The sequence below is a fragment of the Erithacus rubecula genome (assembly GCF_903797595.1).
Source record: "Erithacus rubecula genome assembly, chromosome: 2".
Lineage (NCBI taxonomy): Eukaryota > Metazoa > Chordata > Aves > Passeriformes > Muscicapidae > Erithacus > Erithacus rubecula.
In genome coordinates, this window is record NC_136685.1 from 4424194 (window position 1) to 4483970 (window position 59777).

The following is a 59777-nucleotide window of genomic DNA, read 5'->3' on the forward strand; positions in this document are numbered from 1 at the left end:
GCAACCGGGTTGTGAAGAACTGAGCAGAGATTCTGATACTAAATGTATAAGTACTATTCCAAATCTGCAACAAACATTCATTTCCTCTCAGCTTGTGAGTCTCACATTCATGCATCAAACACTTTAAAATAATAAATCTGTGTGCTACACCTCTGAGCAGTGGAATTGTGGTTTCTCAAGGGTATCAAGGCTATCTGTGCTAAAGGCAAAAACATGATTAATCAGTAACCTGGACAGTGTGCAGAATTTATGGTTTTATATCAAATGTCAGGTTGATGACCTGGAGTTACCCATGTTCTTGGACTTTCACACTCACACAGTGATCCCCACTTTCACCCAGTCCCACTGGTTAGCACACACTTATAAACCCCTGGACCCTTCTGAGGCTTCACTAGGAACACACAGGAAGAGAACAAGCCACCAGCTGCAATTAAAACCTACCCTTCTCTGGAAAACAGCTTTATGGACTAACACAAGAGCCTCTCAAGCAAAATTATTTCAGGAGGACAGAGATCCAGAGTCTACATTTTCTCTTTTCTGTGGCAAATACTTAGGTGAATAGAGATGGGCTGGAACAGCAGCACTTCCATTGGTTTTGTGTTCATCCTGGCTTTTCTATTCATTTCGAAAACATTGAGTTTGTGGAACAGCAGCACTTCCATTATTTTAGTGTCAATCCTGGCTCTTCTCTCCATTTTGAAAGCAGCAGGTTCCTGGAGCAGCAGCAGAGGACAGAATTTTCCTCCAGGTCCAACACCACTACCTATAATTGGAAACCTTCTTATGTTTGACTTGAAGAGACCCTACAGGACTTATCTGCAGGTACTCATTTTCTCTCCTATTGGTCCTATCAAGCCCCATAGTCCAAGATGTCAGAGAGTTCCTCCTATTGCACCCAATGTATTATATCCATGCAGAGCTTTTAGCAAGGAGATGGTTATTTGAGCAGAAGATGTTGAATGCAGTATGTTTTTCTTACTGTAATATTTTCTCCACACATCCAGGTTTCAGCCTTCAATAATTTTCAAATTATTAGCAAGTGTCCACCTTATTTTTGTGGCAATTTTGAGAAAAAGGCAACTGAATAAGGAATGGTTTTGATATGTGGTGTGAATCTTTCTTTCCACTGATTATTGATGTACCTGGAGCTGTGACTGCAGCATCTTTGCTTCACTGATTTATCAGCGTTCTCATCTCCCTTTCCTCTTTTCTTCCCCAAATGCTGAAGATATAACTATATACTCTTAATATTCAGGGCCAACCTTTGCCAAAACAACAAATCTTTCCATTTTCTTCTGGTGCTTTCTCTACCTAGTTTATTACAGGGCTCTGCTGACTTGGAGCCAGAAGAATTCTATCAACCCATTCCTTTGAGTTTTTACTGCTTAGACATTAAAATTGCACATCTTGCCTGCTGATGATTTTGAAAGGGATATTTGTACCAACCAACCTGTATGGATGTTGTACCCACAAATCAAAGGACTGCTGAGATGCAATATCTGGAATATCACTGTAGCTCCCAAACACATCCCAGTCAAGCTGACAAAAGCAAGTTCCATCTGTTTTCAGGCCAACAGAACCAACATGTATCTGCTGTAATTCAGTGATTCCTTTCTGATGCTGGATATTGGTTCTCTGACTTGAGTATAATTCAGATATGGGTCACAGCTCCTGTTATTTCAGCTGCCTGTTCTAGCTTAACAATTTGCATCTTGATGTTAAATAGATTCCTTCTGTTTGTTTTTGCAAATCCACAAAAAAAGAAGTGCAGTCAGGAAACCCCCTTCCAGTTGTCAGAAGAATCAGGAACACCAAGTTACATTAAAAAAAAAAATCTTCCTGTACCAACTAAAAAGGTACCACATTGTCTCTGAGACAGTTTCATGGTGCATGTAATTGTGTATAAAAAGTTCAAATATATCTAATGCTAAATCCTGGCCCAGAAACAAACTGATTTATTTTTAATAGAATAATAGTAGCAAACAGTTGAACAGGTATAGCCTGTACACAAAAGAAACACAATAGCATAAAGGTAAGTGTGAAAACATGAGTCAAAAAATTGAATTTACAAGGGTTTCTGAGGGAAGATAGAACTCTCAGTGCAATCCTTTGCTGACTTGGGGTTTCAGCTGTTGACACTCCTGCTCAGTTTAGCATAATGGAATTCTGCTCCCAACAGTGCCATGCAGTCATTATCCACCACAATGTTTGGCACATTCCCAACATTTAAATCAAGTGTCTTTCCCTGTAGTCAGGAAAATATCTGCCATGTTAGTAACCCAGAGGCAGGACTGGAAAATAAGCAGCACTGGAAAGGGTCATTAATTTCTTTGTAGGCTGCAAAAGTTGTAAATCACTGTTCTCCTCTCCTGACAGCTGTCCAAAAAATATGGTCCAGTCTTCAGTGTTCAGATGGGGCACAGGAAAATTGTAGTGATTTCAGGCTATGAGACAGTGAAGGAAGCTCTTGTAAACCAGGCAGATGCATTTGCAGAGAGACCTAAAATCCCACTCTTTGAAGATTTGACCAATGGAAATGGTAAGTTTGCCTTATTTTTCCTTGACCTACTCACTTTTTTTCCCCCTTATAGACAAAGCAGGATCTGGGACAACACTTTGGATCAGAGACCACAAAAGGCATTGGAAATAGGGAGCAATTTCATTTACTTCAGCACACTTAATCAACTCTAAAATGACTGACAGTGGCAACAAAACAACCATAACTCTAAAAATGACCACAGCAACAGAGAATGGATAGTGACACAAGTGTGTCAGGATCTAGAACAGGGCATCCTTGCCAGAGAAGCATTTCTAGCTCCCATGGTATGGCCCTGGACTTGTGATTTTTAAGCTTATCATAGAACCACCTTTTCTGAAATTACTATTCTATTGTTGCCTGTCATTTTAGTGGTAAATAGTGCTTTTACATTCAGAATGTGACAATAGACAGCATGTAGCACAGAGAGAACTGTGGATTTATTTTAAAAAGGGGAATGCTGTCTACTGCGCTGGGTATTGAAATAAGAATTTCATACCCAAACCTCATTCTAATTTAGCATAAGAATTGCATATTTATATCTCCAAAGATCCTTGGATAAATTCAGGAATAATTCTGTGAATATTTTAACAGCTGCATATTTTGATCATATTATTGCAAAGAAGTTTTTGTTTCGCTTTATTTTTTTTTATTTGGAAAAAACCCATAGGTTAGGTCATCAATTAAATTATGTAATAATTTCAGTGAAAAAAACCCTGAAGATGGAGGTTTTAACACATTACCAAACTTTTAAGACATTTGTTCCTACTTATTTTATTCCTGCAGTCATCAGAGATCTCAATTCAATTCAACTTACAAATTATGATGACCAGAAGTTTGAACTTGAATTTCCAATGTCCACTTTCTTTCAGTGACAAGAGTCTTTGAGGATATATATATGTATTTGAGGATATATATCTTTCTAAGATTTGATTAAATAAACCTTAAATATTTATCCTTTTTCTTGTGTAATAAACCTATTGCTGAGGATTGAAAATACTTAGGGCACAGTTGTGTTTTTCCTAATCTGGATGCAATTTAACTTGTTTTAAAAGTGACTGCTACTAAAGAGCTCCATTCTATGCCTACAAAATTACTCAAAATCTTCTCTCACATTGAAATGTTCTTTTGATCTCAGGGGTTATTTTTGCACATGGAGAGAACTGGAAGGTGATGAGAAGATTTGCCCTCACGACCTTACGAGACTTTGGGATGGGCAAAAAGGCCATTGAGGATCGAATTGTGGAGGAGTACGGGCACCTGGCAGACACCATTGCCTCACACAAAGGTGGGTGGATTGTTCTTTCTTCAAACCTGTAGAATCACAGAGCCAAAGATGGGATTGGGCTCTTAAAGCTCATCCAGTTCCACCCCTGCCATGGGCAGGGACACCTTCCACTATCCCAGGCTGCTCCAAGCCCTGTCCAACCTGGAACACTTCCAGGAGTGGGGCAGCCACAGATGCTCTGGGCACCCTGTGCCAGGGTCTCACTGCCTCTAAGGTTTTCTCCAAGTATGCAGAAGCTTTTTGAAGCTTCTCAAGTTCACACCTTTTTATGAAATATACATCAGTTTGATGAATTTGGCTCCTCTGGCATTTTTGTGTCTCAGTATGGTGTTCTGACCTTGGATAATTGTCGTGTTTGTTGTTCTCTTTAGGAGAGCTGAGCAGTTGTTAGTTGCTATTATGTTGTTTATTGGAAAGGTCCATCAGTCTCAAAAAACAAAGATTCCCAAGTGTTAAAGTCCATGCTAAAAGCTTTCAGCATAGAGTCCCAAATAGAAATAAAGTCCTGATTAGGAGAAGCAGCTCCTGGTGCAAGGTCCTGACAGGGCCAGAGTTGCAGCCCAGTGCAGAGTCCTGAGCAGAGACAGAGGCTGTGGGTTTGTACAGAGTCTCAAGAGGCAGATGCTCTCTGGTCTCTTCTTCTTTTGTTCTTTTCTTCTTTTTATTCATCTTCTTCTTCATGTGGTATAGTGATAATGATGATGGTGAAGGAAGAGAGAGCAAGAGGGACAGAGTGGGTCTCTCTCCAATGCACAGATTCTTATTTGAAAATTACCCAGTGAGCTAAAAACATGAACCTGAAGCATTTTTTCTTAATCTGTAAGAATTCTAGTTTTTTAGTATGGAAGTTTACATATAATCTATGCATACCTCCTATCTCTTCTATCTGAAAAATGTAAACAATATTCTTATTATATTTTTATTCTAAAGCTATCTTTTGGAGCTCTCACTGAGACTTGTTTTCTACACTGATGTCTAGGGCTTTTACTTTTTAAGGCACTTAAAACATATTCTTACTTAATTAAACTTACTTACTTAAAACTTAAACTTACACCTCTATTTCATTATGTGTGGCTTAATATACTTTAATTTCTCTAAAAACTTTAATTCAAACCCTACATTTTGATTTCTCTCTGAGGAACTCAGAGAGACCTCTGTTTTTTAGACTCAAACAGACAACAATCAATGATAGCAATCAATCATAACAAACAAATAGCAACATTTCACGATAAATTTACATTTACAAATCACATCTCTTTATTACAATGTCATAAATTCCCTTGTCCCTTGTCTAGGAAATCCCATCGATGCCAGCAAAATGATTAATGCAGCAGTTGCTAATATAATTGTGTCAATATTGCTTGGAAAACGATTTGACTACAAAGACTCCAGATTTATAAGACTTGTAAATCTCACCAATGAAAACATGAGGCTTGCTGGGAAACCTGTGGTTACGGTAAGGATTCCCATGTTCATGTTTCTGTTTCACTGGATGCCACAGGAAAATAGCAATACTGGTGATCAGTTTATTTTGTTAAACAGGAAAATCTGAGACTTTGAGAGATAGTAGATTTACTTTCTTGGACTTTCTCAGAAAAAAAAAAAAAAAAACCTTGAGAGAGAGTTTGAGAATCATGAAGTCAACAATCAAGCCCCCAGACTCTCAAAAATATATTTAAGATCTGGTTTGAAGAGTGCTAGTGAGTGAAAAATACCTTTAGATACTTGCATGCAATGCTGCCACACCCTGGATTGATTTATGTCTATCTAGGTTTTGAAAAAGGGAAAATAATGCTAGTGGAAGAGCTGGCTAAAACCAAAAAAAAGTTGTTGGCCTATTTTTCCATCTGCTTGGTGGCAGCTTGAAGCTGTTTGAGCCTGACACATACACTACTCTGAAAAATACTAATTTGGGGCAAAATTTTTACATTTATTCCTTGGTCCTTGATGACTTTTCTAAGATGAGTTCATCCAGTCACTTTTTCATGTTCCAAAAACCAAAATATTAATCTTAAATTTCTGACTTTGTATCTGTAAAGAAGGCCAAATGTTACTAATTTATTCCTGTAGTGTTTCCAGAGCTCTGGCTGATAAATTCTCTCTAACAACTTCCTCTCTCGTAGGTGTACAATATCTTCCCATACCTTGGATTCCTCCTAAGGGCTAACAAGACTATCCTCAAAAACAGAGATGAATTACATGCATTTTTACGAGTTACTTTTGTAGACTACCTCAAAAACCTGGACAAAAATGACCAAAGAAGTTTTATTGATGCTTTCCTGGTTAAACAGCAGGAGGTAAATGAGTATTTTCTTGCTGATTCCATCTTTTATGGTTCTATGAAAACATTTGCAATTTTCTTTCAGTCCTTGCAATTACAGCTGAATTTCTTTAAGGAAGCTATCTTTGGGAAAATACCTGTGACAAAGTGATAGACAAAATACTTCACACTGTTGAAGTTCCAACCTCTTTTAATCAGTGAACATTCATCCTCATTTATTTTCTTCAGACTGTATAAATGTATTTACCAAGACTGCATCTTTTTACTTGTTCTCTCTGTTGTCCCATCCCTTCTGGCTCTTTTGGAAACATAATGCATTACAGAGTGGAACCACTACTTGGGCTTTACTGGGACTTATTTGGGGTCTCTGATATGTCTGGGTCACCTCCCCATGGGGATGCAGCCCCTTTGCAGATGGGGGCTGTAAATACAGTAAATACAAAGATATGTCAGCATTCTACTCCAGGAGAGGAGAAAAAGTTCTTCCTTGTCCAAAGTTCTTCCTTGTCTTTCACACCTTCTTAAAATACAGGATTTATATCTTAGCAAATGTTCATCTACATAAATTGCACTTTCACAAGGAAAGCTTTGAGTTTTCATCCTTTTATCTCAACTACTTTTTTTTTTTTCAGGAGAAATCCACTACCAATAAGTATTTCCATAATGACAACCTGATAAGCCTGGTGAGCAATTTGTTTACTGCTGGTGTGGAGACAATTTCCACCACACTGAACTGGGGCTTTCTGCTGATGCAAAAGTACCCTGAAATCCAGAGTAAGTGATTTAATGTTAGATACTGTTACACTCAGAGTATTAGGGAACCTGGAGGATCAATCTAGCTGTTAATAGGCCAAGTTACAAAAAGCTGAGATTTCCAGCCAATTATTGTCTCTGTGCCCTGTGATTCAGACCCAGTGAAGGTCACACTGGTCAGCCAGCAGCAGAACACAGAGTTCATAAAGGCCAGAACCTTTGCTTAGGGAAATCTCATTAATTAATAAGTAAAGAGCTGTCCTGTGTTGTTGATCAATGAAATTGTTCCAGGTTTCCCTCAGAAACTGTCAATAAACCAAAGGCCTGTGCAGATGTTAAATGGACTGTACTGAGGCTTTAGGGACTAAGAAGATTCATGGAATTGCCCTTGTCTGGAATCTCCATTCCAGCTGATGGTACAGGGTTGTTTGGAGTCAAATGGGGGTTTTGACCCATTGGGCAGAACATGGATCTTTAGACAGAAGAGATGGCAGAAAAAAAATCTTTAGGTTTCTCATTGTTAAATAATCAATCAAACACTGTAGTCCTGTTCATCTCCCATCATTTCTGAAAACAGGATTTTTTGAGAATTTATGGTTTGTACTCCAGATCTGTTATACTTTACATTAGTAAAGCACACTGTGTCTCAGGGGTGAGTGAATCCCTGTATCTTAGAGCTGATTGTCTCTTCAGAAAAGGTCCAAGAAGAGATAGAGCAAGTGATAGGGTCCAACCCCCCGCGGATCGAGCACCGAGCCCAGATGCCCTACACAGATGCTGTCATCCATGAAATTCAGAGGTATGCCAATATCCTGCCTCTGAATCTGCCTCATGAGACTGCTGCAGATGTTACCCTCAAAGGCTATTTCATTCCCAAGGTGAGATGCCCACAGGATTGCTTCCTTCAACATTTCTTCTTCCTGAATTTGTCCAGGAATTCATTCCTCTGTCCTCTTTTGCAGGGAACCTACATCATCCCTTTGCTGACCACAGTCCTGAAAGACCAGTCACAGTGGGAGAAACCAGACATGTTCTACCCTGAGCACTTCCTTGATGCCAATGGGAAATTTGTGAAGAAAGATGCTTTCTTGCCTTTTTCAGCAGGTGCTTTTTCGTTGACATTTACACAGAACACACAGCAAAATGCTTTTGTGCATTTCCTGCTTCAATTTTCCACGTCCCTTTTAACAAGTCACAAAAATGTCAGCTGGGTTAAGATTTCATATATTGTGACAAGGAGTTGCAACAGAAACCCCCAAATTCTGGCTTCCCCAGAGTGTAACACTGACCTGAGTTTACACACCTGCACCATTTGCCAAATCAGGGGATTCCAATCCTGCTCCTTCTCTGGCATTTCTCCTGCTTTGCAGGCTCTGTAATTGCTCTTTTTAAGTTCCCATACATCAGTTATTGGCCAATTAATTTATCATATCCACAACACTCTCCATTTTTTTATCAACCCTCTTTGTATATTTCAACTCTGTATGATCTTTGAATAAGATTTTTCTTGTCACACTCACCATCCAGTACACCATAATTTATTTTTTTCTATGACATTTCCCGTTCCCAGTTCTCCCAGACCTGATTCTAGATGTCCTAGCTGAAAGCACATCCAGGGAGTGTCAGGTCTGGGCAATCCCTGGAGGGTTTATTTCATATCACAACCATGTAATAGCTCTCTGTTTTCCACTTTCTGTCACACAAGGGTGTTAAAATCAAATTTTAGTTCAAGTTTTTGTTAGTTCTGGCCTTGAGTCATCATGCTATGACTAAGGCAGATTACTACCTACTGGATTTGACAGAACTTATATTTACAGCACTTTTGAATATCCATAGAATCTCTTTTCCACTTGGTTTCTCAGTCCCACTCTGGCCAGCATTTGTGAATCTTCAAGGAATTCACAGACAAATTTTATATAAAAATTTGCCTATGAATTGACTAACAGACCTAAAGTCTAGACTAAAGCATTTGGTTTGGGATCTAAAATTGAGCCAAGTAGAGGAAAAATGTGAAAATGAAGTAAAAATTCAGATTTTACTGAAAACTGGAGTGAAGGAATACAGATTACATTTGCATACATTTCTCTCTAAATGTAAGCATTTAGACAAAGGAAATAAAAAACCATCACCAGCTGGCTTTGGTATGAGACCTCTGAAGATCAAAATTCCTCTCTCTCTGGTAATTTGTACCCAACAGAATTTTAAAATCTACTGTGTTCTTTAGTCATACCTAGGGCATAACATTCAAATGTTCTGAATTCCCACTGACCTTTTTCAGAGTAAGACCTGATAAAAGAGGGTTTTTTCTTCCAATAGTGAAGAAGCAGCTCTCACTGATTTTCCTGTGGTCCTTTTGCATTTTGTTCCAGGGCGGAGGATCTGTGCTGGGGAGACTCTTGCCAAAATGGAGCTCTTCCTCTTCTTCACCAGCCTCATGCAGAGGTTCAACTTCACCCCTCCACCTGGAGTTTCCAAGTCAGACCTGGACCTCAGTCCTGCCATTTCATTTAATATCATCCCCAAACCCTATAAAATGTGTGCTGTAGCACGTTCCTAGAGCTTTAGTTCATTGTGCTTCTAAAATGTTTCAATAATTTTTCCATGACATCTGTTTTCTTAATTCTTTGACCAAAATAATCCATATTTCAATTAAGACTTCCAGTACTTCTAAACCGAAGTGGTGTTCTTTCATTTTTTATTCACTGGGAAAGGGCAGAAATGGACCAGAAGTGTGAAGTAATGGATGGCTCATGGATTAATCTCTTAGATCACCTAACCTTGGCTAAATAATATAGACATTCACCTTCCTTACTCTTGCTGCCATTTTCACTGAGTGTTTGTTGAAAGCACATCCCAAAAAATGCTCTGAAGTCTGGGTTTCTCCCAAAAGACATATGGGCCACAAAGCTGTGCTTAGGTTGTGAAAGGAGCTAAGTGTGGGATGTTCAGGCTGTCAGAACAGAAGGGCTGTCTGACCTCAGCAGCCAGCTGGGTTTGAAGCTGGGCTGGATATCCTGATGTTCCCCAGTGCCTCAGAGCAGCTTCTTCCCTTGGCTCTTCTCCCTACTCCTTCCATTTCCACATGCAAAGAAATCACAGCTCTGTACTTATTGTAGATCACTTCTGAAGAAAAGCTTTAAGCCAAGTTGACCTGAATTCAGAGGCTCATTAAGATTTTCCCTGAGTATTCTTTAAATGGATAAACTCAGTAAATAAAGCATACATGCAGAAAAATGTCTTTCCTACTTAAAGCCAAGCTGTGAAATGGAAGTTTCAGGGTGCTCCCAGGTCAAATCACACAGCTGTGGTCACAGATACACACACACAGATCAACAGTGAAACTCCTGGAAGAAGCCTCAAATCTCATCAAAACCAACAATCTGATCATTCTGCAACTCTGCCCAAGACTATCCACCATCAAGTTGAGCTAAGATCACCTCCTAGATGTCTGGATTTTTGTTCCCTGGTTCATGTGGGTATAACAACCCCAAAGTAATAACACCCACAGCCAGCCTATCAAAAATCACCCAGTGTCAGGGGAAAAAAAAAAAAAAAAAAAGTAATTATGGCTTACCTCTGTAACTATACAGCACTATAATGCAAAAGCTCATTCTTCAGTTATTATTTCAACTTCCTTGTATGGAAGCTGAATCTGACTCCTACTCACTGCCCTTCTCCACACTCTCTTTTCAAAATAAAAAAAAAATTAAAAAGGAAAAGAACTCTATGTGGTTCAGAGAGTTCAAAACCCACACAGTAAATCACCCTTAATGAAAGCAAAGGAGTGTATCTTTACTTAAGCTTTTTCTGGCATGCAGGAAAATCTTTAACCAATACTCTGGATTAAATTATTTTGGGTTAATGGTTATATCAGCATATGCTTCCCTTGTCAAGTGATCACAAATTTGAGAAATATTCTAAATAATTATATTCCTTACCTGTGATTCAGAGTAAAGCAAGCACTTTGGTTTTCCTGATCCTACATGGTTTAGGCAATCCTGTGAGGAATAGAGAGCTGGACTCAGAGAGCCCTACAGGTTCATTCCAACTTAAGATATTCCATGATTCTAACTCCACAGAGGCTTTCAAGTCCTCATGGAAGAGAGATAATTAGGTTTTGTCTCATTAAGAGTAGCTTGTAAACAGAAGAACAAGAGTTTATGAGGTCATTGTAAAGAGCACTGCTATCTTCCAGCATGTAACTGAACCTGAGAAAGTACTTTGTGTTGTTTGATGTTGTTTTTATGTATTAAGTAATGAAAACATAAAACCAATTTTGTACATTTGACAAAAATTTTTCAATTTTATTTAACTGAGAGTTTTATATTAAAAAATAATAAGTAAGTTGAACAGGGTATTTACAACTGAGTATTAGATAGGTTTATTTTTACTACCTGTTTCAGGTTTAAGGATTAAACCCCTGATAAATCTACTTTGGTAAAAGGCACTGCCTTCAGTGATTTACAGATATAGAAGTGCAAATACAATGGAACAGTTCCCTTATTCTGTAAAAACACCAGCATTCATTTCCCTCCCTTCTCCTAAGACAGGATACATCATCATTAGATGCCATCACAGTTCAAAAAAAAACCCAAAAAACCCTTGACAAATGACTTAAATCTTGAGTCCCAAAATGTATGTACAGATTTATATACCAATGTAAAAATGTTTTAACAGAAATTCAGCAGTCACAACAGGAAGCCCATTAGAAAGAAAGCAGATTCCAAACTCTGCATGGAGACTCCACAAATTTTGGCTTCTCAAAGCAAATCCACCTTCTCATAGGTCTTTTCAACAAGGGTTAACAAGTTCTTCAAGTCAGCTGACTGCTGAATAGCATTCAAATCCTTTAAAAGGCCCTCCTGATTCTTTACCTTCAAAATTTCCTCCTAAAGAAGAAAGCAATGATAGACAACAAATAAAAAAACTCAGCTTTTGTCGAGTGCAACAGGAATTTCACCTTCATATAGCCCAGATACAGCTAAAACAAAAAAGATTCAAAGTCATAGAACAAGTCTTCCCTCCAGCAATTACAGATATATTTCAGAAATTACAAGTTCCCTAGGGCCACAGGGTTTCTAGGAAAAAAATATACTATGTTTTAAATCATAAGATCACAGAATGGCTGGGGTTGGAAGGGACCTTAAAGACCAGCTTGTTCCAAACCCCTGCCATGGGCAGGGAACCTCCCACAAGGTTCCACTCTCCCAGGTTGCTCAGAGCCTCATCCAGCCTGGCCTTGAACATTTCTAGGGATGAGGTGTTTTTTAGGATTTTGTCTTGATTTTAAAACATAAGCATATAGCTCTCAATGACAAGGAAAAAAATTAAAAAGGAAAATGAAAACCTATTCAAATTCTCTGAATTTTCAGAATTGCTCCCTCTGGCAGAGGTTAAGGGATGAAAGCACATTCTGTTGCCTTCCTCCTCATAACCAAAGTGTCTCTGAAAAGATAAATATATATTCCACACTCACCTGCAAAGTGGGAGCCTGCAAACTGTGCTTGGGGAGTTCTGGGAGGCGAAGTGTTCCACTGCCATTTTCCTGGAATACCTAGAAAAGGAAGAGAATGAAAAAAACAACCCAAAACTCCCAAATATCAGACACACAAGTAGGAAAATAACCTGTCTGTCATTATCCAACTTCTAAACCCAAACTTTTAAATTCTGCAACTGAAATTGGAAAGATTAAGAAGATCCATTCCCAAAGGTAAATGAGGCCCTCCTTAAACGACACTGTCTGAGAACCAGTTGGTTTGAGAAAGCTCTGGAAGTCATCCCATTCCTCAAGTATTTATGAAAAATACCTTCTTGGCCTCATTTTCATCTTTCTCTAACTGGTTCTTGAGCACCTGGATTTTGTACTGCAGCTGCTGCACATTCTCCTCGACGCGCTCCGCTGATCTCTCTGCTTCAGTTATTTCATCCTGAAACAAAACAGACACAAAACCAGAAGAAAATTTACTTTACAATGGTGATTCTTTCCCACAAACCACACTGAGTCACTGAAAAAGCATCCAGAAAGAGACAGCTTTGCAGCAAAGGTGGGTGACAATGATGGACACTGAACTCTCCTCCATAACAGCACAGGCACAGCCTCACAGTGTGGTGAGGTAATTTTTTTCCCTCCCTTGGTTTTCAGACCTGCAGTTGTAGCAAACACTCCTCGTTTGTCTCAAGCATTTGTTTCTCTGCCATCTGGAGGCTCAAGATATTCTTCAGGTTGTCCAGCTTCCCTGGAGGCACCTTTAAAGTCTTGAAACTTCTCAGCACCCTTTAATTCCAAAACAAAAAAAAGCATGACTTGTTTGGAGTTCTTGGCAAAGCAAGAAGAAAATTCTGGAGAAAAGCTAATTTCACTACAATTTTAAATTTAATTGCTACCAGTGAAGTAGAAGACTGCAAAGAGAAAGAAAAACTGCCTTGTTTTCCAAAATCATGTGGAATAGGTGTCCAAGGAAGAAATCAGGAACAAGAAATCTCAAAAGTCTCATGTTTGCTATGGCAGTGACTTTGTGTGGTTTATATTCCACTGGCCTTGACACTCCCTTACTATAAAATGATACTAAATAATATTTTCCTAATATTTTCCCAATTCTGACCCTTCTGCTTTTCAAATTAAGTTCTAAGAGGAGAATTTTTAGCTGCTTCCAAACGATGATTACTTTAGTAAAACCTATAAATGCTTTTATGAAACATGATATATAACTTTATATATATATATATATATATATATATATATATGTATATATAAATAAGCAAACAAATACATATATATACATACATATATATACATATATGTCAGAGAGAGAGTTTTAGCTCACCCTCAAAGTATGGTACAAAACAACTGGGTAGGAGAAATCCCTTTCCTTTTTCTTTTTAAAATTTATGATTTCTTACTTTTCTTTCAGTACATTGAGATGCTTCTGAACATCATCTTTTCCCTCCCTCTGTTGGGACAAAACAGATCTGGAAAGAAAATAGAGGCAGAATTTCCATCACAAAGAACATGCAAAAAACCACGCTGCCTTCCAGTTCAAGAAATACTATGATTTTTACTTTGTTCCTTGAGGAAACAAAGAAGAACCACCAGGATATTTGGCACTTACAGTACTGCTGAATCCATTATATTTTCCAGGAAGAGCCTACTGCTTTCTGAGAGAGGCTGCCAAGATCCTATTGCAGCACTGGACAGCTTCACCATTTTTGAAGAACCATTTCTTCCTGTTATCACAAAGGAAAAAAGGGAAAGGAATGACTTGTCAAACATGGACAGACAGATTTGTGATTGAATTCAGTCAGACTGGAGTCAAAGGTGCAAAACAGTTCAGATTTAACAGGAAAAAACAGGACCCTACCTGCAGGAGAATAGTCCTTCAGTTCCTTAACTTCCCTTCTGACTGTCTGAGGGACCTGCTGAAGGGAAAAATCTACATTGAGGATGTGGCAATGTTGAGACATCCCCTGCTGGGCAATCATTCATCTACTCCTATGAACTCACTGTGCCAGCATCTGACTAAAGTCTTTGATGCTGAGCACAAACAAAAAAAAGAAGAGAAGAACTGAAGAGCTCAAAAGAACTCTTCACATTGAGCATTTCCTGGAGAGGACTGTGTTTAATTAATTACTCTCTGTAAATCACAATTTAAAAAATGAGAAAAAAAACCCTCTTTCCCCATCTCCTCTCCCCCCAGTTACTTTTCTACTTTGCTTGATCCAAAATAACATATACCTGTCTTTTTTTACTTTGTTTTCTTTCTTGTTCATCTGCTCCCTTTTTTTTGCTAGAAGGCCCTTGTTGATTTTGTGACTTCAAAGGATTTTTTGCTGATCTCCCATCAGTTGGTTTCCCCATTTTATTGGAAGATGTGTGGCAAGGTTTCATTACCTGTAAACCAATGATAACAGGAGGAAACAAAATTAAAACCCACCAATTATAACCCATACAGTGCAAAACATACTTAAAAAAACCCAAAATTATGGAAATTGGGCTCAGCCCAACAAGCCTCAAATGAGCCTAAATGAGATGAAATGTTTGAATATTTGCTAACCTAGAGCCCAAATCCTGTAAACTTACATAAATATAGGACCACTAAAAAAGATTTGGAAGATGTCTCTGCCCATGGCAGAGAGTTGGAAAGAGATGATCTCTTGCAACCCAAAACCATTTTGTGATTCTCTGGTTTATCTTTCTAATTTTCATTGCAGTCATTCAATTACCAAGAACTTTTTACCTTAGCACCTTAACACAACGGTCTCTGATGCAGTTCAAACCTAAGTTTCTTTTATTATTATAAAGACAGAGGAAAAAGCAGCCACACAGAAGGGAGTAGCCACAAACCCCACCACCCTTCTCGTCTCTAAAGCACCATGACTCAGATTTATTCAGCTTTTCCCTCACCCTCTCAGGCCGCTTTTTCCCTCACTCAGGTCCTGTCACTTCTCACCAGGCAAGTGTCGAAATTTACACCAGACAAATAAGCCCCGCCGGGTTAGTGAGGCCTAAACCAGGTAAATAAACCATATGCCAGGTAAATAAGCTCCACACCAGCTAAATAAGCCCTAAATCAGGGAAATAAACCCTGCCCGTCCCTGCCTCTGTAACTACGGACAGTTTTCACAGCGGACCGCAATAAGGCATGGACTACAACTCCCGGCATGTATCGCTCCTCCACCGGCAGACAAGGACGTTCACCCCATCGCAGTGCATGCTGGGAGTTGTAGTCCTTCCCACCCATACCCCCTCACATCCCCAAATGCCGGTGCTGGCGGATAGCATGGCGGATAACACCTCCACAAAACCTTCCCTCTCATCCTGGCTGCCTCGCTCCAAGCCTCACCTTCCCGGCGCTGCCTCTCCCTCCTCAGCGCCGCCGCCGCTCCCGCCTCACCCCGCCGGGACGTTACAAACCAAACCCGCGCTCCCGCGGCGCACGCGCAACGCCGCTCCCGCCCACCGCGCGTGCGCGGGGTCCGCGCGCTGACGGCGGGGCCGGAGGCAGGTAACGGGGGAAACCCATCCCTGTCCTGATGCTGATCCCGATCCCGGTCCCTTTCCATGTCCCTGTCCCTGCCCGGACCCCCGAGCCCTGCCCCTGTCCTTGTCCTTATCCCCTATCCCAGCTCCCGGCCCGGCCCCCCGTCCCCATTGGCCGCCCGAGGGGCGTGTTGGGGGCGGAGAGCGGAGCGTTCCTGTCCGGCTGTGGCTGCTGAGGGGGGAGAGGTGCGGAGAGGGGCTGACAGGGCGGCCCTGGGGTCCCCTCGGGGTGAGGGGAGGGGAGATGGGCTGAGAAGAATTGTCTGAAACTGAACAAGGATAAATGCAGCGTGTAACACCGCGGCAGGAATAATCCCAGAGTGCGTTAGGAAGAGCATTGCCAGCACTGCTAGCAGCTTTGCTTGGCCCTCTGCTCAGCCCCCATGAGGCACATCTGGGCTGCTGTGTCCAGTTCGGGGCTCCTCAGGACAAGAGAGACATGGAGCTCCTGGAGAGTGTGCAGTGCTGGGTGACAAAGATGATGGACTGGAGCATCTCCCTGCCCAGGAAAGGCTGAGGGAGCTGGGGCTGTTCAGCCTGGAGAGGAGATCCTGAGAGGGAACCTCATCCCTGAGTGTCCCTATCTGTCCCTGTGTGTCCCTGTGTGTCCCTGTCTGTCCCTGTGTGTCCCTGAGTGTCCCTGTGTGTCCCTGTGTGTCCCTGTGTGTCCCTGTCTGTCCCTGTGTGTCCCTGTGTGTCCCTGTCTGTCCCTGAGTGTCCCTGTGTGTCCCTGTGTGCAGGGAGGGTCAGAGCAGTCCCAGGCTCTGCTCCAGGGCCCAGCAATGGCACCAGAGGAACGGGCAGGGACTGATCCCAGCAAGTTCCAGCTGGACAGGAGGCAGAACTTCTTTACTGTGCAGTGACCAAGCACTAAACAGATTGTCCACAGAGGGTGTGGAGTCTCCTTCACTGGAGATATTCCAGAGCTGTCTGGACACAATCCTGTGCCCTGAACTCTGGGATGGCTCTGCTGGAGCAGGGAGGTTGGTTCAGATGATTCAGATGGTTCTCCTTTCTTTTTTAATCTATATCTAGTTTCCATCTAGCCCAAGGTGTCTTCTCCAAAGTGTATGATTATATCAGTGATTTTTTGACAGTTCACTTCTTGCAGAGTACCTCCTTGATGTTGGGTACTGGAAAGAAATTCTTCCCTGTGAGGATGGTGAGGCACTGGCACACATTTCCCAGAGAAGCTGTAGCTGCCCCATCCCTGGAAAAGCATCACTTTTTGACATTTTGGAATTCCTAGATGAGAGAGATGTGGAGGTGAGAAGGCAGCTGGCTGTGCCGTCTTCATGCCTCACGCTGGCTTTTCAGTGACTGATTAATGACGGAGATGCTGAGGGACTGAAATAAGTATCACATATCAGATGTGGATGTAGATAGGTTGTGGGAATGGTTTCCTTGATTAAAGAAAAATGTAGTATTTTTCCTGAACTCTGTTCCTGGTTGAAAGGCAAGAGGATGGGCTGTCTATCAAACCAGTGCGTGAACAACACATTTCCTTTTTCTTCTGAGGGATTGTTTTGGCTTTAACAAACTACTTGACCTCTCCACCCTCAGATCTCCTCTAACATGCATATGATCATGCCAAATGCTTGTTTTTCTTTTGTCCAGCTTGCCCAGAGAGCGAGGAGAGCCATGCTGAGGGCCGGGGATGCTGTGCTGCGGCTGCGGCCGCGCCGCTGCGCGCTCCTGGCCTGGCGCTGCCTGCACCGGCAGCCGCTGCACCCCGAGTGGGCTGCCCTGGCTCAGAAGCAGCTGAAAGGCAAGAACCCAAAGGATTTAATTTGGCACACCCCAGAAGGGATTGACATCAAGCCTCTGTACTCCAAAAGGGACACGGAGGACTTCTCTGAGGAGCTGCCAGGGGTGAAGCCTTTCACCCGAGGGCCCTACCCCACCATGTACACGTACAGGCCATGGACCATCCGCCAGTACGCTGGATTCAGCACAGTGGAGGAGAGCAACAAGTTCTACAAGGACAACATCAAAGGTGGGGCAGCTGGTCTGGGAAGCAGCACTGCCTTGTGAAGCAATGGGGGACATGAATGCAGTCAGTTACATGGCAAATGTGATTATTCTGCACTGTGAGTTTCATTTTGCTGTGGAGAATGAATGTGTTAAATGCTGGTTTTATTTATTGCACCTTAAGACATAGACATAATTTGGATCTATCCCAGGGTTCAAGCAGCTGAGATCACGGAGCTGAAGGACAAGTGGTAACCTGGGTTAGCTGGTAGCACAGCCCAGTGGCTGGTGGGGGGGGAATGCCTGGGGACAGCAGAGTTTTGGCTTCTGCTTTCAGGTTGCAGCAACAAGAGCTCTGGCTGTCCTAGTCCCTGCTTGATATGAATAATTTTCTCTTACAGCAGATTTACAAATAGCAACATGTGTCAGTAGAGCCAGGGAACAGGCTGTATGTATTTAGTTTGTGATAAAGAGAAAGTAACGTGACAGAGTTTATGACGCTTCTGTTCCTAGCTAAGCCAAGCTGAGTTATGTGTATAAGCTAGACTTTCTGTCTAGGCATATTTAGAACTTGTGAATAAGCTGTTATTCAGCATTTTTTAAAGAACAGTAAGGACTACCTTTTTGGGTTATTTTTCTCAGTTAAAAACTTTTTCACATAAAGTTTAAGACTACTAGGCCTTGGACAGATTTGAAGAGGGAACAGTGTTTAACATCAAAATTTCGTTTGCCTGAATGATCATCAATCCTGAATCATGTATATTTTGGTTTTTTCCTTTATTTTTCATGTAGCTGGCCAGCAGGGATTATCAGTTGCTTTTGATTTAGCCACCCACCGTGGGTATGATTCAGACAATCCCCGAGTTCGAGGAGATGTTGGAATGGCCGGAGTTGCCATCGACACAGTGGAAGACACCAAAATCCTTTTTGATGGAATTCCTTTGGAGAAAATGTCAGTTTCCATGACAATGAACGGGGCAGTCATTCCTGTGCTGGCTACATTCATTGTGACTGGGGAAGAGCAGGGAGTGCCTCAGGCCAAGCTGACAGGGACAATCCAGAATGACATCCTGAAGGAGTTCATGGTCAGAAATACCTACATTTTCCCCCCAGAACCATCCATGAGGATCATTGCTGACATCTTCCAGTACACCTCAAAGGTATTCATTGTTTAAATGTATAACTTCTATTATTAGGTTAACTGTTTATGAGGCACTTTGGAGAACAAAGATGGGAAGATATATCATAGAGAAGAGTAATGTGATTGTGGAAAGGGCCAGCAGGAGAAGTTAAAGATCCAACATCACGTATCATATAAATGTGAAGTTTAAGTCAAACCAGATCTGCAAACACATCTTTGAAGAGATGGGTTGTATTTGCAGTCAACAAGGAATTCAGAGAATGGGCTGGAGCACCTCTGCCCTGGAGACAGGCTTAGAGAACTGGGGATGTTCAGCCTGGAGAAGGCTCCAGGGGGACCTCACTGCAGCCTTTCAGTGCCTGAGGGGGGTTTATAGAATAGATTGAGAGCAACCTCTAACACCAATGATGACAAATTTTTACACAGATAGTTACAGGATAAGGAGGAACCTTTTTAAACTGAAAGAGAAGTTAGATTAGATGTTAGAAGAAATTCTTCCCTGTGAGAGTGTTGAGGCCCTGGCAGAGGTTTCCCAGAAAAGCTGTGGCTGCCTTATCCCTGGAAGTGTCCAAGGCCAGGCTGGATGGGGCTTGGAGCAACCTGGGATAGTGGAAGGTGTCCCTGCCCATGGCAGTGGGTGTTGAAGCTAGATGACCTTAACTTCCTTCCAATTCAAACCATTCTGTGATTCTATGTGAATGTTGATAGAACAAGTATTTGATCTTCTCTTCTGCTGTTATACCCTGTTGTTTTTGGTTTTTTTTTTTCAGAATATGCCAAAATTTAATTCCATTTCCATCAGTGGGTACCACATGCAAGAGGCAGGAGCTGATGCCATCCTGGAATTAGCTTATACCATAGCAGATGGCTTGGAGTACTGCAGAACTGGGCTTAAAGCTGGCCTCACTATTGATGAATTTGCACCTAGGTGAGCTCAAGAAATTTGCAAGTATAAAACTCATTTTTGGTAAAACCTCTATAGAGTTTAATATCAAATTCAGTATTTTTACACATACAAGCAAACAGGAACATTCCCATCAACTATGAAAGTACATTAATCAGAGACCTTGCTGTAGAGCTTCTCCATTACTGGTCCAGAGTTATTAGAATGATTCAATGTTTTATTCTGTTCATGTTCTCCTATTACAGGCTTTCTTTCTTCTGGGGAATTGGCATGAACTTCTATATGGAAATAGCCAAGCTGAGAGCTGGGAGGCGGCTGTGGGCTCACTTGATTGAGAAAATGTTTAAGCCCAAGGATTCCAAATCTCTTCTGCTGAGAGCTCATTGTCAGACTTCAGGCTGGTCACTCACTGAGCAGGTTAGAAATTGGACTCTTACAACCTCCTTACTTAAAGGTGTTCTCATGCTGTGTGTCTTAAAGGGGGCTACTGGTGTTACAAAAGTGCAGCAGCTGTCCTCTCAGTCTGACAAATGCACACACTGGCACTGGATGCACCTTTATGCCAAGTCAGGACTCAGAGGATGAAGCTCTCTCTTGGATTTATCCAGTGAGTTATCCTTCCAAAATGCAGTGCAGTCAGCAAGTAGAGGCACATGTTTCTCAGGATCATTAGCTTGAGAATTCATTTGAGCAGCCAAGGGAGTCACTCATGCCCCTGATGCTCAGTGCTGAAGAGAGGAGTCATGGTTACAGCTCATCTGCTCCTTTGAAACTGGGTGCACTCTGCTGAGTTACTTTACAACAAGGAGGTAAATCATTGGAGTGCACACAGTTTCCTAAGTGATGCCAGAGCTGGGTTCCAGCTCTGATCCCAATGCCTGCTGCTCAGTCATGCAGTAGGATTTATTTTTATTTTTAGGTTGGGATTGCAACCATTCTTAACTTCTGTGCCTTGTTTTTTTGGGGTTTTGTTTTTTTGGTTTTTTGGGGTTTTTTGGTTTTGTTGTTGTTGTTGTTGTTTTTTAAGTAAATGTAATGTTTACTTACACTGTAACAACACAGTAAAACTAAAACAATGGAATCTTCACAACAGTGGTCTCTGTGAGTCCTCCAATTGAACATATTGTGGGAGTGTAAAAATGTTATTATTACCAAAACTATATTCAATTGTCTTCCAGTGTCCATCTGGCTAGATCATAACTTTTTCTTTTTGTCTAAACATTGTGGTTTATCTTAATATAGCTTCTTGGTGTGCAGTATTTTCTTGTAGGTTTCAGAGGGCAAATACACTTAACATGCCTTCAGATAAGTATCTATTCATAAATTATGTTTTACATTCTTCCCTATCCAAATCACAGCTTTCTGTAATTACCTTATGTGATGCTGTCATGAATGAAAATATTTAAGCCCATTTAGTTCCAAAACACATCTTGGCTAGTAATTTGTCTGACACGTGTTAGACAGTGGAATTCTGGATTTGGAGGATGGAAGACATCAGGCCTACTGTTCCATCCTCTCTGATTTGGAGTCACTAAGTTCTTTAAAACTCCACCAAATATAAATTAGGCTTTGATTTGTTGCTGTGAGCAGTTTACTTGCACAGTGATCATTTTGGCTTTCTTCATGGATTAATCTCTTTGTTAAGATATCGACAAGTGATAAATTAGTTTGATTTGGGTTTTTTTTTTTCAGCTTTTGTTCCAATTACAGCATTTCAGTGGGGAATTTTGCATTTGTTTCTTTGCAATAATGACTAACCTGCCTCAGCTCTGTGGCAGAATCACTGAGCTTCAGAGCTGCCCTTTTCCTTCCAGGATCCCTTCAACAACGTCATCCGCACCACCATCGAGGCCATGGCCGCGGTGTTCGGAGGGACTCAGTCTCTGCACACCAATTCCTTTGATGAGGCCTTGGGGCTGCCCACAGTCAAGAGTGCTCGCATTGCCCGCAACACACAGATCATAATCCAGGAGGAATCAGGGATTCCCAAAGTGGCAGATCCCTGGGGGGGATCTTACCTCATGGAGTGCCTCACCAACGATGTCTATGAAGCTGCTTTAAAGGTCAGCTTGCAAAACTTTCTCTGGGAAAATTTTAGGGGATGGGAGTTTTGAGAAATGTCTTTCAAGGGACTGCTTGATAAATTGGTAACTTCTAATCGAGGAATTATTTTACACTTCTGCTTCAGTGATGTGTTTGTAAATAAACTGTACAAAACACAGTTTAGAGCACAAAACTGTATAAATAACATTTAATGAAAATGTGGGTGGTAGCATAGGTACAAAGCTCAATTTTTAAACCTTGCTACTACTCACTGTCTCAACCTCTTCCTTTCTCAGCTTATTGAGGAGATAGAAGAAATGGGTGGAATGGCCAAAGCTGTTGCTGAGGGGATCCCCAAACTTCGTATTGAAGAGTGTGCAGCCCGGAGACAAGCCAGGATTGATTCTGGTAGGAGCAGGGGGATTAAAGAAGGGAAAAGTGTCAGTGGGATACTTCAGTACAAAGGTTTTTTACACACATGTTCATTGTGGTTTTTTTATTTCTCAGTTTAGGAGTAGCAGATTGTGAGCGATAGAACAAATGGTGATGGTTTTATGTCAGAGAAAGCTCTGGAAAGAGACAAGCATGTACAAAACACAGCACCAGTGTGAAAAGTCTTGCTTGATAGGTTCAAGATCAGATGACAAAGCAATAGAAACACCATTTTAAAGGAATGATTGGAGCCTTCAGTAGTGAATCGCTCATTTCTGATAGGAGCTTTGAGCTGTGATTCCCGAGTTTAAAAGCAGAAATGCCACCAGATGGCGATACTCACAGTAGCTGCCCAAAATTCCTGAGTTTTCTGGAGAGCTGCCTGTTCTTCCTGAGTGGTCAGATCATAGCAGAGGATGATACAGCTTCTTGTCTGCCATACATATATATATGTACTCATAGAGTAAGTATTTGGGGAGATATTTATACATGTGTGCTTAAAACTCTATTCCTCTTTTTGTAATCTGCATTCCAGTAGTAATCCAGTAACAGAAACTAGGGATAACTTAAACATGAAAGAAGTAACATGGACTTCTTTGTATGGTGGATAAATTTGAAGCAGGTCTTAATTAAGACCAATAAAGAATAATCAGTGAAGTTCTGTGTTTTCTCTCATTAGGTAAATTACTTCATGTTGCTTCAAAGAACATATTAATGTTATCAGGCACTGCAAATAAAAATAACTGATAAATCTGTACTGATTGAAACCTAAAATAAAATTTTCCAACATGATAAATTAATTTTTATGCACATGGAGTAGTTTTAGGTAGAACTTCACTTGCTAATTTATCTGTTAAATCAGAAAAGTAAATGCAGAGCAGGAAACCAGCACTTCTGCTTAGTTCTGTCAGAGACACTTATATAAGCTTAAAAAGAGAAAAATAGCCATTTAATTTTTTTTCTGCTGAAGTATTCACTGATTTGAATGTTCATGGATTTAATCTCTCATCATTAAAATATCTGGAAAATACAGACTTAATTCTATAAGAGCAGATATTACATATTTGAAATGTATATGGTGATGTAAACAAAGCAATGCATAATAATGCTCAAAATCTTCTTGTCCTGTTAACATTGTGTCTTTTCACAGTAGTTTGCAAATGTGTTCTGAGTTTCTGGTGTTTCCATTGGAAATAGGGTCTGAAGTAATTGTGGGAGTGAACAAGCACCAGCTAGAGAAAGAGGAGACAGTGGAAGTTCTGGCCATTGATAACTCTGCAGTCCGTGCCAAGCAGATTGAGAAAATCAATAAGGTGGGAACAACCTTCTTATTGTAACTGCAGACAGAAATTGAGTAAAGGCAGCTTGCCAGAAGTTTGACCTTCCAATTTCTGAGAGTCCATTCTAGTCATTAGTGGAGAAACTGCAATATATATCTGTATATCCTGCCTTTAAAAACTGAGAGCTTTACATGTTCTGAAAATAAGAAACCACCTATGCAATGTTTTGCTCTAAAAGCCTGTAACATTGCTTAATCACTCACTGTTGGGTGCTTCAAGTGTTACTAGTATTACAGAAGCAGAAATCAACATCCAATTTCATAATCAGTGAAAATGTAGATTAAATTGTTTAGGGTTATGTTATGGACTTGTTCACATCCTAAGGTCCGAGATGCCTTTTGACTTCCAATCTCATTGAAATAAGAAGTGGATATTGACAATTCCACATCCAGAATTAATATTTCAAATTAGACATCTTCCACACTCGACTTCCCATTTCACTTTGTGTTTTTTTGAACTGAATGTCTCCCTCCTGCACTATAGGTGAAGGCCAGCAGAGACCAAGCAGCAGCCCAGCAGTCCCTGGCTGCTCTCACACAGTGTGCTGCCACTGGGGAAGGCAACTTACTTGCTCTGGCAGTGGAAGCAGCACGTGCCAGGTACTGGGGGTGGGGTTGAACAGCCAATTCTTGTTTAAAAATTGATGCCTTTTAACTTTTCTTGGGTGTGGTGTCAGCAAGATCGGAGTTATGGGGTTTTTCTTTAGAGGTGGAAATAAATAATGGCTGCACTTTCACATTGTAAGGTACACTGTTATTATATTTTACAGCTTCTTAAGTCAATGCTTTGATTTCTCACAAGGAACACTACAGATATAAAAATCTGATATGAAATGAGTCTCCTCGTACACATTGTGCTGTTTAAACTCCTATTCTTACCAGTTCCAGGACATAACTGGGCTTCTCTGTCACTCAGCTGTTTCATGGACCAAGGAGTTTAGGAAGTGTCTGAGATGTGAAAATGGATATTCACAGTCTTATCATGCTCTGTTGCTTCATCTTTCCTTGCACCACAGATTGGTGTGAAAACATTTTTCGGCTGAAGGACAAATCAGTTTGCTTAGTCAGGCAAAGTTGTAAGAAATGTTCTTGAGCAGTGTGAGGCATCCTTAGAGTCCAGTGGAACTGTTCCTTTTTTCAAGGTGCTTCTGAGGCTGTTTTCTTTCCTGTTTCAAGGTCAGCATCAGTCTCTAGAATAGATCCTGTCTGTCTGTTTCTTAATTAACTAAATGACCCAAATATGAGCAAACCAAATTCACTCCTTATTGGGATGCAGCTTGGCTTTTTTTTACTGTCATGTCTCAAATTCCTTCATTCCCATTCCTAGAATACTTAATAACTGTATTTTAAATACATTTAACCACAGCCTGTCAGGAACCTCCAGCAGTATGTGTACATTTCTCTTTGAACTGGGAAGGTCACAGGAGGGCAGTGTTAGATTTAATAGGGATTGTATCTTCTGTACCAAAATTGACCAGTTAACTCCTAGTTTATCCCCTTGGTGACCTTGTTTTTTTAATTGCAAAAACATTAATGGATTGAAGATGCACTTTGTAAGTTCCAAACAAAACTTAATTCTGCCCCAAACGTATATATAGGATGTGACCACAGAAAGAAACTGTCATGGCATCTGGTACAGTGTTTGAAGGAGGATTGTGAGCTGTAGGAACATGCACAGGGAGCCTTCCTGTTGGGGGCAACATGGGAAAAGGTTTCAAAATTAACACATTCACCCTTCACAAGCAGTAAAGAAGTGGGCCAGTATCACCAACATGAGAGGGAGAGATGCCTCTTTCCTGCAAAATGGAAAAAGATGGATTTTAAGCATGATGTCATATAACTCACTTGGAATATAATGAGTAGCACAGAATTGCCAGTGCTGGCTATGGAAAAGATTATGTGAGCTAGTACAGAGATTTCAGTGCTGACAAACATGAGTAGAAAAATTAATGTTGTTATTCTAACCCAAGAAATGAGACAGATCTAAAATTACAGGGAATGAGAGCAGTACCTCCCTTCAGTGTCTCATGAGAAGCCCCATTACAGGAAAATGGGACAGGTTATGCCAAGTTCTTTCTCTCCTCCTCCCTCACCTGCTGTGCTGTTTTTGTGTCTCTCTCCAGACTTGCAGTTCAGTGATGGAAAGGGAAGGCAGAAATGCAGCATAGCTGCTTGTGCTGCTTCTTTTTATTTTTCTGCCCAGTATATCCTTGTGGTACTTCCTCTCCTGATTTCACACTGCTGCCTCTGCTTACTGGGGAAATGTAGAGAGGAGCAGCAGCAGCTGAGGCTGAGCAGACACAAGGTGCAAGCTCTCACAGACACATTTCTCCAAATTGGTATTTAGGCTCTGCAGCTGGTTGTGAACCACTGGGAGAGAGTCACACACAAATACAGACTGATAAAAAAAGACTGTTAAAAAAAGAAGCTGTATTCCTAGCTCCAGACACAGCTATTCCATTGTGGATGCATATGAGATTAAAAAAAAAGTTTCTTGGTTAACAGCAGGAAAGTATTCATGAGAAGTTTAAAAGCAAAACTCCTGTTATTACTTAAAGATTTAGGTTTGAAGGTTTGCAGAGATTTGAGACACAAATTTCAAAACACAGGGATTTCAGAGGAAATGTCTATAGAAGAAAGAAGTGTGCTTCATTTTTGTACAGTACACAAAAACAACTTCATCCCAGACACCAGCTTATACCTCATTTATTTTTCATTTTTAACATGAAAATTTCATTCACACTTTTACATAATAAGAACAGAAAAGCACATCACAGCCATGCTGGACTTTATTTAATACTCAAGTATACTCAGATACTGCTTCTGCAAAAGAGGAGGACAAAGATTTATCTAAGCTTAGTTTTCTGTAGAATTAAAGATGTGTATTATGCCACTGTAGCCCTTCAACACACTGCCAGGAGTATGCTCTCAGTGTTTGTGCATGGGGTATTTGGGCTGCAATTTAGCACTCTGAAAGAGAGTCAGTGTTTAAAGACACTGTTTTTAAGTCTGCTGCAAACTTGATTTTAGCCTTGAGGAAGTCATCTTACCTAATGCACTTTTGCAGTTCACTTTTCATTCTTTCTTAGTAATTATAGAAAGGAATGATATTAATGAGATTATTTAGATGTCCTGAAAATCAAACCCTGATGACATGAGTGATTAACAGTGAGTCAAACATAATTCCAGAAAGCCAGGGGAGGGGAATGACAAAAATTGGCCAAAACAGCACCAGTAACATGATTTAAAAATGTGTGTTCCAGAGTGATGCTGTCTTTAGGCAAAACTGGCCAACTGTGAAATGTGATACCAGAGAGGACAGGCCACTTCAGGCATCTGAGCTATACAGATCTTACCTATGTGATCACAAATGGATTTCTGACATTTTACCTTTGCTTAGTTTACATTTATAACTAAGTTTGCTGAGTATGAGCCAGCAAAAGAGCAAATTAGTTGGGGGGGTCATAGGGAGTAAAACATCTCTGTGAAATTTCCTGAAGGATTCAGTGAATGCAGCAGAAATTCATGTCTTGTTACTTTGGGAGCATGAGTGGCAGAGTGCACCTGGTAGGAATCAGTAGCTGCTGAAACTGCAAACAGCAGAAGGAAAACTGAGTACAGCTCTTTTGGCCATCTCCTTGTAGAGGTGTGTGCACAGCAAGGTGCATCTTGTCTTGTATAGAAGCTTTAGAGAATGCTTAAGTTAATTTTGCCTTGGAGTAACTTGTGGTTAAATCATAGAATCATTTAGGTTGGAAAATTCCTTTAAGGTCATTGAGTCCAACCATTTCCCCAGCACTGCTAATCTTGGTGACTAACCCATGTCCCCAGATGCCACATCCACACAGTGTTTAAATCCCTCCAGGAATGGGAACTCCACCACTGCCCTGGGCAGCCTGTCCTAATGCCTGACACCTGTTTCAGTGAAGAAATTTTTCCTAATATCCAACCTAAACCTCCCCTGGTGCAGCTTAAGTCCATTTCCTTTTGTCCTATCATTGTTACCTGGGAAAAGAGACCAACCCCTACCTGGCTCTACCCTCCTTTCAGGGAGTTGCAGAGAATAAATATAATGTGGCAGGAGAAAATATGAATTCCAGAGGTTTGGAATGTGCTAACTCTATTAGTTATATACTTAATACTTCTTTGGTGTCTGTATTTATAAGCACACTTTTAAAGTGGTTTAGAGGAGCAATATTTTTATTTCCTTCCTTTGACAAAGTTTGCAGCAAGCCGTATTCAGCATAAATTTTTAAATTGCTTTGTGACAGAGGCTGTTACTGCTGATGTTTGTACAAGAAGACAGCATAGCCCAGTTTGCTCCTCTCACTTGTGAAGCAGAAGAAGTATTATTTCAAACATGTACAGTGTGTCCAGTATCAAAAAACCTTGTAACTTACATGTAAATAAATTTCCCAGATCCTTCCATATCTCAATGGGTAAAGGAGCTGTGTCAGGAGTAGAGGAGAATAAACACTAAAATAAAAGCATCAAGGGAAAGGCAAAAAAATTCCTGTTAAAATGTTAGGTTTCAGTCTCTTCTGTGTGTTCTTCCTTTTTCTGTCCCCTCTTGATTTATATTTTGTTGCCTGGAAAGGCTGACCTGGAACAGAAACTAGACAGAGCAAAAGGAATAAAGTAAGTATTTATTGAAAGAATACATCATGAGCAGTGCAAGAGCCTGGCCAAATCCCAGATGGCACTGAGTCACAAGTTTTGTACTTTTATATGTTCTTGTTCATCTACATATTGGGATCAATTGTCCAACCACAACCTCAGGCCATGAAGTCTCAGCCCCCTGGCTTGCCCCCTTTCCCTTAGCCATTGTTTCTGCTTTTTGGGTACCAGCTGTCCTTGATTCTCTAGCTAGGAAGGGATTGTTTTGTGTAACTACCCTGTGAAGAGAACTCATTAACACCTAATGTGAAATTTCAGAGTTACACACTAAGCAGCAGAGATTCTGAAAAATATAAAAGTTAAAACCCAAGGCATCATTTTGTATTTTAGTATGAGTCCAAATGCAGGATCTTTCAGTCTGAGCCCCCCCAAAAAAATCCCCATTCAGAAAATCTGATTTAATTTTCTGAAGCATTTTGCCATTCTCCATTGCCTTGCCAGTTGTAAATCAATTCTCACATGAGCAGTAAAGTATTTTCTTAAAAATGCCTTTGCATGTTCTGTCAGTGGGGTGAGTCAGATGTTCAGAGTTGCAGCCCTGAAAGGGAAACCAATGTAAGCAAATTTGTCCAGCAGCAAGGCAGATGGTTGGGCCAGTGATGTCTATGTTGTGTTTTCATTTCAGCCTGCTGATAACACAAGTGTTTGTGCCTCAGGTGCACCGTGGGGGAGATAACAGAGGCCATGAAGAAAGTGTTTGGGGAGCACAGGGCCAGCGACCGCATGGTGAGCGGGGCCTATCGCCAGGAGTTTGGGGACAGTGATGAGATCCTTCATGCCATCAAGAGGTGAGGGCTCTTCCCAGGCAGCCAAACGTGGAATGGCCTCATATTTAATCCAAGAGGTACATGTGCTGCTGACTGTGCCCTAAAAAGCCATTTCCCAAACCTGGGTGACATCCCTGGGAAAACAGTGATCTGCAAAAGCACTCTCCTAAGCAGGGAAGTGGAATGACAAGGATTAAGTACAATAAGACAAAGTCGAATCTTAATTGAAGTTGTATTTGCTTGCAAACAAAATTCACTGAGGTGAAGTTATGATGTGAGAGTTTTTTTCAAATAGCCTAAGCAGCCACAGGATTAAGAAGCTGAGAAGCATTGCCTGAAATCCCTGTACATTTGGTTTCTTCTTTTAAAGACTGTGTAATAGTCATCTCTAAAATATTTCCAGCAGTTCATAGTACAAAACCTCGTTTTGATCTACCCATAAATTGTTTTGCAATTTCACTCTTACTGTTGCTAAAACTTGCTAAAATCTGTCTGGATATCCACTTACAACCTCCAGTCTTTGAGTGTTACTCATACCCTGATGGAGAAGGCATGCAAAGATGTTGGTATGTGTGAAAACAGTTACCTCCTGGGCCTTTTCTCAGCTTCTGCCTTTACTGCTGCCCTCAGGGGCCCAGAGCCTGAACTGCTGCTGTGGGAGATGATGCAGCACAAATCGATGCTCATCAGCCCCTGCTGTGTTGGGGCTTATCCATTAAAGAGTTCAGGCTCTCCTCAAAGGGAATTACTGATGGCTTTGCAGTGGTGATGATTAGATTGACTTGAAAGTAGTTGTGCTAGGAAATGTCGCCATTGTTCTTTTATTGTAGCTATTTAAATGCAACTTTTTAAATTAGCTTTTTTGTGAAAGAGAACTGAACTAACCCCTTGAAAATCAAGATGTAGCTCCTTTTCTTACACAGAATCACAGAATCATTTAGGTTGGAAAACACTTTTAAGATCAGTGAGTCCAGCCTGTAACCACAGAGAGATCCTGGTGGTACTTGAATAATGAGCAGTAAGGTGGCAGGTTAATATCTGAGGCTGTGATTACACAGTAGCATCAATACAACAGAAACATGAACTGCCACTCTCCAAAGAAAGAGAGGCAGTGAAATGAATGCACAGAATAGGAGATACAGTAATCCTTCCATGGACAGATTTTTGCCCAGTGAAATGACAATGCACATCATGATGACCCATCTGTATGTGAGTACTTTTGAAACAATAGGTCATAATTATTCTTAAAAACTAAAAGATGTGTTTTCGTGAGTTGTAATTCAGCTCCTTAAACCCTCAGAGAATTCAGTATTTTACCTGTTAGAAAGCAAAAGAATAGTGGAAGATTTTTTAAAATAAAGAGTATTTTATTTTTGAGGCTGGTAAATACAATAAGTGAGTTAGTAATAATATAACATGAATATTAACATAGTGTGCAGACTGCACAGCCAAACCATGACTTAGATGTTTTTATTTGATGACATTACCCTACACTTGCAGCAAGTGCCTTTTTCATGTGTGGGAATACTTCCAGTAATTCTCAGTGACTTTCACTGACAGAATGTGTGTTTTCAACCAGAGTTAACCAGTTCATGGACCGTGAGGGCCGCAGGCCTCGAATCCTGGTTGCCAAGATGGGTCAGGATGGCCACGACAGAGGAGCCAAAGTCATCGCGACTGGATTCGCAGACATCGGCTTCGACGTGGACATCGGCCCCCTCTTCCAGGTACCGCTGAGCATTCCCGGTGCATCCCTTGTCCCTGGAATGCGTGCCCAGCCCCGGGCTGTGTCTCCGCCCTGTCCCAGCCCTGTTCACACACAGACCCCGGTGCATCCCTTGTCCCTGAGTGCATGCCCAGCCCCGGGCTGTGTCTCCGCCCTGTCCCAGCCCTGTTTGCACACAGACCCCAGTGCATCCCTTGTCCCTGGAATGCGTGCCCGGCCCCGGGCTGTGTCTCCGCCCTGTCCTGTTGGCACACAGACCCCGGTGCATCCCTTGTCCCTGGAATGCGTGCCCAGCCCCGGGCTGTGTCTCCGCCCTGTCCCAGCCCTGTTTGCACACAGACCCCGGTGCATCCCTTGTCCCTGAGTGCATGCCCAGCCCCCGGGCGGTGTCTCCGCCCTGTCCCAGCCCTGTTTGCACACAGACCCCGGTGCATCCCTTGTCCCTTGAATGTGTGCCCAGCCCCCGGGCTGTGTCTCCGCCCTGTCCCAGCCCTGTTTGCACACAGACCCCGGTGCATCCCTTGTCCCTGAGTGCATGCCCGGCCCCGGGCGGTGTCTCCGCCCTGTCCCAGCCCTGTTTGCACGCAGACCCCGCGGGAGGTGGCGCAGCAGGCGGTGGATGCAGACGTGCACTGTGTCGGGGTGAGCACGCTCGCCGCGGGGCACAAAACGCTGGTGCCTGAACTCATCAAGGAGCTCAGTGCCCTGGGCCGGCCCGACATCCTGGTCATGTGTGGAGGAGTCATCCCCCCTCAGGTACGGGCAGCACCATTTCCATCGAGCTGAGAGACTGATTGCTCTCTGTCTGAGCTGTTTGAGCTGTTTCTCTGTTCTGTAGTGTCAGAGCGGAGATGTTCTTTATGTTCTGTTGTTTTGCATCAGCAGCCCTTACATATCATTGGTACAGGCTGGCTTCTGTTTAAAGAGACCTTTTGACTTTTGAGCAATGGTTGGGAAGAGCCACAGCCAGTGACTAAGGCCCCTGGCAGGTCCCATCATCCATAGGCTGCACATTTCACTCACTTTTTAGCCTCTCTTCACCTTCCCTTCATCAGGCAGGGGTTGTCTTCATTCCCTCTGCTTTCTCCTAAGCTGTTGAGCAGTTTGTTGAATTCCCTTGCAGTCAGATCTGTGCTTTCATCTTTAAATTTTCCTTACTTATGCACAATCTGCCTGTCTCCATCACCTTACAACCATCCTCTGTCCATAGTGATCCAAACTGATTTTGCACATAAATGTCCTGTTATTTCCTTTTTCTATACCTCTCCCTTTTCTAGGCAGGAATGACAGAATTCTAAACTGTACAAAGAACACTCATAGTGTTTTTCTAGGAGATAATTTGTGTTCTGTCCAGTATCTCTCAATGGGATGCTACTACCCTGTGGTTGGTAAAGGTGTAATATATCCTATATAGAAAAAAGAGAGAATACAGAGCTGGTTCCCAAGTATTTTTGAAATTTCAGGATAATCATAAAATTAGATTAACTCAAGGGACCACTGGCAGTCATCTGCTCCAAGCCTTTGTTTAAAGTACTATTTTCAAAATTAGAAGTTAGATCAAATTTAGGTTAGGTTAGATTATTCAGACTCATATACAGTTGACTTTTGAATACTTTCCAAGGATTGCCATTAATCTTACTCTAAAGAAATAAACCCTTTCCTACTGTATTTTTTTTAAATCTTCTAACTTTTACCCTTTTCCTATTTCCTTGAAGCTGTGCTGCCTCTCTCTGGGTCTTGTTTTCTCAGACCCAGCATAGAGGACAGAGCATTCCCCAGTTATAAATCAATTATCAATTGTCTGTTTCACTATTAACTATAGATCTTAAATCTGTTTTCCAACAGGATTATGACTTCCTGTATGAAGCTGGCGTTGCCAATGTGTTTGGCCCAGGCACTCGTATTCCAAAAGCTGCTGTGCAAGTGTTGGATGATATTGAGAAATGCCTGGAGAAGAGGCAGCAATCCATGTGACTCTGAAGTGTCACACCTCAGCAGCCTTACACTGACCACTTGATTGTCACCAAGGGATGGCCAACCACAAACCTCTGCTCCCACTGCCCCCCAGCCTCGTGTTTTGTGCTTTCTGAGAAAGTTCTAAACTCTCTGCTTGTTCTATTTTAGGATTATTTATATAGGTACCCACAAGAAAATTTTATCTCTACAACTATGACTTCAGGAAAGGAAGGGAATTTAAGAGTATTTGGGGGTTTTTTTTCCCAGATATACTGATAAATAAAATAATTGCTGCAGCTCTTTGGTTGGTCTGTTTTGCCTGATCTCTTTTGCATGCAGAGAACTAGTTTTGAATTCTTTTAGCAGTTGTAGTAGACCTAGAAGTCTTCAGGCAGGGTCAGTCATCCAGCAGAGATAGGATTGAATCCTGCAGCACTTTGATTTGAGAAATGATGGCTTCTCAGGGAAGGGCAGTGATGGGGACAGAGCACAGTGCACAGCTGCTCCTATATAGCCTACTGCCATGTACAGCATTTCTATCTTATTAAGCCATGAAATTCAACAATTATGGTTTATCTTCCTATGGTTTTATAGACAGTTACATTGTGGCTGCCCCATCCCTGGAAGTGTTCAAGGCCAGGTTGGATGGGGCTTGGAGGAACCTGGGATGGTGGAAGGAGGTTGGAACAAGATGATTTTTCAGGTCACTTCCAACCCAAACCACTCTATGATTCTGTGTTTCTGTGATTCTATGAAATTCATCAAACAACTTGTGTTTTACATTCATGAGAAGCAAAACTGTCTCTGTTACATGGATGAGAGAAGAGCCCAAGACAAAGTTGAAGTTGCACAGTACTACTGGCAAAGTAATGGCATAGAATCCAAGCCTTTGCAGTGTTATCCTCATGCTCTAACTTCTGGAGTAATGGCCTCAAATAATTGAGCTTTGTTCTGAAATGAATCACATTTAATTTTACAAATGGAGAATTGACCAATAAGAGAAGTTGTCTGTAAAAATTCTGTAAGTTATTCCTATGCCTCAATAGCCAGAGACTGCCTGGAAGCTTTTTCAAAGTAAGACATTGAATTCCAACATATTTTAATACAAATCAAAATTTTAGTTGTATTATTTAACCTTGTATGTCATCACCTGAATAGGGAGCTCCATTTACCCTCAATGGAAAGAAAGAAGCCAAAGGTGGCTGGCTCAGGTTGAGTGTCTGCATTGTAAACCTCCTCAGAGTGGTGACAAAACTCCTAATATGTGAGAGGTCTGATCTGTTGGAGGTTTTAGATTAAATTTTTGTTTGTATTGAGATAGTTGCACTGATAATTGCAAACATGAGGTGCCCAGACCCACTCCTGAACTTGGTGCTTCCATCTCTGAAAAGCACAGGGCTGGGTAGGAAATAACCATGGGATTAGAATTTGGCCATAGATTACCTCCTGAAAATCTAAAAAATTGACTAACTTAGTGTTATGGTTTTACTGAATCAGCAAACCCAGTTCTCAGTTGCAGTCGTGTCAGTGTCCTGGCCAGGGAGGAATTTGGGCTCTCAGGAGCTCCATGGAAGCCATGGGAGCCAGGCTGCTGCAGGGGGACACTGCTTGGAAGGTTCCTGGGAATGCCTTGTGTCATCCTACAGAGAGCAGCTGCAGGGGAAGGGTGGTAAAGCACTGGACAGGGGAGGAATGGAGTCACCATCCCTGAAGTGTTCTGAAAATAAGTGACCGTGGCACTTGAGGACATGGTTTAGTGGGGAACACGGTGATGATGGGTTGATGGTTGGACAGGATTTTAAAGATCTTTTCCAACCTTGACTATTCCAATCCTAAAGTGCTCCATGGCTGGAGAGCTGTTGTACCTCAGCCAGCAGCAGCTGAAGGACACAGCTCCTCCTGCTGAGAGCTTCCTTCCCTTCCCACTGTGCCCCTGGGGGTACACAGAAGGCATCCTTCACTGACTGCCACATCCCACCAAACCCTATCCCACATCCCACCAAACCCCATCCCACATCCCACCAAACCCATCCCACATCCCACCAAACCCCATCCCACATCCCACCAAACCCCATCCCACATCCCACCAAACCCCATCCCACATCCCACCAAACCCCATCCCACATCCCACCAAACCCCATCCCACATCCCACCAAACCCCATCCCACATCCCACCAAACCCATCCCACATCCCCCCCAACCCCATCCCACATCCCACCAAACCCCATCCCACATCCCACCAAACCCCATCCCACATCCCACCAAACCCCATCCCACATCCCACCAAACCCCATCCCACATCCCACCAAACCCATCCCACATCCCACCAAACCCCATCCCACATTCCACCAAACCCCATCCCACATCCCACCAAACCCATCCCACATCCCACCAAACCCCATCCCACATTCCACCAAACCCATCCCACATCCCACCAAACCCCATCCCACATCCCACCAAACCCCATCCCACATCCCACCAAACCCCATCCCACATCCCACCAAACCCATCCCACATCCCACCAAACCCCATCCCACATCCCACCAAACCCATCCCACATCCCACCAAACCCCATCCCACACCCCACCAAGCCCATCCCACATCCCACCAAACCCATCCCACATCCCACCAAACCCATCCCACATCCCACCAAACCCCATCCCACATCCCACCAAACCCCATCCCACATTCCACCAAACCCATCCCACATCCCACCAACCCCATCCCACATCCCACCAAACCCCATCCCACATCCCACCAAACCCCATCCCACATCCCACCAAACCCATCCCACATTCCACCAAACCCCATCCCACATCCCACCAAAACCCATCCCACATTCCACCAAACCCATCCCACATTCCACCAAACCCCATCCCACATCCCACCAAACCCCATCCCACATTCCACCAAACCCCATCCCACATTCCACCAAACCCCATCCCACATCCCACCAAACCCATCCCACATTCCACCAAACCCCATCCCACATCCCACCAAACCCCATCCCACATTCCACCAAACCCCATCCCACATCCCACCAAACCCATCCCACATCCCACCAAACCCCATCCCACATCCCACCAACCCCATCCCACATCCCACCAAACCCTATCCCAACAAGGCTGCTCAGCTCCTTGGAGGAGCTGGAGCTGCACCTCTGAAAGAGCAAGGAACCACAGATCTCTGCATCATTTTGGGAGCAGCCAAATTCTCACCTTCTGGCAGCGAACATTTCTTGCTCCCCATATGGTTTTCAGTCTGTTTTGCTGGAAAACTACACACTTAGCTGTGTTTATTTGGTAACACTGTGTGCAATCTATGGTTTTCTCTGGTGGCTTTTTTAGGTAGAGCCAAGAGTTGTAAGATAGCTTGCATGAAAGAAATTAAAAGTATGGGGGGAAAAAAAAAACCCAACAAAAATAATAAATCTCTGTTTACCTGAAAATAAGTTTAATTTATATGCTTTTTATATTTGGTACATAAATCTATTCCCCCTAAAGTGGAATTCCTTGGGGAAAAAATAGATTTTTCTTTTATTATTTTTGGCGAGACCTAAAGACACTATTTAAGAGTTGCTTAAAAATATATATATACTTAAACCTCCGCATTGCCATAAGATACGCAGCGACAACCTCGTTTGCTGCATCGCCGCTCGTCTGGTCCGAGCTGCGCCCTTCAGCGAGCCGCGCTCGCCGCGGGCAGACGCGCGTTGTCCCTCCCGCTCCACACGGACGCGGCGTTGTCGCCCGAGGCGTCGGAGCTGAAGTAATGAACCCTCCAGCCACAGCAGCGCTGCAGCTGCCTCACCTCGCAGCGGAAAGTCTTGCTGAAGATGTAGTAAATGACGGGGTTGTAGGCGGTGGAGGACTTGGCGAACAGGCAGGGCAGCAGCGTCACCACGGGCTGCAGGGAGTCGCTGGAGTTGAAGATGGACCAGAAGCTGGCGGCTGCATAGGGAGTCCAGGAGCTCAGGAACGCCACGGAGATGAGCACGGCCATCTGCGAGGGAACAGAGCTGTCTGGAGTGGCACAGACAGGGCTGCACACCCTGGCACACGAGGGGTGGGGGGGGACACAGCCAAAGCTGCGCTTGCTGGACCCTCACCACAAGAGAGATACTGGGGCTGGAGCGTGTCCAGACTGGGGAAGGGCTGGAGCGCGTCTGATTGGGAGCTGGGAGGGCTCACCCTGGAGAAAAGGAGACTCAGGAGGGACCTTAACCCTCTCTAGAACTCCTGGTGGGTAGAGCCAGGTGGGGATCAGGCTCTGCTCCCAGGTAAAAAAGGAAAGGACAAGATGAACTGTCCTCAGGTTGCACCAGGGGATGTTTAGGTTGGATATTAGGAAGCATTTCTTCATGGGAGGGGTTGTCAGTCATTGGGACAGACTGGTGGAGTCACTGTCATTAGCAATATTTTAAAAAATGTGTTGCTGTGGTGCTTAGGGGCATGGTTAAGTGGTGGACCTGTCAGTGCTGAATTAATGGTTGAACTGATGATCTTAGAGACCTTTTCCAACCTTAATGATTCAGTGATTCTATGACTGGCCTCTAGAAATTCTACTTTTCCACAAAAGTGCGTATTCGGGAAAAAAAAGGAATATATTAATACTTAATATATTAAATATATTGTTTCCATACAGAATTTCTGTGTAGGTCTCTGCAATTCCATGATTCTGTCAGCTGTGCAGGAGCAGAGCCAGCTCTCTGCCAGCTCCTGATTACTGCACACTCTTCCCATCACAGGGATAACTCACCAGGGTCAGCTTCTTCTCCAGTTTGGCTGCATTAGGGATCCTGTCAATATTCTGGATCTCTTGGTATGCTTTGTGAACCTTCCAGGCAATCCCCAAGTAACAGGCAACGATGGTCAGTGCAGGCAGCACCGTGCACAGGAGGAACATGGTCAGGATGAAGGAGAAACCATTGGAGGAGTTGTGGAACTTGCTCCAGGCTATTGTGCAGGAGATGCCAAAGGGCTCAGGGCCATAGTAGCCCCAGCCCACCAAGGGCAGGATGGCCCAGAGCAAGGAGTAGAGCCAGATAAAAGCAATCAGGATGCAGACAGTGTTTTTGGTGATTTTGTTACCTGCAAGAAAGAGGAAGAGCAAGAGTATATGGATCCTATCCATATGGGGATTTGCCATAACTTCTCCTTAGAGAGGAGAATGGTGGAGATACAGATACAGATACACCTGGGCTGCTGCTGCAGGTCCCTAACCTTTGGGCTTCTTGAGAAACAGAGTTTCTTCTAGAGGACTGGATGAGACCTGAACACAGCTCTCAGTGCTCCACTAGAGCTTAGTAAGGGAGGGAGCTCTACAAGATCACTTTCACCCTGAATGTGCTGTGGTCCCAGCCCAGGAATGCCAGAAGAATATTCCTTCCTTTTAAATCCAGTGTGTCTGTTTGGATACGATAGGAAAGGAAGGCAGTCTGGTCCAGGAAAACACTTGTGCTCTCCATTCTCCAGTGGTTTCAAAAGGTAAAACAGAAGTGAAAAGCCTCCCTGTTTCATACAGAGTTTAATCAGATCCTTCTGGGAAGAGCAGGATTTGATACTGCACTAGAAGCTGAAGCTTATTCTGCTGTTACTGACCTGATATCTCACAAAGCACCTCCCATCCCAGCCCAATCCAGCCCTACACAGCACAGCAGGTGACAGACAGGCAATGTACTCACTGCTGGATTTGGAGGAGTTGGTGACGAGGAACCGGATCACGGCCATGGCACACAGGGTCATCATGCTGCAGACCCCGAACAGGAAACCCAGCAGGGCATAGTACACACAGGAGGCATCTCCCCCCAGCCAGGCGTGGTTCCAGGCAGAGGCAATGGCCAGGGGGTACATGCTGAGGGCCATGCCAACATCTGCCACTGCCAGGTTCACTGTCAGCAGCTCTGGGGGCTTCAGCAGGGAAGAGCGCTTCACAGCCGTGGCAAGGACAGCTGAGTTCCCCAGGATTGTCAGGAGGGCTGCAAGGGAGGGACCAGCACAGACCAGAACATCACACAGTTAACACTCCTGTGAAATCCACTGCAAGTATGTGAAGGGCCTGAGAGGGGCTACAACAGAGCTGAGGAGGGATTTCTTACAAGATTATGTAGTGACAGGGGTGAATGGCTTTAAACTGAAAGAGAGCAGGTTTAGATTTGATATTAGGTGTTCTTCCCTGTGGGGATGAGCAGGTCCTGGCACAGGGTGCCCAGAGAAGCCGTGGCTACCCCTGGATCCCTGGAAGTGTCCAAGGCCAGGCTGGACAGGGCTTACAACAACCTGGGATACTGGAAGGTTGGCATGTTTTGGAATGTCCTGTCACTGTCTGCCCACGTGAAAAGTCCTTTTTTGTCTTTTTTATAAGCCCCCTTTAAGTACTGGAAGGCCACAATGAGGTCTCCCTGCAGCCTTTTCCAGAGAGAACTCCCAGCTCTCTCAGTCTGTCTCCAGCCCTTAGAGCATCTCTGTGTCCTCCTCTGGACCCACTCCAGCAGGTCCAAGTATTTCTTGCACTGAAAAAGAATATCCCCACTTCTACTTCCTGCTGAAGTACTCCAGCCATCCTGCCCATGTGTCCCCTGCACTTCCCAAAGCCTTCCCTCTGTTTGGCTTCCTTCATTTTCAGCTGGAGCCCCAGCACTGGGCTCTGGCTGCCTTGGTGCTGTCTGGGCAGCTCAGAGTCCCTGCTGATCCCTGAGAATCATCAGCATCACTGTTCTGGTGGTCTCAGGGTAGTGGGACCATGGCAGTTGTTTAGCCAGGGGCGTGCAACAGACCCAGAGGTTGCTTTGCAAAAGGAGCTGTCAGATATACATTATTCAGCTGTGCCACAGGGCTTCAAAGTGCTGGTGACAGCAGTGTCAGAAGTACATGCACCAAACAACTAATTTTCTCTCTTCTTTCAATGCTGTAGCAACATTTTGATGAAAGGTTTTCTTGAGAAGGTGTCCTCTAAAGTCAGATGTGAAAGAAGGAGACAGAAGAAGATTCTGTCATGTTCCCTTGTGGCTGTGAATGCAGGAAGGCTGTGTTTGCTCACAGGTACCACTTAAAAGTGCCCACAGAGGACTTAATAGAGGCACATGCAGTGAAATGGAATAAATAGATGGGTGTAAATACAAAAATACTCAAAGGTGTTAAGAGAAAGGCTTAACTGAAATGGGAACACAAATCTGAGACCTCATGTCTGTCCTTCATTCACCTTCTGACCACACACGTCCATTTGCCACCTCTGGATGTCCTTGAAGGGTTCCCTGAGCTCTCAGGATCTGTGTCTGCACACATGGGATGATCCCCATGGGGGTTTGGCCCCTTGCTGACAGAGCAGCCTGTGGGCAGAGCACTCTCATGGAATCAGAGAATCCTTTGGGTTGCAAAACACCTCTAAGATCATTGGGCCCAACACTCCCAGGCCCCCTCTAACCATCCTCAAGCTTTTAAATCCCCCCAGGGATGGTGACTCCACCACTGCCCTGGGCAGTCTGCCCCAGTGCTTCACAGTCCTTTTCATGAAGAAATTTTTCCTAATATCCAAACTAAACCTGCCCTGCAACTTGAGGCCATTTCCTCTCTTCCTGTCCCTGTTCTCTGGTGCAGAGCCCGACCCCCCTGGCTGTCCCCTCCTGTCAGGAGTTGTGCAGAGCCACAGAGTTCCCCCTGAACCTCCTTTTCTCCAGCTGAGCCCCTTCCCAGCTCCCTCAGCCATTCCTGGTGCTCCAGCCCCTTCTCCAGCTCCATTCCCTTCTCTGGAGTCACTCCAGCCCCTCATTCTGTTTCTCAAAGTGAGGGTCCCAAAATAGAACATCCTCAGGCTTCAGGAGGAAACATAAACCCAGTTCACTTTCTTCTGTACGAGCCCAACCCCTATTCAAGGTGCAGGACCATCTCCATCATCAGAGGTGAGCTCCAGGCCCAGCCTCTGCTTTTCCTTGACAGAAACTCTTCCCCTCCACCCCACAGCCTGTGGGCTGCTGCTGGCACAGGACAGAGCTGTGACTGTGGGATGGTAACAAAGAGCTGGTGGTGAGTGCTGCCACCCACCTTCTGGCCTTGTTCCTAACAAAAACATCATTTCAGGGCACAAACTGCAGCCCCAGTGAGGTGCAGAGCTATGGATAAATAATACCTGCTTCCAGTCCAGCTCACTGCTTTATTCCTGAGCATCCCTGCAGGATGCAGTGAGCCTGGCTGCCACTCAGGGCTCTGGATCCGATGCTGGAAGTTCTGCCTGGAGTTTCAGTGCCTCAAAGTCCTTTAGGAGAGGTGTGAGATTGCAGCATTGTGGAACATTATCACGGGGAGCTCCAGCCTCCAGCCCATTTTTGTTGTCCCTTCCCATTGCCTTAACTGCATCTATGTATTTACATTTCTAAGAGAAGGGAGCTGGCATCCTGACTTTAAAAAGCCCTTCATTGTTTTGTAAACAGGGATTTTCTCACCCGGATTTGTGCTCTGCTGTGCAGAACAAGAGGAAATAGGAAGTGCTAAAGTCCAGCAGTTCTGCCCAGAGCCTCAGTATTAAAGCACATGAAAATATAAGATTGTGTTTCTTATGTTAACCAGAGTTTTCAAGAGAGCTGAAGGAAGGAATCTTAGAAAAAATTTAGGTGGAAAGCATGCCTAAACAAGCTCCATTCCTCCCCAAATCCACCAGGGCAGAAAATGAATGCCTGTGCACATGCAAGAAGCAGACAAGGAAGAAAACACTTAACTGAAGCCATGGGCTGGTAGCTATCCCCACTTGTATTTCATTTTCAGTCTGCCTGTAGCAGGGCAAACAGGCTGCTGCCCAACCCAGAATGGCTTTTTGGAAACACTTTGCTGTTCTGTCGCAGTTCATCCTACCAAAACTCAGCAGAACATTTCCCCCACCAAGGGTCAGCCCAAAGCTGATCAGTCCCCCGGATTGAGCAGCTCTAACTCAGTTCTCAGGGCTGAGATGCCACAGAAAGTGACAGACAACTTATTGCAAACGCTTGTGATGCCACAGAGGCAAATTTGTGCTGGTCATTCTTCAGCATCCAAATAAAATTCCAGATCCAAGAGTGGGGATTAATCCTGGCTGCCAATCAACTCCAAGGCACTAAAGCAGGGGAACCTGTGGGGAAATATTTGCTGTCATTTCCCTCCAGGTTCTTCTGCCTGGCCACGGCACAGACAGGCAATCCCTGTATCCCTGCTCCCTGGCTCCAAGCAAACGAGCAGGCTGTGAACTCACCTATGATTAGCAGGAAGACCCCAGCTCCATAATCCACTACTGGGTGGAGTTTGGAAATGTACTGCTCCTCCATGGTGCCTTGTGGAGATGGGTGAAGGTTTTCAGTCAAAGGTGAAGATGCTGCAGGAGCAGAGAGCTCGTCCTCATGGTTTGCCTGCTGCAGGTGAGAGCTGGTGCTGGGTGCTGGCAGGGCAGGGACTCTTCTGCTGCCTCCTTGTCCTGCCTCTGGTGTGGCAGGGGGGAAGCCTGGAGTGAGAGGGAGGATTTCCCCCTGGGAGGCAGAGTGAAAGCCAGGCAGAGCTGCTGCCAGAGCGATCCCGCCTGCCTGGCTGGCACAGCATCTCTCCTCCCACCCTCCTCTCCCACCCTCCTGCTCCTTGGCTCCTCGGGAAGATTCACAATGCAAATCCCCTCAGATGAGCAAAACCAATTGTTCTTCAACCATCAGCAGCCCTGGGAAATAAAGCCAGGCCGAGGGGGCAGGCAAGGGAAGGAAGGTTGGGAGTTTTGTTTTCTGGCTTTGTGGCTGAGCATGGGAGACATGAGGCTGGGGCAGGAGTCTCAGCTGAAGTGTTTAGAGGAAAAGTGTTTGCTGCAAGGCCTCAGCAGGGTCAAAGTCACACCACTGAGGACAGGGCTGTGTGACCTGCTCCAGTGCAGAATGAGAGGATGCTCTCTCCAGTGCAGTGCACCAGAAGAGAACCAAGCTCTGAGGTCGCTCTGTGACACTCAGTTCTGACTTGGCAAGCAGCCACAGAAAACATCTCCATGCTTTCCTTCTCTGTGTAACATCTGAGCCCAAAATCACCATAAGGAACAACCTGGTTTAGTGGGTTTATTTAGTTTAGTGGGTCCATCCCTACCCACGGCAAGGGCTTGCAACTAGATGGTCTTTAAAGTCCCTTCCATCCCAAACCATTCTGTGATTCTGTGATAAGGAATTTTAAAATTCGTTATGCATGGGGGCATCTCAAGTGTGATTAAGGTGGAATTTAGGTGCTCAAGTATAGCAGTAACAGCCTAAATCTGGGAGACTTTAAAAGCCTTTAGTTTCAGCAGGGTTTTGTGTATCTCCAAGTAGCAGGGTTTTGTATATATGGAGACTCCACAACAATTGTTCCAGTACCTTTTTGTTCAAAGTCTAACATGGTTCTGCAATAAAGACACCACCTAAATGGAAGGGAAATCCATCAGGTGCTCATGAGCTGTTCAGTGCAGGTGTCCCTCACTGGATGCTCTTCAGCAGAGGAGATCCAGCTGAATGAATGTGGGTGGTTGTTGCAATGCTCTCAAGCCATGGGTGTAGAAACAAGACTCAGCATAGGGAAGTAGGATATGTACAGGGTTAATCATAAAAGGAAGTTCTTTTACCAGAATAGAATAAAAAAGGGAAGAAAAACATGCCCAGTACTGAGAGATTCAAACAGCTTGGTCAATTCTGTGTAGTCTGTGTGAGAAACAGAAGTTGCCCTTTGACAGCATTTTGGGGGAGTGTCCTGGTTCTGGCCAAGACAGGGTTAATCTTGCAGTATCCAGGAGGGGCATGGCCAGGACCTGGAGGTGATTCCATAGCACCTAGGGAGAACAAGGACAGGGAGAAGTGTCTGCTGGTGCAGCAAAAGACACAAATCCTGTGGCAGAAAGTAGAAAATTAATGCAGTAGACAAACCCATTGTGCAGGTTCACAATTAAACAATGCCAGATCTCCACAAAGAGGCTGGAATCTGACTGCTCACCTTGCTAAATTCACAGAACAGTTCCTGGCACTGGTTTGGGCTGGGTCACTGGCACTGTCCTGGCATTCCCAGGCACAGCCCAGGATTGTTCCCAGCAAGCAGTAACATCATCAGCTTTGAAAATAAAGTGTTTTGTTCCCTGGTACAGATGTTGCCCATGAGTTTTGCTCTTAACCTGAGTGCAAACCTTTAGATTTCCAAGGTGCAGCCATTGGATGAGGATTCACTGCTTTAAAATTCTCAAATAGAGCTTTTAATTCTGATAAAACCCTTTCTTGATAAAATTCCTGGCCTGTGTTATGCAGTCATCTCACCTAATGATTCTTTTAGGCTTTTCTTGGTGAAACCATGGCAGAGGGCTCAGTTCAAGGAGCTGATGTCACCCAGTCCCAGCCAGATCTCCTGCTTTCCCACTTGGTGCATGGTCCATCCTCTCTCTACTGAAATAAAACACTGCCTTTCTTCAGGCAAGCAAGGACACTAAAGGCAAGATTAAAACGTTCTGCTGATAATTTAATTGCTAAATATTATTTAATTACTGGAGACTCCACTGGCTACATCAGGAGCCCAGTCCTCTGCCAGCTCTTGTGGGCACCTTAGATTACACTGAGTGGCTCCTTCATGCTGGTTTAGATGGCACTCCACTTATTGTGAAACCCTCAACTTAGCATTCCCATGGGGTGGGATTACATCAACAGTCCAATTATGAAATGGAAGAGAAGAAAATGGATGATTAAAACCAGAAGGGCAGAGGGATCCCAAACCCAGTGCATTATTCATGTGTTGTTTAACAATAGCAAGTTGTGCTCAACACCATCTTCCTGCTCATCAGATCAAGCCATATGATCTGTTCACAGCTGCCCAAGGTTATACATCTTGACAGACCCAGATTTGGGGGGAATATATTTTAGAACTGTTTTGTGAAACTTATTCTTTATTTAATAAAATACTCATGAAATAAGGCAGATGGAAGGATGGAGTTGATACCTACTCATTTCTGAAAGGTTATGTGAAACTTCAAGCAAAAAATGAACTCACCATTAAACTATTAGACATGCTTGAGGTAAATATGGACATATATAAAACAAGATCCAATTTTTGGCATAAAACACAGTATGAGTTGAGGAATTATTTGATGCTGCCAAGTGAGAACGTCCTACAACTTTATTTTTACTTTCCTTAGGGAAAAAAAAATAAAGAGTATTCTGAATCTGTAGGAAAAAAGTGAATTGCTCTGAATTATCAGTTTGCCACTATGTAGTGGTTGATTTTGAGAGATAAAATATCTCAATGTGTGGAGCTGCTTGGGACATGAATACTGGATTGTGTTTGGTACCATATATCAAAATCACTGATATTTCCTGATACGTGGGGAGGGCCTATGAATCTGGATCAATATCAGAAGTGTCCATCAAAAACAGTCATGTATCATTTAGAGGAGAACATGAATTTGTTATTCCTGGCTGCTCTGTCCAGATCTTCTCCTTGTGAAGACTCAGATCTCAAGTGAGCAGAGTGTGTGCAAACACTATCTGGGCACAGTCCCTCTTGAGTGACTTCTCCTTGCTGCAAAACACCTCTGCCATGATGCAAACTCAACCCTTTTCATTAAAAAATGCCACCTTTTCTCCTTAGAGGAGACAACTTCATCGTATTCTTCAGAAATTCTTACAACTTCCCTCAGTTTAAATATTATTTTATTTCTGCAGTTTTACTTTTGGAAGCTCATCTTTGAGCTGAGACCTCCAGCTGAGCTTCTCTAGCTTTCACCTCTATTTATGAAAACCAGAACCAGCATGTAAGTGGAATTCTCAGAGTCTTCTCATGGAATTGTATGTTTTCAACAGCTAAATCCTGTTTAAGCTGGTATTTGCAACCTCAAGCATAGTCATTTTTAAATTGTTTTCTTCTGGCTGCCTGCACTGACTTGCATGTTATTGCCTGAGGGGTTATTTACAAGTCTAAATTCAGTCTAGGGACACCAAACCCCCTAATTTCCCTTGGCAGGGACTGAAGAATCCAGTTGGATCAATACATTTTGCTCTTCCACTACAAGCACTTTAATATATAATACTTGTGTGTTGGTGAACCCAGTCCAAGTGAGTAACTTGGGACACAACAGCCCCTGCAGGGCTGCAGGCTGGGGGAAGAGTGGCTGGAAAAGGTCCTGGGGGTGCTGGTGGCAGCAGCTGAACGTGACCCAGGTGTGCCCAGGTGGGCAAGAGGCCAGTGGCACCTGGGCTGTGCCAGCCATGGTGGGGCAGCAGGGCCAGGGCAGGGACTGTCCCCTGTGCTGGGCACTGGTGAGGCCACACTTCAAGTCCTGTGCTCAATTTTGGGCCCCTCAGGACCAAAAAAGACATTGAGAGGTTGGAGCATGTCCAGGGAAGAGCAGCAGAGCTGGAGAAAGGTTGTGGAACTGAAGCCAGAAACTCACATTTATTAAAGTCATTATTTGTTGTAACCATAATATTCATGCTGCCGTGGTGAAAAAAATAGCAGGTACTCAGTGAGGAAAGCCACACATGGAGTAAAGATGTCCCTGAAATGACAAACCAGCTCTTTTCAACTGGGCAATAGGCTGCCCTCTCAGGGATAATGTATTTTTTTCCCCAGCATTCTCAAATGTGCAATGAAAGGCTCTAATTTGTGAAAACAAGGCAAAGGAGAAATACAGCAGGAGGTGGGAAAGGAGAGATTGGAATGAGATGTGAAAAGGTTATTTCAACATTCAAATATGAAGCATATTACAGCTGTTTAAGGGATGTGAGGAGACAGACTCCAATACACTAAGAATGGAGAGGAAATGTCACCACAGGTACTAAAATAAAATACAAGCTACTATTATGTCAATAAAAGAGAAGAATAAAATATATTGCCCATGCAATACAGTTTGACATTGCAAACCTGCTCATATTTCATATGGTGACCATGTTCCCAGATCTTGGTTTAACAGTGGTATGAACAGCAATAATTCTCTCATTTTCAAGGGCTCAAAGACAAAACCATGCTCTGTTATGCTGGATATTGCACAAATAGTCACACAGGGACACTCTTACAGGTTTTTTTCAGCCATTTACTGACATGGAGGTTTTGGTAGCAAGCTCCACTGACTCTTCCTTTGCATTTTGGTTCTGCACTCCATTTGTTCTCGATTCCTTTGTGTCATTCAGACAATGGAAAAAAACTACAAAGCATGATTTGTAGAATGGAGCACCTGGGACTCAGCCAGCACAGGAATGTTGCTGTGCAGCAGCTCTGCCTCATCATCCTCTGCACACCTCTACAGTGAGCACATCTCTGGGCAAGCATGAGTGGTACAGGGAGGGCTGACCTGGGAAGCAACACATTCCAGCCACTCTACCCTCTAAAAAACCAGACTCAACAGATTTAATCATTTAAGACTCTCCAATTTTGTGTTACTGTAGCATGATGGCAACAAGTAATTGATTGTCTGTGATCCTAAGATCAGAAGTGTTCTGGAACAGCAAAACATCAAATTGGACTGTGAGATAAGGGATCACAGCGTGTAGGGCTGGGACCAAACCTGCCCAGATCCTTCCAGCAGTGCTGGGAGCAGGAAGGCCAGCTCTGCACGAGTCTGCCCAGCTTCAGGACTAGTCCCAGCTCTGTCTCCTTTGTCTTTTTTTCATTTGATCTAGTGCTGATTTGGGCTCACCCCTTCCTCTTTTGAATGACAAAACTCAATCCTCTCCTTTTTGCTAGGAAATCCAAAACCGTGCTGAGAGGGAGCTTCCCTCCAGCAGCACAAGTGAAACAGGTCCTTCTCTTTGTTCCTTAACTCTGATAGCAGGACTAGGATCTGGCAGAACTGAGACAGGAGCAAACAGGCTGTGGTGGGGTGTTTGGGATGCAGGGTCATATGGGCAAACACTGCAGGACCCTCCCAGACCCTGGCAAGGGGACAGTGAAATCCTCCCAGGGCTGCCTCTGAAAGAGTTCACTGGTTGCAGATGGTGCTGCTGTTCCTTGCTTCACTCAAGAGGGAAAGGGGATTTGTTTTCACATTTATTTAAGTCAGAAAAAAGGCTAGCAGAGTGGAAGATAAGAGATCAGGATATTTATACAACTTTTGGGGACAGAGCTGATTATGTACTGATAATCTTTATCCAAATGGTGCAACCTGGTTGTGTTGACACCATGGGCTCTCTGAGCACTGTTTGGGTGCTCCCACCTCTATTCCCTGTCCCAGTTTCTCTGCCAAGAAGAACAGAGCAGCCCAGGGATGTGATCCCAGAGCAGGCATGGCTGTGTCCCACACAGACAGCAGGGCAGGGTTCAAGGGTGCAGTCCTATGGAACTGCAGATGAACTCGGTGGCACTGCCCTGGCTCTGCTGCTGCCTACTGTGTGACACTCTTCAAGTCACTTCCTTCCTCTTGCTGCCTCTGACTGACCCACTGAAATTGCTCATTTCCCAAGGTCTGATCCATCTCCAGCTATTTCTGCCCAGTGCCTGGTAACAAAGCAGGGCCCTTGTTGGCTAGTGCCTCTCAGCACCATTGTGACACAACAATAGCTTAAAGAGGCCAATTTTCTTTCATATTAGAATTACTCTTACTAATTTCTAAATAGACCCATGCTGGGAATTCAAAAATGCCAGGATTACAACTTATTATTTAGAGAAAAGAAAAATAGCTGAGACTGAATCCTGTAAAAATATAGAGGTAGATAAGAGTGGAAATTAATGGAGATGCTTCTCTTGGATGGAAAAGAACAGGTTTCCTTGTTCAATCTGGAACACAAAGTTTAATGGAGAAAGAAAAAAGATTGGGAAACACAGGCTTGATGATAACAAATCTCTTATTATGTAGAACAAGGAAGACAAAACTTCTGCTCTGCAATAAACTGTGGTGGCATCAAAAGCTCTTTGACAATGACCTTGTTAAGGACAGCATTGAGCAGAGTGGCCTGACTGACAACTATCACAGCAACTACTGCTAAGGCAACTTCCCTGGATTTTAACTTCCAGTGAATGACATTGATTGGAGTTCAAGGGTCCCTGGCAGCAGGGAGAGCACCAGAATCCTCATGTCAAGACTCTCTGTTATTTTCTTCATCAGATCATGTCCAGGTCTCTTTTTCAGCCTTCAGATTATAATCATATGAGTAGGAGAAGTCACAACTATTCTGTCTTGACTTCCTTTCTGAGGTCTTTTGACCCTTTAAGCCAAGTAGGGGTTAATTCCCCTTATACAAAACTGCCAGCTCAAGATGGTTATAAATATGGCACAGAGTAGGACTGTGAGAGAAAAAAGAAAAACTACTTTCTCAAAATTATTATTTCTTAGTCACTTGTATTTTAATTGCTTGAATTTTCAAGGCTAACTGAGCTGCAACAACACAGTTTTCAGAGAGCATTTTCCACACCTTGGAAAGTGCTATAGGTTTTACTTCTTTGCACTTCACTCCTTTGCAGTGTGTGGAATGCCCTTTGCAGGGATATAAGAGATCATTAAACTTACACACACACACACACACACACAAAAAAAAATCCCATTTGTAGCCAGGTCCTCCGCTCATTGCTCTTGATAGGAAACAAAAGTGGGAGTAAGTTAAATATTTAGAGGACATTCCCTGAATTCACATGGATAAACTTCCAGCTCTTTCCCCCATGTTTACACAGTGCTCAGTTTGTTTTGCTAATATTGAGTTATCCCTCTGCTTGCCTTCTCAGGGACACTCTACAGTGAAAACTCAAAAAACAAGCAAGAGCCTAAGAAAGCATCACTGCAGCCGCCTTCATTCTCAGGTAAGGATGGCACCAATTCCTCTGTTGCCCACATTATCTGCTGTACATCAGAAAAGTACTGTCTTGCTTTTAAGATGCTGGTTCAGATTATTCTCTAATAGACCATGCTCAAAAACAGCAACAGTGACTGTGAATACTTCCTGCACTCAATTACACTGAAAAAATGGAGATGAACCTACCCTCAGAAAAAAAAATAATTTTGTGGTCAGGACCCTGGGGAATTCTGGGTCCAGATTTTGCCTTGCCACAGTCTTCCTGTCACTGCTTTTTGGCCAGGGATTAAATATTTCTGTGCTTTAATGCCCCAGAAATGAACTATGGATGTAAATAAAAGCTTTCTTCTTTATATCCTCTAAATCACGGTCACACATTCATGGGAACAGAATGGTTTGGGTTGGATGGAACCTTGAAGCTCATCTCATTTCAGCCCCTGCCATGGGCAGGGACACCTTCCACTGTCCCAGGTTGCTCCAAGCCCTGTCCAGCCTGGCCTTGGACACTGCCAGGGATCCAGGGGCAGCCACAGCTTCTCTGGGCACCCTGTGCCAGGGGCTCACCACCCTCACAGGGAACAATTCCTTCCTCATATTAAACCCAAATATAAACCCTCTCAGTTTGAAGTCACTGTCTCCTGTCCTGTCACTAAATACCCTTGTGAAAAATCCTTTTGTCTTTCTTGGAAGCCCCCTTTAGGCAATGGAAGGGGCTCTAACGTCTTCCAGAGCCTTCTTTTCTCCAGGTGAACATCCCCAGCTCTCCCAGCCTGAGAAGAGAGGCTCCAGCCCTTGGAGCATCTTTGTGCCCTCCTATGGACTTGCTCTAACGTGTCCCTGCCTTTTTTTGTGCTGGTGCTCCCACTCCAGGTGGGGTATCTCAAGAGCAAAGGAGAGAGAGGGAATCACCTCCCCTGACCCACTGCCCAGGCTGGGTTTGATGCAGCCCAGGACACAGTTGGCTTTTTGGGCTGTAAGTGTAAGAAATGACCAGTCATTGCTGCATCATGCCCAGCTCTTCATTGCCCAGCATCCCCAGCCCCTCCTCAGCAAGGCTGCTCTCAGCCCATTCTCTGGGGTTTTCCTGACCCAGGTGCAGAATCTTGCACTTGGCCTCACTGAATTTCATGAGGTTTGGTGCTGGGGGCTTGTTGAACTCAGATCAGGACATGGGGGAAAATGTCCCCATGGATCACTTGGGCTTATCTGGAAGTGGAGCAGCATTTTCTCTTCAGTTCATTGCAAATATTGTTTGTTTGTTTGTTTGTTTGTAGATTCCATGTCCTCATCAGGACAGAATTTCTGTATTCATACAGAATGGGAAATTCTAAGCCATTTCTATTCATTATGGTTATTTAGGAAAGCTCTGACAGTATGAACGCAACAGGCACAAAAACCATGAGGTAAATAAAGAACCATAATTATGACCCTTTTTTCACTCATCATTGCTGTCATACTGACTTGTGACCATTTCAATGCGTGGAGTTGACAGGGTAATACCAATCTATTTTTGCCTGTAACTGAATATATTAAAATATTTTCCTGTCACACATGTTGAAATGGTTTTTATGACCTGAACATTTGAAGCAAACATTTATTGGCTTGTAACTTAATATATTAAAATCTGTCACATGTACTTAAACAGATTTTATAGCCCTAACTTCACCAGAGAATGTATTTCAGCTAAATAAAACCATTTAAAAGTTTCAGATCTGGTTGAAACTGGTCATCCAGACTTCCCCTGGAGTCAATAGTGAAAGATCATTGAAGTGAAAGACACTCTTGCTGGAGAAATTTGCACCTTCTCTGGATGAGATCAGTTGTTACTTGGAAGTGCCTATTGAAATTTAATAATAAAATAATAGCAATAATAGCAGCATTAATAATAATTATAATAATAATAATGATGATTATGATTATAATGATGATGATAATAATAATAATAATACCATCATTATTCACTGTGAGGATGGTGAGGCCCTGAAACAGTTTCCCAGAAAATCTGTGGTTGCCTCTGGATCCCTGGAAGTGTCCAAGGCCAGGTTGGACGGGGCTTGGAGGAACCTGGGATAGTGGGAGGTGTCCCTGCCCATGGTAGGGGGTGGCACAAGATGATCTTTATGGTCCCATCCAACCCAAACCATTCTGGAATTACAGAGAGCCCAGAGAAGTGTCTTAAATAAACCACTTGAGTTAAGGCTTTCAACTGTGTTATATTCTCCTTATTTCCATTATTGCCAAAACTGAAATTCCTCAGAGCATGCAGTGCTCATGAAGCCTGCTTGCTATTTAAAACAAAACAAAGTATTTTAGCTGTCCAACTTTAATATTATTTTCCCAAAGGTTTTTAATTACCAGTTCCTTCCTGTAGAAACATGACCAGGACAATGATGTTATTAGTATTTGCATGATCTGGATTTGACTGTGAAAGTTACATCACACTGACCTGGACAATGCAGTGAACTCAAGTTTGCCCCTCTTTTGATGCAGAAAATTGTTAGCACCTGTAAGGCAGTAGTGTGTTCTCTGAAACACTCTATGGGCTCTAAAAGAATAATTTTCCCCAGATACTGAAAAGGATGTTTGGGGCAGTGGAGTGAGTAAAAGTATAAGTATTGCAAAAGCACCCACAATGCCACAAAAAAAAGACAAATACTTAAACTCTTCTGTTTTCTCCAAGTTTTCACTTGCCCCAAAAGCTATAATATCTTTTCAAGTTATTTAATCATTAATTAATGAAGTTTCAAGTTTCAGTTATACAATTCACTACTGAATTTTCTCTTAATAGTTTTCCTTCAAATAAACAACATACCTGCCTGCCTGGCAGAAAGGAAGAGAATCCAATTTTTAGCCCAATTTTTTTGTCTATCTTGAATTCTTACCAAAGGTACTTTCAGCCCCCTCTTTATCAGAGGTGATTGGCTTAATCCACCAGATTACTTGCTACTGAGATACAGGTTCAAGGTGGTCAAAGGCTGAAAGGACAGAGATCACATGTCAGGGGGTGGGGACTGGATGGGGAGGCTGTTCTTTGTAAATCACAGACCACTGTCAGCCTTGGAGGAGATGGACTAAGGGATTAAGTATGGATTTCTGTGATGATGAAGACTATGAGCTAGATAAACCAAACCAGGTACCAAGGAACACTCAGGTACCAAGGGAAGGAACATTCTGTTAGGAGTAGCTCATGCACAGCCTTTATGACCAAGTGAACCACTGTACTTGTCTGGGGATAACTTTGGTCTGCCAGCTCTGCGGTGAGACTGCTGACCTTCTGCAAAACATTGATAATGAAACCCACGAGAACTATGTTATCTTAAATTGTGGCACCCAGCTGCTAAATTAATGAATGCTCAAACCCTGGGGTTTGCAAAGCCCATTGAAGCCAGAGGAAAGATTCCCATTGACCTCAGTGGACTGAATCAATCTCAAATGGAAATGGAGCTCCAGTTCCAGTGGCTGGTCTCATCTCCATGCAGACTTGTCCTGGGAGAGATACCATATCAGCCATGGCATTTGCTGGGTGATAAAGCTATTGCTGATAAGGCCAAATGTTGTACTCTGAAGTGGGGATGGGATGAGTTCCTCCAATCCCATCAGTCACCTGCATCTAAACTAATCCCTCTCTGGCCCTTTGGTACTCAATGGGGAAAAATCAGCATTTCATCTGCAACTCATCACTCCAAAATGGACATCTAAAATAGGTCAGATGACTCACACCCTAAATTCCTGCTTCTTTCCATCAACAATAAAGGGAATAAAGCCTGAAGTAATTTTCTCAAATTCAAACGTGTGGTTGGAAGAATATCACTCTAAGTATCTTCATTAGCCTGGCTTCCAAAATGTTGTCTTTTATAGCTGATTGCTAAATCAAACAGCAAAGTCAATTCAAGATCCTAATGGAAACAGGTTCAGATAAACCCAGTTGGTTCTTGTCTTGCATGAACTACAGAGCTTTACCTCAGTAGGATTTTATATTAACAACTTTAAAATATTCTAGTGACAAAACAGCCTTTGATGTACTCTGCTCTGATTGCATGTTCTGGATCACAGACCCAAAATGGCCTCATGCATATTATAAAGGTAATAACAATAAGTGGACAAGAGACTTCAAGTTATTGCCACTAATTAGCTCTCAGAAAGTTCTCAGTCCACTGGTGAACAGAATAGGGGGAAATTCAGCACCAAGTTCAAACCCAAATGGACATGGCTACAACAGTCCAGACTCCCATTATGCTTTGAATGCATTGAATGCAGTCATTAACCCAGAACTGCCAAGCCCATCACTAAACCATGTCCCCACGTGCCACATCTACATGTTTTCTGAATTCCTCCAGGGATGGTGTCTCTACCAGTGCCCTGGGAGCCCACTCCAATAACTGATAACCCATTTAATAAAGAATTTTTTTCCTAATATCCAATCTAAACCTCCCCTAGTGCAACTTGAGGCCGTTTCCTCTTGTCCTATCACTTGTTCCTTGGGAGCAGAGCCCAACTCCCCCCTGGCTGTCCCCTCCTGTCAGGGAGTTCTGCTGAGACAGAAGGTTCTCCCTGAGCCTCCTTTTCTCCAGCTGAGCCCCTTTCCAGCTCCCTCAGCTGCTCCTCATCAGACTTCTACTCCAGACCCTTCCCAGCTCTGTTCCCTTCTCTGGACATGCACCAACATCTCATACTGAGATCAGAAATCAAGAAAAATAAGCTTTGAACCAGTAATTTAATTTTGAAATGAAGTTTCTCTCTACATATATTTATTCTTTAAAACAACACTCTTCTAAATGGCCAGGAAAGATTTTGTACTTGTGGGTGTGTTCACACTGAGAATAAAAACATACTGTGAAATTTTGACAGTTGCCATGAAATGTAAATGGTGAGTTTCAGACAGCTCAAGAAAATTCAGTAATGCCCTGCAAAGCGTTCAAGATCTTTAGCACAACTAAACCCATAAAGTGGCTCCATAAGGGGACATGTGAGTACCACTGCCAGTCTTTGTTGTGCCAGTCTGATCTCCTTCCACCAGATGTTTCTGGGATGACAGTCCAAATTACCTCAAGCATAATAGAGCCCTTGAGTATTTGAAAAACTCTATTCAGAATCACAGCTTCTAACTTGGCACTTACCTCAAAATATTCCTGACTGTCAGCAGCTATTAAAAACAAGAATAACAATGGCTATTTCCATAATAGCTGTATTTTGAAATCTCAGAGCACTTTGTGAACTTAACAGACATATCTGAGATGTATGGATTCATACCATCCATCAAGGAAAGCAGACCTGTTTGGGCAACATCTGGATTTCAGTTTTTAGATATTCCATAAAGAAATCCAGATGAGGAATGAATACAGATAAGGAAACAGATTCCTGGAGGGAGGAACACCTTCCACTATCCCAGGTTGCTCCAAGCCCCATCCAGCCTGGACTTGAACACTTCCAGGGATGGGGCAGCCACAGCTTCTCTAGGAAACCTGTGCCAGGGCCCCACCACCCTCACTGGGAACAATAGAAATATAATGTCTTTAGACTGCTCAGTCACCCTAGTAATGATCCCATTTTAATGAGAAATCCACCCCACTTGGTACATATCTCCATCACTTCCAATGTCCTGTGTAACTGCCACTTATATAAGGCAAAATTACAGAAAACCCCAATGTTTTGCACTTGCTAAAAGTACAAAAAGTACAAAAAATATTTTAAGGTGGAATCATCTAAGCTGGAAGGAAAATACAAACGTAAGCTAAGAGAGACCTGACATGTTTAGCTGAGGAAAATGTTGCAAACACAAAAAGCTTTGACTTCTCCTTTTCCATAATTTTTCGTCATTTTCAAACTTGTCAGCATGAATAATATTGTTGATTTTTGCTGTGATTTAGAAGCAACTGCAGAATACAAAACAAAGTTGAAAATCAGTTGAAAGGCCATTCATCTATTTTGCTTTTAGCTGAAACACTCCTCCCAGCTGCAGACAAGTAACCAGACTGACTATAATTCCATAAACTACATCTGATCACCATATAGTTCAAGTTTGGAGGGACTTTCCAAGAAATCTTTAGAAACACACACAAAATATTACTTGCATGCTATAGCAAACATCTTTTTGGATAGCATCATGAGTGCCAGAGGTTCTCATCTGATTTTGTACAGGAATTAATCTTCTCTGCTCATTCATTCTGTTTATTTCTGTACGGCCAAATTAGCCCTGGCCCATGCTAACTCCTAACCTGGAAATTGTGTAGGAGAAACTTTGGTTTGCCTGGAGCCACATCAGAGTCACCTGGCTAGTGAAAGGTGTCCCTAATCACCCAATTTGGGAGGGTAACAGGAATTCACAATAGGGCATGACAAGATCACATCAAAAGGCTTCCAATCTGCAGAAAAGCCCTGCCCCACAAAATCATAGAATCATAAATGGTTTGGGCTGAAGGGACTTGAAAGCTCATCTCATTTCAGCCCCTGCCATCTTAATTAGATCAGGTTACTTTAAGCCCCATCCAACCTGGCCTTGGACACTTCCAGGGATGGGGCAGCCACAGCTTCTCAGGCAACCTGTTCCAGGGCCTCACCACCCTCATAGAGAAAAAATTAATGCAAAAAACCTGTGAAAAAAACAGCTAAACAATCAATTAACATCCAGTTAAAAGCAAATAGAATGTTCTCTGTTTTGAGTGAGGCACCTTTGCCTTGCTCTATGAAAAAAAAAGAGTTTATAATGTTTCCAGATTGGTCTCCAAACCTTGTGCCTAGGAAGCAGCTTTATCACAAACTAATTATGCTATTTTATCTTATCTGCTGTGGATGTGTTATTTTAAGTTAAGTCCATTATGGATACAGAAAAACTAATAAGAGAACTTTTATTGTTATTCATATTCAGACAACTGAATTAAGCTTGCAGCTAATATTATCAATGGAGTCTAGAGACAGACTAGCTGGTCAAATGGAGCAGCTAGACTTCATTGTCTAAATAAAAATCTTACACACTCCACTGAAGAAAACTTCACCCAGATGGTGAATCATTAAATTGCTGCCACTAACCAAATGCATTTCTCTTCACCTGTGGGTTACCCAGCAACTGGCAATTTGGCAGCAATACACTTATTTTTATGATTAACCTTGTCAATCCACAGCCTTTACAAAGAGCTGACCTTTTCCTACATATTTTTTTACAAGCAATGGCTCATTACTCTTTTTACTGTCAGTACTTTAACATTCAGTTTTCAAATTATTATAGAAGGCAGAGGCATCAACACCCTCTATTAAGATTTCTTCACACTTTCCACAATGAGGTCATGCTATGCTGGAACTTTCAAGCTGAAATTTCCCTTGCCTTTGCTTCCTTTCCTTTGAGTTTTTTTCTCTCTCAAACTGCAACAAACTCCATACTTCAGTTTTGGGCAAACTTTGTTCAGATCAGTGTGGCCTCATAAAAAGCAATCATTTTTGATTCAGAAAGACACAAGAGAACTGTCCCATCCCTGGAAGTGCTCAAGGCCAGTCTGGAAGGGACTTGGAGGAACCTGGTCTAGTAGAAAGTGTCCCTGTCTATGGCAGTGGGGTTGGATTCAATGACCTTTAAAAGATCCTTCCATCTTAAATTATTCCATGATTCTGTGAAGACAAAAAGAGCAAAATCAGTAGAATGGACTATGCTCAATTTGCCAGAGAAAAAGCTCTGTATTTACAGGTTTTCCTGAGTTCTGCCTTAGATATATTTGTCTCAAGATTCAGGGAAATGCTGCATATGGCAATAAATCAAACTATGCTTCCAGAACTGAGAGCTGAAAACATATGAAAGCACTATTCTGTTCTCTTAAAGCAATGTGAAGAGCTTGAAACACTCTGCAAACAATAGAGATTTTCACAAACCTGGAAATCAAACTTCCTGGCTCCTGTGCCCTAATCATAAGACTATTTTTTTCCTAGTCTTGCAGTTCCCACAAGTTCAAGGTGAACTTAGTGATAAGGAGATCTGCTTGGTGCAGAAGATATTGGAAAACAGAGTGATCTGAGACTTTGTGTGACACTCAATCCTCAGCTGCCTCTCTCTGTGGGCGTTTGGTGTGAGAAGGTTCTGTGCCTAAGTGCTGCTCAGCTCTTTGTCCTCACTGATGTGTTTTCTTCTCTTCCCTCTGGAACAGACTTCAGTGGAGCTGTTTTCAAAAAGGGACAAAAAAAAAAGTCAATGGAAGTGTGAGAAAGAGAAAAACAAACCAGTAGGTTTTGCAGTAAAATAATCCATTTAGTTTCTAAGCCTTGGGTTGTTACTGCAACAGCTGGGCTGTTAAAAAGCTTCCAGTCCCTGCAGCTCACAGTCCTAATACAGCTGAAACTGGGCTGAGCAATTCTGGAGATATCTCCCTCTTTATATTAGCTGATATTGATCAATAACTTCCTTTAAACTTACCCAGCCTCTTTTCTATGCTTTTCCAGTTGGATTTGGATTCAGCTACCACTTCTGCTCTTATTGCCAGACCATATGCACTTACACTATGCACCCACATACTGTAAGTGTCCCAGGAGCAATTCTCTGGCTCTTCCTGGTCTAAAAGTGACATTATCTTTCATCACTCAACTTTCAGGCCTTTTGTTCAATATTTCCAGCTTTATTTTTTTGTTATGTGCCCTGGCTGGTAAAGTGAAAGATACTGATATAAAACCTTACAAAACTTCTGGCACAGACCCTTCCAACCTACAGGATTAAATACAAGAGGATAAAACCCACTTGCAACCTAAGGTGACTACACTCCCAAGTTATACCTTTTAGGTCAATATCTTATGTTAGTTGAAGTAACTCTGTGCCACCATTCTGGCCACAAAGATGCCAAAAGTCCACACTTCAAATAATCACAATTTATTGCAGTTGCTTCAATTTCTCATAGTATTTAATATTTCACATAATCACAGAATGGTTTGGGTTGGAAGAAACCTCAAGGATCATCTCATTCTAAGCCCCTGCCATGGGCAGGGACACCTTCCACTCTCCCAGGTTGCTCCAAGCCCCATCTAATCTGGCCTTGAACATTTCCAGAGATGGAGCAGCCACAGCTTCTGTAGGCAACCTGTGCCAGGGCCTCACCCCCTTCAAAGGAAAGAATATTTTCCTACTACCCATTCTAAATCCACCTTCCTTCATCTTAAAGCCATTCCCCCATTCCCTTTTCCGATTCCTTACAAGATACTTTCTACAACTTTTTTTCCTGCTTTTCAGAGTGTGGACACAAGCACAGTTGCAAGCAGGTTGAACCCACTCCATTGCAAGCTGAATTTGAAAATGTAGTTTTGTGCAAGGGGCTTGTAAAGACAGATGAAGTCCAGACTGACTAGATTCATTCCTCAGCTGTTTCATGGTCACTTTATTCACTGGATGATGGCATCATGAAATACTACACTGAGAGTAACAGTCTGTTCCTTTAAAAAAGAGTGAAAAGAGCCACTTTTGAGGAAAAAGGCTTGGATTAACATCTTTGTAAAGTTTCACAGAATTTTGCAGGTTTTCTAGTGAGGGACTACCTTACATTTCTAAGCTAATTCTTTAAAAAAAGAGAAATAACCCGTATTCCCAGGTTCTTCCCTTGCCGAGCCTGTGGCTGCAGAGCCCTCTTGTGGGGGAGACAGATGGTTCTGCCAGGAAACTTTTTTTTACTTTTGTTTTTTCACATGGTGTGGCCTGCTCAGGCAGCAAAAAGTCTACACAAGACATGCTGCTCACCCCAGCATCTGTTTCACTTATATTGGAGTATCAACAGGTCTTCCCACTCTGTAGAGATTCCCAAAACTCCCTGAGAGCTGAAACACTCAGCTCTCATATTTTCCTAGTTTAATATTCCCAGTTAGGAGGATTTTGGAAATGCTGCTCCCTTGAGGTTTCATCAGTTCCACTTGAAAATAAAAAGATGCCACTTAAATTTCATAAACAGAACAAATGTTCCTACAAATGGGTGCAGCTCGATATACAAGAGGTGCAAGGCTCTGAAATTAAGGCAGATAATTGGTTCCACAATTTTATTGGGGGAAGAAGACAGGGAATAAGGAAAATTCCTCTCATTGGAGTGGCTAAATGTTCCATCCTCTTCTGGAGACACAACAATGAAGTGCTGAGCCTGGAAAATGAGAACTGGTAATCCTCTAGCAGTGCAGAATGTGGGATCACAGCTGGAGGTGCAGACAAAGTAATGTCAGGAGCAGGGTACAGGGAGCTGGGGGATCCCTGGAATGGCA

General features: G+C 43.1%; 4 protein-coding genes across 9 annotated transcripts; 2 read left to right on the plus strand and 2 right to left on the minus strand.

Moving 5' to 3' along the window:
• Positions 1-343: 343 nt before the first annotated feature.
• LOC306814088 (cytochrome P450 2K1-like) lies at positions 344-9788 on the plus strand. The gene is made up of 9 exons (XM_079329804.1): positions 344-822; positions 2377-2539; positions 3675-3824; positions 5120-5280; positions 5948-6121; positions 6738-6879; positions 7552-7736; positions 7821-7962; positions 9228-9788. The coding sequence occupies exons 1-9, from the start codon at positions 565-567 to the stop codon at positions 9413-9415; spliced, it is 1563 nt and encodes a 520-aa protein (XP_079185930.1). The 5' UTR covers positions 344-564; the 3' UTR covers positions 9416-9788.
• Positions 9789-11215: 1427 nt separating this feature from the next.
• CENPQ (centromere protein Q) lies at positions 11216-15820 on the minus strand. 5 transcript variants are annotated; one of them, XM_079329817.1, is made up of 9 exons: positions 15699-15820; positions 14591-14746; positions 14217-14274; positions 13968-14082; positions 13759-13827; positions 13003-13132; positions 12666-12785; positions 12335-12412; positions 11216-11747 (listed from the first exon to the last, which is right to left on the minus strand). In XM_079329817.1, the coding sequence occupies exons 2-9, from the start codon at positions 14741-14743 to the stop codon at positions 11619-11621; spliced, it is 852 nt and encodes a 283-aa protein (XP_079185943.1). In that variant the 5' UTR covers positions 14744-14746; positions 15699-15820; the 3' UTR covers positions 11216-11618. The 5 variants fall into 5 exon arrangements, with proteins under 5 accessions (XP_079185943.1, XP_079185945.1, XP_079185944.1 ...); XM_079329819.1 differs by lacking the exon at positions 15699-15820 and adding an exon at positions 15306-15321; XM_079329818.1 differs by lacking the exon at positions 15699-15820 and adding an exon at positions 15260-15278.
• On the plus strand, positions 15783-33151 carry MMUT (methylmalonyl-CoA mutase). Of its 2 annotated transcripts, none has more exons than XM_079329789.1 (13): positions 15783-15860; positions 17513-17891; positions 18659-19026; positions 19778-19935; positions 20157-20328; positions 21726-21974; positions 22251-22362; positions 23584-23699; positions 24210-24325; positions 29059-29190; positions 30749-30896; positions 31484-31651; positions 32741-33151. In XM_079329789.1, exons 2-13 carry the CDS (start codon positions 17537-17539, stop codon positions 32867-32869), a joined length of 2223 nt encoding a protein of 740 aa, XP_079185915.1. In that variant the 5' UTR covers positions 15783-15860; positions 17513-17536; the 3' UTR covers positions 32870-33151. The 2 variants fall into 2 exon arrangements, with proteins under 2 accessions (XP_079185915.1, XP_079185914.1); XM_079329788.1 differs by having other exon boundaries at positions 15824-16081.
• A 3378-nt stretch (positions 33152-36529) lies between these two features.
• On the minus strand, positions 36530-42320 carry LOC306798281 (opsin-5-like; the record flags this gene model as incomplete). The annotated part of the gene is made up of 4 exons (XM_079298252.1): positions 42068-42320; positions 38535-38828; positions 37610-37941; positions 36530-36853 (listed from the first exon to the last, which is right to left on the minus strand). The coding sequence occupies exons 1-4, from the start codon at positions 42138-42140 to the stop codon at positions 36530-36532; spliced, it is 1023 nt and encodes a 340-aa protein (XP_079154378.1). The 5' UTR covers positions 42141-42320.
• Between the last annotated feature and the right edge of the window lie 17457 nt (positions 42321-59777).

Coding starts and splice junctions, on each gene's coding strand:
- LOC306814088 (XM_079329804.1), top strand. CDS start 565: ATGGGCTGGAACAGCAGCACTTCCATTGGTTTTGTGTTCATCCTGGCT. Junction 6,122..6,737: donor TCCTGGTTAAACAGCAGGAG/GTAAATGAGTAT, acceptor TTTTTTTTTCAG/GAGAAATCCACTACCAATAA. Junction 6,880..7,551: donor AAAGTACCCTGAAATCCAGA/GTAAGTGATTTA, acceptor TTGTCTCTTCAG/AAAAGGTCCAAGAAGAGATA.
- CENPQ (XM_079329817.1), bottom strand. CDS start 14,743: ATGAAACCTTGCCACACATCTTCCAATAAAATGGGGAAACCAACTGAT. Junction 14,275..14,590: donor AACAAAGTAAAAAAAGACAG/GTATATGTTATT, acceptor TTTTCCCTTCAG/CAGGTCCCTCAGACAGTCAG. Junction 13,828..13,967: donor ATAATGGATTCAGCAGTACT/GTAAGTGCCAAA, acceptor TTTTCTTTCCAG/ATCTGTTTTGTCCCAACAGA.
- MMUT (XM_079329788.1), top strand. CDS start 15,917: ATGTCCCTGTCCCTGCCCGGACCCCCGAGCCCTGCCCCTGTCCTTGTC. Junction 16,082..17,512: donor TGGCTGCTGAGGGGGGAGAG/GTGCGGAGAGGG, acceptor TCTTTTGTCCAG/CTTGCCCAGAGAGCGAGGAG. Junction 17,892..18,658: donor CTACAAGGACAACATCAAAG/GTGGGGCAGCTG, acceptor TTTTTCATGTAG/CTGGCCAGCAGGGATTATCA.